General features: G+C 41.7%; 2 protein-coding genes across 3 annotated transcripts; one reads left to right on the forward strand and one right to left on the reverse strand.

The window, feature by feature from the left end:
• Positions 1-1,432: 1,432 nt before the first annotated feature.
• Positions 1,433-41,205, forward strand: rbpms (RNA binding protein, mRNA processing factor). 2 transcript variants are annotated; one of them, XM_079580416.1, is made up of 9 exons: positions 1,433-1,751; positions 16,913-16,990; positions 18,757-18,795; positions 22,028-22,090; positions 26,624-26,774; positions 27,871-27,998; positions 30,969-31,038; positions 40,246-40,392; positions 41,036-41,205. In XM_079580416.1, the coding sequence occupies exons 1-7, from the start codon at positions 1,689-1,691 to the stop codon at positions 31,029-31,031; spliced, it is 585 nt and encodes a 194-aa protein (XP_079436542.1). In that variant the 5' UTR covers positions 1,433-1,688; the 3' UTR covers positions 31,032-31,038; positions 40,246-40,392; positions 41,036-41,205. The 2 variants fall into 2 exon arrangements, with proteins under 2 accessions (XP_079436542.1, XP_079436543.1); XM_079580417.1 differs by having other exon boundaries at positions 30,969-31,032.
• Positions 41,206-48,784: 7,579 nt separating this feature from the next.
• On the reverse strand, positions 48,785-51,802 carry LOC306981146 (fatty acid-binding protein, intestinal-like). Its single transcript, XM_079580701.1, has 4 exons — positions 51,645-51,802; positions 50,605-50,777; positions 50,415-50,522; positions 48,785-49,510 (listed from the first exon to the last, which is right to left on the reverse strand). The coding sequence occupies exons 1-4, from the start codon at positions 51,709-51,711 to the stop codon at positions 49,460-49,462; spliced, it is 399 nt and encodes a 132-aa protein (XP_079436827.1). The 5' UTR covers positions 51,712-51,802; the 3' UTR covers positions 48,785-49,459.
• Positions 51,803-72,089: the final 20,287 nt, after the last annotated feature.

The following is a 72,089-nucleotide window of genomic DNA, read 5'->3' on the forward strand; positions in this document are numbered from 1 at the left end:
ATTTGGGTTAAAGGGGCTCGATGCAAGTTAGTCATTTTACACTCACTACTGCCACCTGTGGTCTTACGCGTAACTGCACCTTCTGTATTAAGCTCGTGCATGACGGCACTTCGGACCCGAATTAACACCTTTTTGAGTGACAGTGCAGGATTTTAGAGGCAGTTGTGGTGAACAGCTCAGAGCTCATTCTACATTTGGACAAGGCTGGAACATGTAGGGGGAGGAAAATAATAAGTAAAATAAAAAGTAATACCAGGAGTAGTTTGGCATCCGCACAGTAAAGTGAAGATTACTGCGCAGTAAAGTGAAGATTACTGCGCGGATTTCGAACTACTCCTGGTATTACTACGCCTTACAATATAGTTCCCCCTTTTTATCCGCTTAGAAAATCCACATTGTTTAATTTTGTGTAATTATACTTTGTAGTGGAACACTTCACGTAACCATATTTAAATAGGGAAAACGTGGAAGAGCTCGGTAGCTTCTATCTTGACCTGTTTTGGAGCTATAGTGGAGAGAGGGAGAGGCTAAATGCTAACGCCGTCTGTGCTGTGTTTACGTGATTAAAGGCACGGGGGAAGATCAGACAGGTCCTGAAGAACTCGTCAAAGCTAAGGTAAGAACATATCTCAGTATGTAAAAACGGTGGCCTATTCCTTTAAACTCCGTATAAAGGCGAACTGGAGAAAATGCACTTGGCTAAGGCGGGGGGTTAAGAGGTTAAAACGTTACTTAAGTACATGTACTTGAATAAATGTAACTGAGTACTTTCCACCTCTGTGTATAAACCTATCATTTCAGAGGCTACTTGTAAATTGTAATATTACAGAAGAGGAAAACCCCCCAGGATACAGTTTTGTTTAGCTGCTGTTTCCTGTAAGTCTCACTGAGAAAAAAAAAAAAATCCCTATATGGGAAAATGTCTCCAGGCAGTTCCACCTGTGCAAACCGGTAGCTGAGGAGATGCATCAGTCAGTACAGCACCGAGAGCAGCTATTGAAGGAATGCAGCCGCGATTAAAATAACTTCCAGCTGATCCGCGAGGTGATTAGTGATTGGCGCTGTTTTTTTTCCACTGTCACTCCTTTGACACTTGCTTCAGAAAAAAAAAAAAAACTTGATAAAGCGCAGCGGTGGTGGTGGAGACGGGGATTGGGATGAGCGCGCGCGCCCGGCCGGCCCCACCTCCGGCCCTCCCCCTTCCCTCCCTCCTCCCTTCCTCCCTCCCTCGCTGCGCTCTCCTCCTGACGCGGCGATGGGGAGAGAAGTTTGCCCACGGCGCCGTCCACACGCTCAACATTGTACAGTGTTTCAAACGGGGAGAACAGCGACCAAAGAGCCCGCGGAGAAGCTTCACCGGGAACGCAGGGGGAATATCTTGACAGCATTTAAAAACGCATCGTGAGTTTTTCCCCCCCTTTTTTCTCTCTCTCTCTCCCCCCCACCTCCTCCTTCCCCCTCGCCGCTTCCAGTGCCACATTAAAGCCGGGTTCCCTGTAAAAGCAGATTGATGCCGCCGAAGTAGTGGGAGAAACCCCGGGTCAGAAGGACAGCGGACGCGGGACGGGAGCCTCGTCTCTGTCGGAGGGTGCTTTTTTTTTTGTAGAAACACCAAAAGAGAGGGGAAGGAAGGCGAAAGAAGAAAGAAGAAAGAAGACGGAAGAGTGAAAGTGATATCAAGAGTCGCCATGAATAACAACAAACCCGAGAAGGAGAATGAACAGACTGAGTTCACCAACCACGAAGAGGAGGTACGTATCCCCCTCGCGCACCTGGCGCTACGTACTTGACCCACGTACGACAACTTAATTAACCTCTTCCGCGAGAAAATACAGTCCCGCGAGAAAACGGCTTTATCAGCGCTTTCGCTTAAAAGCTTAATAATTAGTTAATGCCTTGGGGGGAGCTCGAATAGTTTCGGACAATACTTTATCTAGTCTGAAAGTTGTGTAATAACATGGCACTTTACGGAAGGATAGTCGCGGTGGCATCTGCGCTCTGCTGCTCTGCCTTTGTTGAATATTTCACAACTCATTCAAAATTTAAAAAAGTGGAGTAAACGTCCTTTTTAAAGCAGTGATTTGCAGGATTTTTTTTTGAAAAGTTGTGCAGCCAACAATTAACTATTAATAAAAAAAACTGTAAAAAAAAAATCTTTATAAGTGAGATGAAGTTGAATTACTATGACTTTTGGAGGTTATGCTTAGCCCACCACCGCTCCTGCTGCCTGCTACTGTACCATAAAGCCGGGCTCCACACATCACTGGAAAGCAGTAGTAAAGGGAATATCTTAGCCAGCATGAATTAGTTTTCACTGAAGCTAAGGGAGCAATTGAAGTTCAAACAACTGCTGCTGCAACATGTAGGCAATATCCCTTTGTAACTATTGCAAGGGAAGCCCTGGCAGGAAGGGGCGATTCTTTTACGAGCTTAATTTAATTACATATTAACTTTGAAGAATGTTTGTTCAGACAATGGGCGCACTGGTTTCTGGTGAGGTTTTGTTTACTCTCTTTTTTTTTTTTTTTTTTGACAAAGCCTGGACAATCGCCAAGTTTCTTTCCTCTGCAAACATCGGGATAGCTTGCACAATAGGGTTTCGGCTTTCTTGGTAAATACATTTGTAGTTCTTTGCATGGGGCGGTTTTCTTTGGCCCTGAGGTATCTCTCCGCTGCGCGAGCACTGATTTGTTATTGTAGAGCCCCACTGTCCGCAAGCCAAGTGATGTAAGGAAGGTGTATCAGATGGTATCAGTTATTTCTCTTGCGGCAATCAAATTAAGGCTGGCTGTAGCGTTCGTCGCTTTGTAACCGAATCTTCGAGCCGGCCTGATGGGAGGCCATATTTGGTGCACTGCTGTAAGAGGTTTCTATGGATGCAGAGAGAGGTACCAACGCACTGATGATGTGGAGGAAAAAACCCTGGCCTTCTAGGAAATCGAATGAGTTCTGGAAAGCCTCATGCAGCTAATAAGCTATGTTCATTGACACTCAATGAGATAATGGAGATATAGTTATCATGAATGTGTAATCATCCTGACGTGCTTTGTTGTCAATGGGTCCTTCACCATATTGCAAAGTTGGAAAGTATAGTTAGCATCAACTTCCCAGTCAAATAAATGGATTTCGATATTGTTATGAGCGTCAAATGACATTGTGACAAAGACAAAATCACAAAAAGTGCTGGTGAAAAAGGAAAAAAAGTTGTGGTGTGATCTCAAAAAGAAAAGGTTTCTGCTCTTTTGTCATCATTCTCTGCTTTAGTAAGACATTGACCTAAGCTAAGGTATGAACATGCACATTTCTGGCACATTTCTCATGGTTTGGTGAAGTCATCCTTAATCATCGCTAGTGAGATATTCATTTTTTATCAATATCGCACACCCTGATAGTAGAAATAAAACTTAATTAAACATGACTTTAATTCTGACCCTGTCCTATATTTAGAACCATTTCAATCTTTCATTTTGAAGTCCCACTGTTCAGCAGCGTGTAGTCAGTTTTAATGAAATATAATAAGCCAGCCCAAGTGGTCCTTTAGTGGGTATTTAGGTGACGTCATAGATATTATTACAAAAATTCAGCCCCGGCAGATCAGACGCTGCATCAGGGAAGGGTCATCATTCATAAAATAAATGCTCGATCCATTTCCACACTGGAAGGTTCGCTGCGGTGGCCTGAGGGAGACCGAGTAGAATGGACATGATATCGCAGTTGTACAATGCTGCGCGGGCATTGCTCTTGTAATATTTGTAAGGACAATAATAGATGGAAGTTGCGTCTAGACAGGGGAGTAATGGCCGGAGAAATCTAATGCTTGAGAATATGTTTGGAGGCCGTCCAGTCTGGCACCAGCAGGCATCCACTTGAGTGGATTAAGGTATCTAAGGTTAAACAAGCAGGCATGGTTTTATGAAACTGTGCGCTGTGTTTTGTATGCAGGGGAGGACGCTGTGTGCGCAACCGACGGAGAAGAGCAGGTGTTTAAATTCACAAAGACACACGAGACAAGATTAATGACTAATTTCTAAATACGCCGGGATGACTTGCACTTTTTTTCCAAGAACGTTCAAGTTCATCCTCTGTGACTGTCCTGATTTAATTTTATGTTCCCATCTCTCTCCCCCACTCTCTCTCTCTCCGTCTCCTGAACTCAAACACTCAAACATACGCGACGTTCCCTCATCATTGAATCGCTGTAAAATGCCCCGCTGCTTTGTTCTTAAGTAACCATAAACTACGAGAGGCAAAGTTTAACGGGGCTGGATGGTATGACACTCACATGCTGAACAACAACCCTCAGCCCCCCCCCTCCTTCCCCATCTGTAGTGCGCAGCTCACTGATTCGCACCAGTAAAGCACCGTAGCCTTCCCCTCTCATGCCCGCTTCATTGGCCAAGCTCACATGCCATCGTCAAAGCCCGATGATGCTTGGTGTTTATCAAAACGTGGTCCAGCGCTCCCCAAACATGGCCCTGCAAGTAGATGGAGGTATGCAGGTTTTCAGGCCTCTTTATCTCGACCAGCCGGTTTGATAAGAGTTATTATCAGGTGTTCTGGATGCTTTCACGACGCACGGCACTCAGCGGTGACCGATGCAGCGGAGGTGACAAATCAGCTCTTGTGTGTTAAATGTCAAAGATATGTTCAAGGAGCTGCGGTTTCCACACCATATAAGGGCGGCCAGTCGGTGCAGTATGGCATGTCCTTCCGAACAGTCAACTACGAGCTTAAGAGAGAACATACAGGCAGCGCTTCACTTTGGAAAGAAGTATCAAGGTTTTTTTTTCTGCTCTTTTGAAGTAAAAGTACGATTGGACAGGAGTATGAATATCTAATTGTCCAAAAGCGATAATGTTTGAACTGTGTTTCTCATACAGGAATCTCATTAGGGCTGCACAGTCTTGGAAAAAATATTTGCTTGTGATTTTTCTTGCAAGCATTGCGAAAGACAGGTCAAAATGCACATTTCACGTCCAGAAGCAAAACACTAGACAGCTGATCTAGTACAAGAACCAGTTTGAAGAGGTTTAGGTTGGGTTTTAAACTTGCTAAAAGCCTTTGCAGTATACTTTACTATTCTTTAGAAGGTACAACCCAATAATTACAGCCTTTGCAAGCGCAACCACTCAAATTGCGCTTTTGATTGCATTCATCTTTCCGCTGTTAATGCGCTGTGCATAAAATAAGAACACTATTAGTGTTTTTCAATACGAAAACATCTATCACATCCATTACGTGGCTCTAAAATCCAAATTCCAAGTCATTTTGGACGTGTCGTTTGAGGGCTATTTAAAGCCCTAAATGAGGTGACAGATTCCAGACGTGTTTGTGTTATCATTAGGTCACACGATGGCTCAGTCCCGCAGTGGATAGAGCTGTCACACTCCTATGATTGAAGCGTTATTAGTGGTAAAAACATGCCGTTTAAAGATATGTTCCCGTTATACAGCATGTGAGCGTCTAACATCAGCAGACCAGGCCTCCCCTTTGACCTCTCTCCGCGCTGTTAGCCTCCCTCTTACTTAGTCGTGTTGTTTACATTTTAGAGACCTGCTCAGCCTCTTGTACCTCGTAAGTCGACTGTCAAACTGCGCAGCATTATCCGCCAGTGATTTAATTCCGGGGAATGCGGCGTTCTCTTTATGTTCTCTCCGCCGTAAATCTGTCCTGCCTGGATGTAAACCAACAATACAGGTTCTGACCCTCTGTAGACATCTGTTGCTGCTGACCGTAAACACCTAAGTGAATCTTTTACAAGGGGCTGAAGAGAAACCGAATCTCGTTCAGGCGCAGTTGAGCAAATGCGCCGTGTCTCCCCGGGGTGTAATTGGATTGTGCGTGGCCTGCTTCGGGTATCCACTGGGTACTCTTCAAATAGCGGGTCATGTGGCCGGCCTGACCTTTCCGACGGAGGAGCTGCCGGGTTGTGTGCGGGGCGCGTTTGTCGTCGGAGGGAGAGTGGGGACCGAAAGCGAAGGGTGGTCCGTGGGACGATCGTGGCCTTGTGTGTGGTCCGTACGTGTATCTATGAAAAGGGCAAGCAGATAGATTAACTCGCAGTGACACGAGATGGTATCATAGGAGAGCTACATGGGGTTACGGCACCAGGAAGAGTACACGTCCGGCTATTATGAAAGTCAAAAATTGAGATCAATACAAAAGCAAATAATGTCTTGCCATAACGTCCAGCCCTTCTTTTTACATCTAAGGACAACCAAAAAAAAAGTAGTAGGAGTTAGTATCTTTGGCTCTATTGTAATCGTAGTAAATGTTCTCAGTAGTTATCTGTGTTGGATTGTTTAGAGTAGATGATGTCTTATCTGTCAAGCGAAAAGACTTCTTCAGCGTATCAAATCGTAAAAAAGAACAAAAGCAAGAAAGGCTTTGTGCCATATCACTAAAACCGAGCACCTCACAAAGAAACCTGCACTTAGCTTGACCTTCTGGGCCGGGAATAACTATTTTAAAAATGTCTGTCCAACTTAACACGCCTAATAACAATAATAGCTTCTGTTTGGAGTTTATTTATAAAAGCACCCAGGGAATTGTCATCTTATCTTCTGTCAGCTGCGCAATGAGAGCTTTTTGAAATGACAACAACAAGGCTTAGCGTCAGGAACTGCTGGCAAAAGGAGACTGGGATGAAGGGACAGGCAGCAAGACAGACATATCACATCCGGTATTGAAAATATATAACCACGTACTGCTATATATAAACTATAAAGACTAGCCAGTGGTGAGGGTATTTATTTCTAGCACTTTGAAATTGAATTGAGACAGCCTTCCTAGACAATGGCGGCCATCTTGCTCGGTTTTACTGCACTCCCTAAACTTCACTCATACTGCATTTTCGTTTATCTTTCCTTAAGCCACCTCCATCCATCCTAAACTGGTCTTTATCTCTCTTCCTCCTTGGTTCCTTCCCGTCTTCCTTTCACCAGTCCCACCCTTGTTATCGCGCCCTCTCACCGTTTCCTCAATTCATTCCCTCAGCCGCCGTCGGTGCCGTTCTGTACATTTTGCCGCTCTCTTCCTCCGCACCCCACCCTATTCATTTTTGATCCTGGGCCGTTTTAAAATCCCAGCGGACCGGCTACTCCTCCATCCGCCTTATCGCTACATAAGTGGAAAGCATGACCCTGAGATCTCCGAACGGACACATGGGGCCCCGCCGCGCTTATGGTCATGGGAAGAGGTTTGCAGAAGACGGGAGCGAGCCAGGCAGAACGCTTTAAGGGGGTCGAAATCTTGTCCGCCTGCCCGTCTGTCTGCTCTGGATAGGCCCATGGCGAGAGAGGCAGCCATCCAAGGTCAAAATACTAAAGATTAGCTTCAGAAGGTGGGACAAATCGTGAAAAGGACAGTGCAAAGCTTGTCCACCCTGAGCAGAAGTATGGCTTACTCAGGTGATTGGTCAAAGCATAACAGAGACTCTTACTCCCTCAATGCAAGCACAAGGAGGATCTGAGAAAAACATTGCACTTAATCAAGTGTCTTTAATCTACATAAAAGTCTGGTTCAGCCTTTTACAAAAGCATACTTTCAGTGGTGTTTTTTCATTAGCGCATGCTTGTTTCTGCACCCAAAACGCCAGCCCACACTTTGTTAAAAAACAATCTTGTTCTGGTCCTGGTGTATTTTCTAGACACGTGAATCAGTTCTTAAAACGCCAAAGCTTAGGTATCCAAAAGTAATATTAAAGCCTGAATAAAATTAAAACTTTTCAACCAGGAATGTAGCAACTAGCAAGTGTATTGTCCATGTAGTTTTAGCTTAAGAATTAATGTTATTAAAGATGTTAATGTAAAGATATTGAAAGTACAAACACTATCTCAGTAGGATGTAAAATACTATTACCATACAAACTCATTGCTAAAAAGTTACCTAAACATTGCTTTGAGTAGCCCTGGAATGTTCCCGGCTCTCATGTTACTCAATTGATGTGATGTCAGATTAGCCTGAGTAATTAGTTGTCACTGCAATAAATCAAAGAGGACGGACAGCCAGACAGTAAACAAGGTGTCGGCATCAATGCTTCCAAACCTTTCTCATTTGTCAGGCCACACCTTTCTAACCACGAGCATCATCTTAGACACTTCACAAACAGTCGTAAAAAATGGTTTAACATGATTTCAAATTGATTGAAAAAGTAGTGGCGTTGTTGGGCCGAGCGATTCTTTGTATTGAATCTTGATTAAATGTATGGCTGATTGCAATTATTGGCGTAGTGGCCTTTGATCGATAGGTCTACACCGCTATTACAGCTAGTACAGCTCATTGTGTGGAGTTTGTACAGTGGAGGAGCAAACTATTTGTTGTTAAATGTTACTGAAGTGGGGTATCTCCCACCATGTAACATCTCTTTAAGTATTTCACCTAGATCTAGATCAAATTAGGCCCTTTTAAATGCATTACTAAAACAGAAGTGCAAAAACATCTCATTTAAATGAATAAAGTCTAACCAGAACCTGAACCATTGGTCTATGTTTAATGAAACATCGACTTGAAAATGAAGATTGATCGACATTTTTTGCCACGTCGCCCCGCCTTAAGGTGTTAACATTGTTTTAGATGTGAGGAAAAGTTGCTTATCACAGTCAAGTCAGGGCATATGGCTATCCGAGGCCAAATTACATACTTTCTGGACTATCTATTTTGTACGTTAGATTAATTTCGTGAGAGCGGAATGTTCTCGTGTATCTGTTTTATTCCTATCCACTGGTTGCAGCCCTAAATGAGAGATTGCAGCCAGTGACCAGGCCAGAGAAACAGCTGCACTATCATCACAAAAACTCAACACGTCTCCACAAAAGAAAACATCCAGGATTTACCTCGTGTTTTCCTCTTCCTTCGCCTCGCAAAACCTTAACCCCCGCGCGCACCCGACCTCGAAAACCGAACAGCCATAAACCGTCCACTTGGCCAAACGGCAACAAAGAGACCACGCACGAGATTAGTTCACTTTAATGAGCGCCGAGGAATGTTAAGTCTATTCACGGACGAGCATCAGATAAGACGGCGAGAAGGAAGAGCAATGAAGTTTCCGAAAGTTTTAGCGAGACTTTTGACGTTTCATAAGCTGACAGCAAAGAACGACGGAATGATACGCTGCTGACAATGTGCGAACGTTTTTTTTTCCCTTCCAAACATCTTGAGAGATTTTTTTTGAGCAGAGTGGGGGTCTCGAGTGTTTTATTTTGAAGCAAAGCTATGGTGGAGAAAGAGGATGAAAAACAACTCGGTGAAGTGCTCTGCTTTCCTTGGCCATTAGTTTTAAATGTCTTTTAAAGGTTAACCTGTTGGAACATTTACAGACTCTTACCGGTCCGTAATGGCCGGCCAAAAAGCACTTGTGGGAGTGAGGGGAACGGGGGAAAGCAAACGCAGGCTCGTGATGTCCATAGCGCTCGGTAACCTCGCCAGCCAACCCATGACCCTACGCACTAACCCAGGGCCGACCTACGACCCCTGAACCTGACTGTGAAACTTGATTCTCTCGCACCTTGGCGATTAGTGACAAAGCAAGTCATCCATTCATGGTTGTTTGACACTTGGCAAACCCGCGGCTTCTCAATCCTCAAAGGAAACAAAAACAACCAAACACTGCATCAATTTTGACAGTTATTTCCCAACATTGAAGTTATTTTTTAATACATTGACATAGGACAAGAACATATAGAGACAATGAACTAGGGAAGGTTGGGAATACATTTACACATGCAAAAATGCAAAAAGTAACAAAAAAATAAGTTACCAACACTTTTTATTACTAGCAAGCTTCATGTATTTTCATATACGAGCTAAGTTATAATAGCTTAACCAACTTTGTGCTTCTATACATAATTTTAAGTGCATTTTCTTTAATTTTCTTTGCAGCGCCCTTTGTCAGGCCCTCTCAAGGTTAGACCGGTGTCCGTCACATCTGTTCTGAAGGACCTCCGTCTATTAACACACATTTGTGCGCTCACAGTGATAGTGAAGGAGTCACACACAGCAGTCATCTCTCATCAGAGCAAGGTCGTGTCCCTCGTTTTTTGGCCAGAATAAACGGTCAAAGAAGCTCTCAGTCTGAAAACGTGCAGGAGAGAACAAAGTCACCTTATAACGAGGCATGCTGGGATTTAGGTGTTATCGACGTCAAGTCTTTGATGTTAACTGAATGGAAGTGGGGCATAAATAAACCAATTTATTTATGTTTGTCACACGTAAATTTACACCTTTACTTGTCTGTTCTTGCCTCATTGACTGACTTTCTCTAACAATCGTCACAAAGCAGTAGCGAAGCGTTATAATCCTAGGAGGGGATTTACCATTTATCAACCATCTGACCTCATATAGTAAAACTTGATAGTAGGCGCTTTATCTCAAACAGGTAGTCGCGTTAACCTGGGGTCATCATTTGCAACCTCTGTGATCATTGCGACACTTTGGGAATGGGTCTAAACTTTACATATAGTGCATGGTAAGCCTTCTTCGGCAGATCATGTGCTGTTTTTGCCGGTGTGTTCAGTATATCTCATTATCTTTGTGGTTAGCGTTAGTCCTTTATCATATAAGAGTTCCAGCTGGGACTTATGCACCTCATACGGATTACACGCATAACTGAACGTTCCTCTGTGTAACTGTATTACTGATTAATCCACCTTTACTACACCAAAATGTTAAAAGAAAACTCCTGCAATAAGTACATTCAAAACTACCGATCAAGCCATTGTGGGGACTTTGCATGTGGAATGGCAGATTAAGGTGTGTGATCCCCTGGGACTTACAACAGAAGTGGCCCTAATACCATCTGATGTTTTTGGCCTGGGGCTGGCCCGTGTTGTTGCCAGGGAACTGCTGCTGTCTGCCGGCTGTGAGGCTGCTCGCTGGAGACCGCTGTTTCTGATCGAACCCCTGTCCTGTGTATTGGATGCGTGTGCAGGCCATAAATGGTCAATGATTCAAAAGGCTCACGGGGAGCGACTCAGCACTATGGAAATGTAGGTATGTGACTCCAATAAAACAATGGCTTTAAAACCCAATAAAAGCGCAGCAGAGGGCTTATCCGTGCAGAATCTGCTCAACCCCCGGCGCTGACCTGCACTCCGGCCGTGTCTCACTTAACCTGCCCGCCCCGCCTCTCTCCCCGCGAGTGGAAACATAAATACGTTCCGATAGTGTAATCAACAGCAGATGTCTTAGCGAGAGGAGAACAGTTGACACATTTCGCCGTGATTCATTTCGGGATGGGAGCATGTGCAGGCCCGAGCTCCTCCACACCGGACACGGCGCAAAAACCCGATCATATATCACAACAGCTGACGTCAGGAAGTCTCTGGAATGACGCCCGGCCCTCCCAAGAATGTCCCATTGTTCGCGGTCATAGTCGAGAGTGTGTTTGTCCTTAGTCATATCCCTCTCTGCTGTCTGTTCGCCTCCGTTTGGTGCAACGATGGGCTCACTGACGCAACCATCCTTACCTTTGGCCCATTCAGACTCTTTTAGTGAACAGCACTCCCGCTTGTGACCTGGTTGCTTCGTTTGCTGTAGTCTGCGGTGATAATAAATTTGAATTACCTGGCATGAAGCAGTAACAGCACATAGTTTGGAGTGGAGTTGTCACGTTGGAGGAGTAAAATGGAAACATTTTGGATCGGATGGGTTGGAAATCATTCACTTTTTTTGGAAAATATCTTGTCTACGTTCATAAACCATCTTGAAAGCTGCATTTAGTGGGAAGATATTAAAAATTGAGAAGATTTGTGTTATTTTGTTTGTCATGATCATTCACAGTCTATCGAAGTCCTATGTGGCTGCTTAGTTATGCCCTTATCGTCACTGTTCTTGGCTTTCTGATGCCCGAAAATCACCCACCTCTTTTTTTGCCTGATCCCCTTCCAGATATACCTCGTTCCATTGAATTTGACTTAAAGGGTTCCCTTGTCGGATAGCTACTCCTTCGCCTCCAGCACACATGGCCACTTGCATTAAAAATGGCTGAACACGTCCTCAATAAAACTGCCTTGTTGATAATTCACCCTGAAATGTGCTTGCCATTTTGGCTTAGCGGCGATTCAAACACTCCGGACGTTTATCCACCTGAAGTTAAACAAAACTTAAAAGCGAAGCATAAATCTGCCGTCTGTTGCTCATTCCAGCATCTTAAGTTTTGTCTGTGATGTCTTTTTGGCATTTTAGTCGGGGTCATGCGCAGCTTCAGCAAGAGTTATGTTCACTGAAAAGGCACTTTCAGAAGCGCTCAAGAGGAGGAACAGTACAGCTTAGGTCCATCTGTCCTACAAACAACCTGAGTGCATTTTCCATCTCGGCACATTTTAAGAGGGCTATTCATTAGGATTAGCGCAGGTTAGGTTACCATGTTATGTTTCCATTTCAAGGCGGCATCCAAAGCACAAAAAGTCAGGTAAAAAGAATGGATTTGTTTGATATTGTAAACATTTGTCAAATTCAAATCGCAATATAATTATTGATTGTGTCACTCTTGGTAAGCGCTAGGCCTGGGTACCGTTAAACAATACCAGTTTGGTGTAGGTTACCAGAAAAAAAAAGGTTTAGATTCTACTGATATCGAAAAAATAATAGTATTGAAAGCAGCTACCGAAAAGAAATATAAAATCTTTGTATTGAAGAAAAAAATAAGTAGGAAAAAAATTGAAAATAAGGAGGGAAATTGAGAAAAAGTTGGGGAAAACAAGTGGAAAAATTGGGGGAAAAATTTAACATTTTGGGAAAAACAAGTGGAAAAATTGGGGAGAAATTGAATTTTTTTTTGGAATTGAACTGAATTGAAAAGAGGAAATGCAAAAGAGGAAAAGGAATATTAACATTATTAATTTGTTTTATGGTTTTATATGACAAATAATTTAGCATAGGTATCGAAAACCAAGTATTGTTAAAGTACCGGTATTGGAAAAAAAAATGATGGTACCCAGCCCTAGTAAGCGCTTATCCTCACACAAATCAGTCTTATCTTAGATGCTGGAATGTTTTTACATTACTACACCAGGGCTGCAGAATACACCGCCAAATATTAGCGCAATATTACACAATATCAATACAGTATATTGCAAAATCACTGAGGTCTTACAGGTCTTTACATACTTTGCAAACACAGCCTAAAACAAAAAGTGCTCGTCTTGTTTAGGTCCTGCTTTTGTTTTTTGTTTTTTCGAGGTAAACACCAAATTGCTGTATCTATGTTATCACAAATGTAGAACACGCAGTATGTAACATTATATCCCGTATTGCACCACATTGTAAAAACATGTCTTCTTAATGTGACCACCCCTGCACGGCTGTGATTGACACTGCCCCGCATCGCTCTTTGTTCTCACTAACTCCTTAAAAGGACTCCCCTCAGAGCTCCAATTTAAACAGATCTGGCAGAGACAAGACCCAGTGACAGCGCAGCGGGGCCCCACTGATAAGATAGGATTGAACTCGCGGAAAGCAGACCAAGGTGATTTTCATGTATTGTGATTACGCATCTCGTTTTGCTGCGGAAAATATCACGATGAGATCATTGTATCATTCATCGAAACCACAACAGTTTAGGCGGCACAAAATATCCTGTAGTCATGTACTCATTGTTAGTGTTTGTGATTATGTTTGAAACCTGCTCACCCGGACGTTCTGACCTCACTTGTATTAGTTTAGCAGTTCATAATCCCAATAATTATCAGCTAAATCAGAAAAAGAAAACAACCCAACATCACTGACTACGACAATTGCACGAAATTATGCAGCCCTAAAATCCACAGATATTATAGTAAAAGCATGACAATCCCAGCAAGTGCTTTTCCTGAATGTTCTTAGTGATATCTTGAATTTAAAGGGACTATACGGAGTTCAAAAACGTCAAAATTATGTATTGTCCTTCCCCTACATGTTCCAACAATGTCCTGCCTCTAAAATCCTGCGCTGTCACTCAAAAAGGTGTTAATTCGGGTCCGAAGTGTCGTCCTGCACGAGCTTAATATAGAAGGTGCAGTTACACGTATGACCTGAGGTGGCAGTAGTGAGTATAAAATGGCTAACTTGCATCTAGCCCCTTTAACACAATAACTGCGATAAATCTGGGAAGTTAAAAGTCATTTATTATCACAAAAGTATGGTGTCAGTGCCTGTACTGACTTATGTATATGCTCAATGTTTGATCTCACACTGGAAAGTTCTCCACTTGCTCAAATAAAGCTTCAAACTATAGATATTGAGCGGTTAATTTTTCTCGTGTTGAACGATAATTTGATATAGTCATTATAATGGCAGGCCTCCTTCCAGTTGCCAAGCTAATCCTCTTTGTTTGTGTTTTCCTGCGCGGCCCGTATCAGATTACACGTGGGAATGAAGTGTAGTGTTAGTTCAGCAGTTCCTTTGTCCCCCGAGTTGTGAATACTCAATCTAATGAAGCCGTGAGGAGCTGCTCGCTGTAAGTGCTTACTAGCTGTGGGTTTTTAGCCCCGAAAAAATCAGCCTGAAATAGAAGAGGATTATTGAATAAATGATTAGATTTCACATTCAAGCGCAGTTATCAGGTTCTCAAAGTGGAGGAGTGCAGGGTGCAGAGTGGTTGGGAGACGGCTTAATGCACTTGGACTGGTGGGTCTGCCTCATGAGCGCCATGCAGTGCCAACCAACACCCATAAAACGCATGATGTAGATCGAGGTGATACATAGAAATCTTAGCATAACAAAAACAATATTAGCTGAGAAAACGGGCTTATCAATGTATGATATCGAAATTGGAACAGCATGGGCATTTCCAAGTGTGATTACAATGAGATTGGACATTTATTTTACACATGTCCCAACATTAACATCACAGAGAAGACTGACACTGCTAATCTAATGCAATACAATCGCAATTTCTCGAACCTGATATATTTAAAACTTTTCCTCTAATTGTGACTGTCTCCAAACACACACAAACCTCATCTAAAATCATTGGAGGTGACATTAGAACCACAACATCTGAGCGGCGTGTCGTGCTCTTTTGTCTTATCAAATATTTGTAGCATTACTAATGGCGGCTGCTTGATCAAATGTTGAAACAAGCATTACTCAGTTTATACAAGAGTTTCTTGGCACCGGATTTGTTTTTCTGCTCCAGACAGACCACGTCCACAATAAAAAGAGTGATGTTTCTTTGTGTTTCCCACAAATGACACTAAATACATAATCTTTCAACCACTTACACGTTATTGTTGACAGTGTGGTAGCGTGTCATGGAAAATGTGCTTCTGGTGCGCACTTGTGTAAGATGGAGAGTAACTGAAGTATTTACTGAAGTATGGGTAGCATGATGAAGAATCATTTCACTCAAGTACAAGTAAAAATCCAGACAATCACTTCATTACTTGAGTAGGAAAGTAACTGTCTAGTGTCTAAATTAGATTTATGTTTTGTTTTGAGATAAGTTTTTGATATTTCCAATTGAATACACCATAAAAAGTGGACAAAAGAAATAATTGTTTTGAAAAGGTACAAAAAATACGAACTTTTACATGCTGACAATTAAACTACTGTTACTTAAAGGGACTATCTAGAGTTTAAAAATGTATAAATAAGTATTTTCCTCCCCCTACATGTTCCAGCCATTTCCTAATGTGTAGAATGAGCCCAGACCTGTTCACCACAACTGCCTCTAAAATCCTGCACGGTCACTCAAAAAGTTGTTACTTCGGGTCCGAAGTGCTGTCATGCACGAGCTTCATATAGAAGCTGCAGTTACGCGTAAGACCTGAGGTGGCAGTAGTGAGCATAAAATAACCAACTTGCATCTAGTCTCTTTAAAGAAGAACTAAGTAACTTGTTTGCTTTAATAAATTCTTTCCGTAGTCCCTCTGGGGGTAATACAAGTTGTAATGGGATGAGTGGGGGGTCAATACACACCAATAGAATCACAAAGAAGAAGCTAGCAGGCTAATGGGCAAAGCTAACTGCGGGCTAGCGCCACTTAAAAAGTATTTACAGACACGTGACATATGATCTCCATTGTGTAATTGGATGTACAATATCCCTCTCTCCATTTGTCTTTTCTGTCAGCGTAGTATTTACTCTCAGGACAATTAATGAGTAAAAAAACGCAACATGCTACGACACCTGCAGTGGCGCTTATGGCCTCTAGGGGCATGAGCTACTTAGTTCTGCTTTAAGTACAAGAACAAGTAAAAAGTACAAGCACTCTGAGTAACAGTGCATTTCTCCACAAACTTACCCACGTAAATATGTAACCTAACTGATTACTACCCTCCCTCGATAAGCTTCTCCATAGTTTCTGTGTCGAGACGGTTTCATCCAGATTACAGCTGCATTGTGTCTTTTCTGCTACTTTTTTTATGCGCACATGAGGGAATGCGTATGTGCAAATGTTAGTTTAAGATAGCACACTGAACTCTTTCTTTTCGACAGACTTCACCTGCACTGCACCTGTGACACTTCAAACCACTTTTCAGAGAGATTTCTTTTTTTTCCCTTTCCTTCTTCTGGCATCACTGTCTTGTCATTCCCAGTGTGGGCTTCAAGACTACAATAATTACGTTTTCCTTTTTTAGCACATACATACAATTCAAATTCCCAGCAAAGCTCCGGTTGCGAAGTTGAAGAGTTCAAATGTAAAATAGAGGGCAGAGCTGTAAGGGAGGACAGCCGTAAAACTCCAAGCAACTATAGATTACACAGAAGAATACAAGGCACTTAGGGCTTGAAAAAGTGATGTTTTCCTTGCTCAAAGATATAGCAAGTCTTTTTTCTTCTTCTTCGCGAGCCTTGAGAACTAATAAGCTCCTCTATCCAGTGCCCTCCCTCTTCATCTCATTTGTAACTGCCAGGCATCAAGGTAGCTATTTATAACTAGTAGAGGTTAATGAAAAATACATGATCTCTCTCTCCCCTCTGTCTTCCGCAGGTTCGAACGCTATTCGTCAGCGGCCTACCCCTGGATATCAAGCCGCGGGAGCTGTATCTCCTCTTCAGACCATTTAAGGTATGTTTGTATGTTTTAAATGGATGGGGGGGGAAAGGGGGGGGGGGACTCGCATGCTATTCTTAGGGCCCGATTTTCTTTCCACGAGTCAATTGGACCTCCATTAATGGTGATGAAATAAACGGCAATGGAAAAAAAAAAACTCTCCGGAGGTTTCGAGTGTCTGTGTTGCTAAAGCCCGAGTTCAATCACGTCTTGATCCATGCGAAGCTTCTTGGAAAAATGGCTCCCTTCTCCACCCCCCCCCCCCCCCCCCTCTCCCCTCCACGCCCGGACCTTGAATTTTCAACAACAACAAAAAAAAACTATTTGTTTCACTTCAATAAAACCCAGTCAGTCACAACGGCAGTGTGCATGTTAACATACGAGGAGGAAGCTTTTTTGGACCGGCGCCCTGCCATAATGCACTTTAATGGAAACAGGAGCAGCAGGGTTAAAGTAAATGATGGAACAATTGCGATGCATCGAAAAGGCTCGCTTGGATCATGCTGTATACTAGTAGTAAATGGCCTGTGTCATGAGTGTTGAAAGCAGTAAATCTCAGATCGCGGGTGAAGACGTATTACTACGGCCCATATGGTCTTCATTTAGCGTTCAAGTACCTGGATTAGGCCAAGAATGCAACAGTGGAAGGAATATGTGGATAATTATCATTCTGAAGCGGCTTGAAGTAAAAGCATTAGTGAGATTAATCAATGCTGCGGTCAGTCATGCTTTGGAGAAACATGCGACGTTTAATTCCACTCATGAAACATTAGTAATAAAGTATATGTATCCTCTTCTGCCAAGTTACTTGTCATTCACCGCCTGTAAGTTGTGTTTTACTCACACAAACTATAAGGTCTTAGCTCTCAAATGAGGCATTGGCACACAACAACAACAAAAAAGCAACAATTCATGACAAAAGAGCGATGAATACGTGGCAACAACACAAAAGCATTAAAAAACACAACAAATATTAAAAACAAAAGCGCAACAGAAATGTGCCAAAAATTTGGATAAAGCTGAACTGGAGAGAACGTGCTCGGTTTAGGTGGGGTTAAGCGGTTAAAGTCACATTGCGGAAAATTCCAGGTTAAAGCAGTACTAAGTAATTCATGCCCCTAGAGGCCATAAGCGCCACTGCAGGTGTTGTAGCATGTTATGTTTTTTTTACTCATTAATTGTCCGTGAGAGTAAATACTACACTGACAGAAAAGACAAAGGGAGAGAGGGATATTGTACATTAGCTTTGCCGTTAGCCTGTTAGCTTCTTCTTCATGATTTTATTAGTGTGTATTGGGGCCTCCGTCTCGGTGGCAGTGAAGCTCCAAATGTGGTTTTCTGGCCAGAAACACAAGGGGGAAGATGAAAGACCCCCAATCATCCCATTAACACTCGTATTACCCCCAGAAGGACTACGAAAATGTTGCTACATTCCATATAAACAAGCGAATCAACAAACTACAGGCATACTTCCAATAAAGCATATAATGTCTAAGCAAAGCAGCTGCTCCTGTCAAAGCAAAGATGTTTTTTGGAGGTATTTTTCACCAACAAGAAAACAAATTGAAATCAATCAAGGCTTATATTTTACTCTTCTTATCAGGTGAAATACATATCTGAAATGTTTATCCACAATATTTGAGTCAATCATTGGCTCACTGACAATGGGGACATTAACTGAGTATGCCCTTTTTTTGGCAGATAACCTTTTTAATGACTGAACTGTTGATCCAATTTCATGTTTCCACTTACATGTTTTTCATTGTGCCTCTTTGTTGCAGGGCTACGAAGGCTCCTTGATAAAACTCACTTCGAAACAGGTATGCCACAGACAGCTCTCAATCACCGATCACTTGTCGTCACTGCTTAGGCCTCATCAACACCTTTTACGACTGCCTGCTCTCCCCTTCGGCGTTATCGGTCTGACTCTGAAGGATTAGCGCCGCTCGGCAGGAAGTTACCTGGAATTGAAGGAAAAGTTTACACACAGAGAGAGGGGTGTGGGGGGCCGAGCGCTGCACCAACTTGCCTTTGGCGCTGGGATACTTGTCTGAAGCCACAGCCCGTCTACTCCGGTGGGACGCACGGGGATGGGAAGAAAATTTTTGAGGTGTCAAAGCAGGCGTTTTGACAAGATCGTTTTTTTTTTAAATTTTTTTTTTTAGTTTAGCCTCGAGGGAGAGCCAGGCTGAGAATGAGCGCGACTGGCAGCTGTCCATGTTCAGAGATGAGCAATTTAGCTTTGTGTCACTTTAGTTTTTGGTGCATTAGCCATATCCCGTAAAGCCCTGCCATGCTCATTAGAAAGGGTTTAAGGTGGTTTAGTTCCAATACAGACATAGTAATTCCTCGAACAGTGGAGAAATCTAGTCTTTCAGCAAGTACAGTGCGATCCTGCTGCAAGACAATGGAGGTTTTTTGACAAATGATATATTGGCCGGCCGATATTTGGGTATTTTACTGTGTAAGCCGATCGAACGCAGATCAAAGCCAACTTCCTGTTTATTTGCATTGGAAGTCAAGGCTTTAAAACGAGCCCATCCCCCCACAACTTTCCCCCCATAGAAACATCACGATGAAACTTGGATACCGACAAGTTTGTTAATCAGAATCACAAGTTTCACAAACTAAACCTCTGTTTATTTGGACATGCTGAGTGTCATTTTGAAGCACAGAACCTGGAATATTCCATTGCCGAGTTAGTTTTAACTTCCACAATTGTATTTTTAGCAACAGCATGCTAATGCTAACAGCGGCTTATCAAGGCTGGGGCAAAAACTATGATTGAATGTATATATCGGCAAATTATCGTCACCACAATATTAGGTGAAGAAGGCACGATTAGACCTGTCACAATGACAAATTTGAAGTTCGATGTATCGAAGCATGGAAGTATCGCGATAAACAATTTTATTGACTAACGATTCTAGATGCTGTCAACTCTCAGACATAAAAATGACAGTTCTAAAAGTGCATCATAATATCCTAAAATACCACACAAGCTGCAATAAACATGAAAAGTCAATTTGCTTCCGTTAGAAATCAAAGTTTTACAAAGAAAAAATAAGGGGGAAATGCTAATAAATATACAGACGATAAATATTGAGCCCGACAATATATCGTTTATCTGTTATTTATTGAACAGTAAGTCGATATAGTAATTATCGTGACAGCCCCAGGCACAATATACATCACAAAATCAATGAGATTTTACACATTTTCCACTAACGTGGCCTAAAACAAAAATGAATGGTGACTTAACAATGTGTAAAAGTTCAGTTTTAGTCAGGATTTAAGGTCCTTGTTTTGGGTCTGATATATTACTTTCTTCAGTCACCACCCCAAACCAATCCAACTAAATTGCCTACAGTATTTGTTCAACTGTCTTGAGTTGAAATGGTTTGGAAATGGAAAGTCCGTTATCAAACATTGCATTTTTTTTTGTTCTCATTTTGCAGCCCTGTAATTTTCTATTGAAAAATCCATATAGCTATTGTGTTGACTTTTACTGGCCGCCGAAGCCTTACTTTGCAACTCTGACTCCAGTTATTGTGAAAAGGCCGTAATGTTGAAAATGTGGACTGTGCAGGTTTGCTATTGCATGTTAATGAATGAGTAAGAGGCGCTGTGCACTTTGGTCTGTGTTTAAAACTCCTCACCCTGCTCCTCTGCTTTACAATTGACATTTTTTTTACTCGACAGATGTCACCTGATCTGAGTCAGCCTGACAAAACATTCTGCGGACTTCACAGCTTTGATTCTCCTCCGGCTAACGGCAGTGACAATACAAACTAAAAATCCATTGATCTTTCTTCTTTTTTTTCAGTCAAACTCCACGCAGTCATTTCCATATATAGCAAAAAAAAAAAGCCGCAGCCTTTTCTATTTATATTCTGTTAAGACTCCTGACGTCTTCGCATGGCCCGCCGTTGTTGTTTTTTCTTCCCCCTTCCTCCTCCTTCTTCCTCTTCTTCTCCACTTGTACAAAATTCCCATAACCCTGCAATGCTTTTCCAGATCACAGGCAGCGGCGTGACCCCATGGGAACCACATGTTTAGAGACTTCATTTTCTCCTCTCGCTCTGCAGCATAATATGTTGCATTTTTATGGGCAAACGAAAGTTAGAAAGCAAAATAACTTTTTAGCAGAGAAACAAAGACATTTCTTTTTTTCCCCCCATGTTAATTCCCCGATAGAACCCGCTTTTACTTGCGTACTTGCGTATGAGTCAGTTCCGTGGGAAAGTGGACAGAGGCTCCGTGATTGGTTGGAAACGGCCGCCACTGTAGCCTTAAGCAAGAACAATGATGTAGTTGCGAGGGGAGGTCATTTAGTGTAACAACATGTTGCCCTGCTCGTAGTGCTCGGCCATAAAAGTAGACTTGAACAGAAATAGTACAACTAGAACTTGGAAGTCGTTTCGCATTACAAGGCAAGAGTTGAGAAACGGTTTTGGAAAATTAAACGTCAAAGTCAAAATACACCCAGCTGATAATAAAATCGTGAAGAATGAACATTTACTCAAGAGATATCTCGGCAGATTTTGTGTACTTAAGAACATTTACTTTGAACTCTCTGACGTGAGTGCACCTTTCTACCTCACAATTTCGACTCGCTTTGTTGATGCAGCTCTAATGGACTTGTTTTGAAACGTGATATACTGAATCAATATGCGCAGAGTACTGACTGACAGGCATGTATTGAAAAATCCAGCTTGTACATTCTTCATTTCTTTTCCTTTCGGAGCTTTCCCTTTCCCCGTCTATCTCCCGCACTCCTCACATGCACTTTCTATTGCCCATATTTGGACATGGGGGAGCTGAACGATGAACTGTAGTAAAATGTGAGTGTCCGGTGAGCATTTCCCTAACCTCCTCCACCCCCCCCGTTCCTCTCCTCTCCCCAGCATAAACAAGACACGACGGACAGGGAGAATAAAATAATAAAACACAAGTGCACGTCTATGTCAGTCACAGGCAGAAGTTGCCGACTCAGTATTGTGCCTTTAACCACGTTTTCTTCTCTTTTGTTCTGTCTGCTTGTCTCCCCAGCCGGTGGGGTTTGTCAGCTTTGACAGTCGATCAGAGGCGGAGGCTGCTAAGAATGCCTTGAACGTAAGTGTCATGCCCTCTCCACAACTACCAGCTCAGCGATTGTAGATATCTGGAGATGACTAGCTCCCGCATGCAGAGATCTGCCATGAAGTGAAAGCATTTTCCAAGTACAATGTGTAGAGGTTATCTTTATGCCAAACCTTCCCTGTTTTCGCTTCCTCTTATAAAATATTTGCATTTTCTTTTACACCGGGCTTAGCTATGGAAATATCTCTTGTGTTTCATATATACCTGTATATACTGTATGGTTTCGGTGCATACAAAGCCCCTCAGTTCACCCTGTGCTGCAGCAAAGAGGGGGAACCAGATTAAAATAAGCCTAAAACAACAGTTGCGAGTTGCTGTTGCTTTGAAGTGGAGGTAATTTGAGAGCAGAAATGATCATGAAGCATTTTGAGATCACCAGAAGGAGGCAGAAAGACTGGCAGGATTTTCTCAAACGTGCACCAAGGAAACAAATCACAACTCCGGGTACGTTTTTCATTTGGGGGCAACATTATGGATTGTGGGAAAAAGTGCAACTGAGTCTGAGTCATTGCGAATGATGTGAGTTCATTACCATTGCTTTAAATGGTGCAGTTCTGCCTCTAACATCCCCAAGTGTCATGTTCTTGTTATTTAATGCTCCTCTTCCAAGGACAACAATCAGAAAGTACCAAAAAGAAAAGGACAATGGAGATTTCCTCAGTTTCGAACTAAAACGAAACAAGAAACAAACATTTTGGGTCTTTATGCAAATTCTTTCATGTCTAACTTCGATTTGTTTGAAAAGCATTAAAGCAATCCACCAGCCACAACAATTAAGTAAGAGGTCAACTATTTCTAGCATAAACAATCATCTAAATTAATCCAAATCAAATTCAAATCTTGTAATTTGATCACTTCAACCTGTATGAAAAAGACAATTACCCTTCTTAAGTAGATGTATGAGGATATAGTTTTTTTTAATAGAACAAATGCGAGGTTATGGTCATGTTTCGGATTAAAGATAGAAAATATAACTCTTTTTAAACCAGATCTTTGATTGTTACTGAAAACTGCAACAGAAGTCAGTAGAAATATGCTCCAAGTGTAAAACAAAAGCCTTGTGCTTGACGCTCCCCCACGCATCCTGCAAGGTCACCGACTTTCAGCACAGGAAAATTAGCTCTTCCTCCACGTAGAAATACTAGATATTGATCTTGGGTTTAATTTTAATCTCACTTTTTTTTCCAGCTTTGCCTTGATGAGTCAAATTCAAAACGCAACCAGCTCACAAAGGGCTTTATTCCCTTTGTCTTCAAACAAACTCTCACCGAATGTGCTATATTTCGCTATCGTCAGTCTAATGTCTAGATATGCACCACCCACCTCCCTCTTTTTTAAGTGATGTAGCTGTCACTAAAAAGGATGCTGTTTTGTCAACTTTTCAGATGTCGAAGTGCTGGAGTGCATCAAAGGCAGAGCAGAGCGAGTTGAGAGAAAGATAGAAATTATCATCTGATTATGTGCCAACAATAGTGGGACTGTTTGCTGAGAGTGGCTCGATGGGGATGAGAATTGAGCGTGTTTTTTTTTTGAGGGGGGGAGAGAAGAAGCTGGGTCCCCCGGGTCATATGGAGATAAGGCAGAGTTTTCAAACATCTATCTGCATATCCGAGCAGGGGAAAGACAGGAAAAGCTGCACAAGACGTACCCAGGAGAGTGCAGACTTCAGTCAATGTATGGATCCCATTGTAATGCCCTGACCAGGACCTGAATGTGCCATTTTGTTTAGAGGTAAATGCACAATCCATGAAATCTTTTTGTCTTCAGTCACTGATATGTCAAATACAGCTCCCCATAAAATAAGCCACACAGCTAAAACACCAACACCAATCAAAGCCTTTTCTTCTGCATGCATTTGAGAAAGTTAAGTGGCTCCTATAGAAAACTGAGGTGATTACGCTCGTCATTAAAACTATAAGAAGTTAAAGGGATTACACGAATCAAGGTGGAGATTTGATCGCTCTGAAAGGTGTTCAAACCGAGCCTCATTACGAACATATACCTTATTATACCTCCGACTGGCAGAGGCTGTGAGAGCGCTGAGCCTCTGATATCCTAGTTAATTCCCCTCCCTTCATGAGAAGCCCTATCCCGCGTCGGTCTGGGCTCTGCCTGCGGGATCGAGGCGAGGTTTTTTTTTTTTTTTTTCGTTTTTTTTTACTGCAGAGAACTTCAGCTCTTTCCCCCTTCCATTGATCCGATCCGTGTGTTTTATAGACAATCAAAGGAGGTTAATTAGCGGCTGTTTATGGGGCTGGGGGAAATTAGTCCAGGCCGTGTTACTTATGAGGCCCGGGCAAAAACAAATAGCCGCATTGTTTTCTGCATGAAGTTGGAGGACAAATATTTTAGTTTTCCTCAAGCATGAGTAATTGAGGGAAAACGATGATTTGGGCTGCGTGACATGGCGGCTGTTTGATGTAGCACTGTCCCAAATGAGTCTAATTGATAAGTTTAAGAGGAAAAATGTCTGGCTTCATAAATCAGGCTATGATTTTATGTTTTATTTGAGGGAAAAAATCTATAAAGCAGTGCTACATAACTCATTCCCCTAGAAGCCATAAGAGTCACTGCAGGTGTTGTAGCATGTTGCATTTTTTTACTCATTAATTGTCCATGAGAGTAAATACTACGCTGACAGAAAAGACAAAGGGACAGAGGGATATTGCACATCCAGTTACACAATGGAGATCGTTTCTTTCACTCAAACTTGGCTGTAAATACTGTTTAAGTGGCGCTAGCCCGCAGTTAGCTTTGCCCGTTAGCCTGTTAGCTTCTTATTCGTGATTGCATTAGTGTGTATTGGTGACTCCGACCCATACGCAGCAAAGTTGCAATTGTGTTTTTTTGGCCAGAGACACTAGGGGGAGATGAAAGACTATTAACACAGTATTGCCCCCAGAGAAACTAATGAAAGGATTTATTAAAGTAAACAAGTTACTTAGTACTTCTTTAAAGCGATATTGTGATGCAAAATCCCCTTTTTTGAGCTTTTAGTCATGTTATATGTAATCCTGTTCACTTTACCTTTCTTCTTCAACCGCTGATTAACTGCCAATTAATTTATTTCCTGGATTCTGGTGCATATAGAAGTAACACAAAACGGTCCTCCACTTTTTCACAGGATCCATGCTGCCCAGTTCTGTTCGCAAAGTATGTTCATCTCGGCACGCTTGATTTGCTAGCATGCCATTTACTGAAGGTGAAAGCTGTTTTATTGCGTGTAACTCCCACCGGCGCCTGCAGAGAGCGCTCTAGGCCACTTCCACACTCCTTACTTCTCTTTTCTTGAGAAATATCATCGAGGAGGTACCCAAACTATTGCATTTAAGCCTCAATTACATCCACTTTAAGTAACTGCTACAAGATTGCATTTCTGGGTCTACAAACCCAACCAGATCACGTATAAACCCACATACTGAAATGTAAACTCAATGTCAGTGGAGAGTGCCTTTGCCAAGCTGGGGGGCGCTGGGATTTCCAAAGCCATCCAGCAGCGGCATCCCAACACCTCTCTAGTATTTATGGCTCGTTCGGAACACTGGTTCTCGCTGTAGGTCATGCCAAACACAGGATTTGAAGCTTGATATTAAGTTACGTTTGCAGAGTTCAGTAGGTAGAGTGCGGAGAGGCCCCCAGTGCCCCGTGGCTACAGTGACATCATGCCAGCCAAGTTAGTTGTGTATTCATTTGCAAGTGCTGTCTGTCATCACATGCATTTGATGTTTAGAACAAAAAATAAATCCCTGATCCACTGTGAACCATTTCCAGCAGGCAACGGGCTGTAAGAGACTCGAAGTGGCTCGAAGTTTCTGGCATTTTTTTTGACACTTAAGAATGAGGAGGCAATTCCTTTGTAGCCTTTCTCTTTAGCGGTAAATTCTAAAAAGCCAAAAATTGTTGCCAGATCCCAAACACTTTATCAGCGTGTGCACAGACTGGACACGGCAGAGTTTGCAGTATAGGCACGACTGTAGCAGCCGACTCCACCTTTAAACAACATGTGAGGTCTGTCATTATCCATAGCGTCATTAGTACTGCGGTAAAGAGAAAAAAACAATGCCTTTACGAGGTTAATGTTTCCAAAGCACAGCATCGCTAAACTAATCTTTAACCTTATTAAGAGTGGTCATGCGGTGAACTGTAATCTCTCTTACAATCACCTCCCAAGGGTCGTCTTTTAGCAATCTTCCAAGAAACATTCATGTTTAAGCAGTAGCACAGGCCTGTAAATAACTCCCTTGCTGAGTGGCGAATTGTTTCTTTGGTGTTTTTTTTTACTTGGTCTGAATCTCACACAGTTAAAGGCTATGACGTTGTACTTGGAAATTCTTTGACAATGTATTTTACTAAAGTAAATAGTGATGATTTTATGAACATTCCTGTGGCTTTGCACTACCAAACTGCTCCAGTGGCTTTGATCAGCTCTATAAAACTACACTGAAAGCCTTTCTAGGAAGCCATTTTTCCCCTGACCACTTCTGCTCCATGTGCCTTTGATCACAGGGCGTCCGGTTTGATCCAGAAATCCCTCAAACCCTGCGGTTGGAGTTTGCCAAGGCCAACACCAAAATGGCCAAGAACAAGCTGGTTGGCACTCCCAACCCCCCTCCGTCCCAGCAGAGCCCCGGGCCACAGTTCATCAGCAGAGACCCATGTGAGTACAGCCTTCGCCGGCCCGTCTGTCTGCGAGATCCCCCTTACTGTGGCGGGCCTGTGTCGGTGCCTTTCAAGCCCCCAGGTTTTTTGGTTTTAGAGGTACACCAGCTGTTTCTCTTTATTTCTGCCTTCCAGCTGTGACTTCAAATTAATCTAAAGACAGACCTATTAAAAGTGGTGGCTCATCGGAGAAACATTATCTTTCCGAGGCAGTATTTTTAGCAACTCACGAACTGCAGGTCCTTGCAGATTGACTCTATAAGTAAAAAAAAAAATCTGCTTATAACAAGGACTTTACATTCTAGTTCAGGGCTAAATGCTTTTGTTCTTTTTGTGGGCCAATCAATGACTTTCCAACTAAAATATATCCATCAGACTTACAAATTAGCTGAATAGTCGCCAACTGTTATCTTGGGAAACTTTAATGCAGTGTGGTCTGGATTAATCATTTATATTTGACCCCGGACTGGATGCGAAATTTGCTAATGCAGCCTTGTACCTTTCTCCTGTTGAGTTAAACATTTTTCGAGTGGTTAAGCATTCAGCAAGTCTCAGCCGTTGATGGTTGAACATGGGCCGGCTGTGGTTGTGCATTCCTCCGCAGTGACCAAACCGCTCTTATCTGGGATGTGTGTGCGTGTTTTTTTTTCTTCTTCATATTGGCAGAGAGCGGGGTGTGCGAGTACTCCGTGCGCATGGAAGGAAACCATTAATGAAAGCATGACGTAATCTGCAGGGGAGAAATTGCTGTCATTTCCTGATAAGGCGTGTTCAAATGGGGCATTTTTCTGATCACGCTCGGATAAGTGGTTACCAGGAGACGCAGGGGAGCGCCGTGGGGGGAAATGCTTCTCAAATTGTGCATTTATCTGATTGATTTATTTTTCAAACTCGCTTGGTACCACTCGGCGCCTTTGTCACCCTTCTGTGCACTCGCTGGTAAATCATCACAACTGGGGAGTTTTCCTCCGAGGTGGAGTTTTTGAGGAAAGCTCCTTCAGATTATTGTCACCCATGTCTCACCTCACCCCGCCCCCCTCGCCCGTCCACTCGGCCACCCCTCCTCACCGCACTCCTCCTTCTTCTTTCCACAGATGAGCTCACAGTGCCTGCTCTCTATCCCAGCAGCCCAGACGTGTGGGCGTCATACCCGCTGTACCCGGCAGAGCTGTCGCCGGCCCTCCCTCCCGCTTTCACCTACCCCTCCTCGCTCCACGCTCAGGTAAAAAAAAAAAAAAAAGAAGAAAATTACGTCCCAGGGCACCCAGTCACCTGCTGCCACCTGCTACCACCTGTTTGTGACCTGCCACATCTGAAATCAGCATGAGCTCATCACACAAGCACTCTGTGTCATTTATATGAGCATTTAACATGATGGGATTTCATTATATAATCAGCAGACAGCAGGAGGGGCTACTCAGCAAATCAAGATCTTCTTTTTTATCTACACTGCCTGACCAAAAAAAAAAAAGTGGCCACAAAAATAAAGTTCTAATATTTGATTAAAGGAACAGGCCACTGTTTTTCCATGCTGAGACATGTTCTTACCTGAGCTTAGACGAGTTGATGCGTACCTGTCTGGTCTTTGTGCGTGCTCTCAGTCACGCAAAAAGACCGAAGCTGTTGTTAGCATTTAGCCTCTCATCCTCTCCTCGATGGAGCCAAACGGGGTGAAGTTAAAAGCGACTAAGCTCTTCCACGTTTTCCCTATTTAAATGCGGTTACGTGAGTCGTTACACATCAACTCGTCTAATCTCAGGTAAGAACATATCTTGTTCCTTCAAAGCGCCTTTAGCTTCAAAAGATCCAATGTTGCACTATTTTCTCATTTTATTGATGATGAGAGAGTGTGACCACTGTACAAAGCCTTCTCCAGCACATCCCAAAGATTCTCAATTGTCTAAGATCTGGTCAATGCTTGTCATGCTCCTTGAACCACTCTTTTACAATGTGCGGTGATGACTCCTGGCATCTTGGAATATGCCCGTGTCATCAGATAAGAAGAAAATCCATCGTTCAGAATGTTCAGGTCGTCAGCTGATCTCATTCTTTGGCACATAGACCAGAACAGTAAATTAAATCTATGTGCTGACCTTTTTTTGGTCAGGCAGTATATCTATCTATTGCAATGTAAAATTAGCACTTGTTGTCATCTCATTTGTTAAAACATTTAAATATGGCTTTTTATTGTATTATATCGCTGCTAACCAAAATAATTATATCTTGAACCTTGTGGGTCTCAACCCCCACTTTGGGAACCCCTGGGTAGTTATAGGAGATATAGAAGCTCTATTTCTTTCTTGTACTAACCTAACTGAGAAACCACCACATCTGCTATTAGCAATCCAATATTACCAGACCACATCCCCTGAAAGCTATGATCTACTTTTGAATCGTGACTTGATGGCAATTACTGGACATCGCACCTCATAAAACTGTGTGTGAAAGCTCAGTATTATTATCACAGCTTCATTAATTAAAAAAGCCTGGCTCTGCTCCTTTATTGAGGAGCTCTAATCTGCCCGGCTCCTCTGTGAGTTTGCGTCAGAGTTCAGTATCGATCCCCGCTCACGACGCCTGTTTTCTACTTCTTCTACTGTTTCACGTTTTTGTTTTGCTGATAGGTTTTCAAAGTATTATCGACCGTTACTTATTTCAGGCACAAGTAAATTTAGCCTCAAAAAGGAGAGTTCATTTTTCCTTTGATCTTTTGTATTTCCATATCTCTCTTGCAGATATAAAGTTATATCAGCAAGAAGGGCCCTAAGCTAAGACAGGAGCCGATGATGTCAGAATTTGAATGAGGTGAAAGTGTCTAGCTGGCATGTTTGGGGCGATGTAGCCCTCATGCACACAGCGTCTTCACATGCAAAAGGCATCTTTTCGACAGGGTCTGATTTTAGCATTTAACCCCTGAGCCATATGCTGGTAGCTTTCTATTTTAGTGTGTGCTTCTTTCACTGGACTTTTCCCTGTTGAGTTTTATACATTCCTGGATCTGAATATTAACATGCCATTCTGTTACTGCTTGTACTTGTTAGAGCCCTCTAAAACAAAGACAACATTTTCTTAATTATATCATCATTATGTGCTGTTAAAAAAGTATGCACAAAAGCTGCAAATTGTGGAAGGCTAATTAGGTAGTCTGTACAAAAACAAACAAACAAATCTGTCATTGACGAGTGTTCATCATGTAGGAAACCTGCTAACTCTGTCTGTTAAACCTCCACGAACACTTATTCGGAACTGTAAAACCTTTAAGTGACTAATACTACAAGAAAATCTTTAGCCCCATTGGCCTGTAACCAAAGAAGCTGACGTCAAACCTCCAAGATAACGTGATCACAGAAGGAGCTTTGTTGCTATAACTACCTTGAAATCAATTTGAGCATAACTACAATGAACTTCAGTAAAAAGCTTTTTAATCTAAGACGTACATTTTAATGAAGCACTTACACTCAGGGTGCACCACAAACTATTTGTCTTGTGCATCAAAATGAATCTAATGTATCCTCGGCTTTGAACGAGAGTAACTGCATTGCTGCTCACATTTCCTGGTTTAGTCATCGACGAGCGTCAGCATAAGCCTAATGCGAACGGAAAAAATCTATACAGTGAACCAGCCGATCTATTAACTATGATAGTCTTGGCTTTTATCTGGCAATAGCATTAAGTAGGGCATGCTAGTAAGCACTAAAATCTATTGCCAAGTATCAGTAGGAATACAAATGGACAATAATAACGGTAATATTTTTGGTCTGTCAGACAGTGCAGAGACATTTTGTACTAGTTCACTCACAGTTCAGTCAAAATTAGAGCAGCACAGTTAATCGAGGTTGTCTCTCAAATGTTAATGCTCCTGGATGTGTTAAAATGCGCACGGTGAACCAAGGCTTGATTTAAAAATATATTGCAAATCTAATTGTAGTGTTTGTTGGAGAAAAATGATAATAAGGTATATTTCTGAAAACGTGCAGCCCTAATCGACGTGGCTCCTCTGTAAACGTCTTTCTGTGTTTGTGAACTTTGGCACACATCCAGTAGTGTTCACCATTGTTAGGGGCTAGTTTGAGAAGCAGCGGCAGGTTGTTTACTGACAGACTGTGCAAACGGCGCCTGCAACATAAAGATTCAGCCCGTGTTTAGCAGCTCCACGTGTACATCTCAACATCTGTGTCTGCGGTTTGTTTAGATCCGCTGGCTCCCACCTGCAGATGGAACTCCTCAGGGATGGAAGTCCAGGCAGTTCTGCTGAAGTATGTGTGAGTAGCGAGCGCCCCCATGCACGTAACATACATAAAATATCATGATATATGCGGTGACACATGGGATAAACATGATCTGCCTCGTAGCTAAACATACTGTAAGTAAGGATGGTCATATGGCGAGCACTGTCTTTGTGATGGTTTTAAGCTGCTCTCCGTTGGTGACAAGAATAAAATGTGTGCAAATGAAGTACACTGAAATGTACTGCACAAAATTAGACACTCATTTCTACTAGTTTGTTTTTGTGGTGTTAATACGTTTTCGCATTTTCGCAACCTGTCCATCATAATATAACATATCTGAAACCTATATTATTTAAGCGCTGGTGTACATGCTAATGATGTGCTAGCTGCTACCAGACAGTCATTGTGTTTAAACTAGAGATGCACCGATCCAGCTGGTTGGCTTTCGATACTGATGCCGATTCCTGGGGTTTGAGCGCCTGCCGATATCCGATATTGTCCGATACCAAGCGACTTTCTTAAAAGTAGTTGCTGTGAGTGAAAAAGTTGGTACTTCTTTCGCCATTGTGAGATCATTGTAGTCTTATTTTTGTTTTCAGTTACAGGCAATCTATCTATTAATAAACATTCAACAATAATAACTGGACTTTTCTACACTAATTATATGACCAGCTATTTAGGTTACATTTATATGAACAACTTACATGACTTGTGCATAACTAATATGTTAGATCAGCTATTCCTTAACAGCATTTCATAAACTAAAATACAAACACTAGTTTATTTTATTAGGCTACTTTACTTTCCAACCATATTTTCTGTCCCAGCCTTGAGTGTCCGTTAGCATTAGCATACTGCCACTAGCTTTAGCATGCTATTGCTAGCCTTGTCATTTTGCACAGAAATCGAAAATACGTTTAAGTTAAGTTAACTCAGCGTTTGAATTCTCGTAGTTCTGAGCTTCAAAATGACATACTGCGTTCCAATATCCACTTAGGTTAGTTGATGAAAGTTGTGTTTATAAAACAGTGACAGCCAAAACTGGTATCGGTTCTGTATCGGATATTTGTTGCCGATTCCTGATATCGTATTATGTCGGGTATAGGCTCTGATACCAGAATCAGATCGGTGCATCCTTAATTTAAACTAAATCAATAAGTTATTGGTAGTCAACTCTGTCTTTATTATTATTACCTTACCCTGATTGCTCTTATTGTACAATTTTGAAAACAGACACATTTACAGATTGCAACAAAATATGAATTACTAGTTCACCTCCAAAACATGATCAAATCGCTCATATAGGTAATATCCCGCAGGTTAAAAAATTCAGAACACCATTATCTCCTCCCGTGTGTCGAACGCTCAAGTTTGATCCCCGGCATCAAAGGCAAAAGAGTCAAACGGAATATGCAACGAGCGCCAATGTTTTAGTAACAAGGTAGAGCTCAGCAAATATAAGGCAAAATGCTAATAAGAACCGGCTTTGATATTAGCGGTTATGCTGCACGTTCACCCAAGGACTGCTGAACCCTCTCAGACCCGGTTCAGTGGCAGTCATTACCCAGAATGCTCCGGGGGCCACTTTAGGCTTCATCGTCTGCACCTGCCGCTACCGCTCCTTCAGCTCCTTGTTCTTCTTAACCAGCTGCTCGTAACGGCCGTGTGGAGAAACACTGGTGCTTTAACGCTTAGGAGACTAATAACGTCCCTTTAATAACCTGCGTTCGTGCAGGAGGCCGGATATTGAAAGAATGGGATACTAGCTTGTCCAATGTTAAAGTTTGTTAATGAATCACAGGAAACGGCACAACTTTCATGTTTTGGGATGAAATCTATTGTAGTGTTGCTGAAAAATGTATGACTTAATGTGACTGAGCTGCAGCTGCTTCCCTCATTTGTGGTTTTGTGCACACTTTGAACAATTTGAACTCTTCTAAATGTCAGACTTTAAAGCAGAACTAAGAAACTCATGCCCCTAGAGGCCATAAGCGCCACTGCAGGTGTCATAGCATGTTGTCCGTGAGAGTAAATACTACGCTGATAGAAAAGACAAAGGGAGAGAGGGATATTGTACATCCAATTCCACACAATGGAGATATTTTTTTCACTCAAACTTGGCTGTAAATACTGTTTAGCTAGCCCACAGTTAGCTTTGCCCGTTAGCCTGTTAGCTTCTTCTGCGTCATTCCATTAGTGTGTATTGCGCCTCCGGGTCGGAGCAGGGAAAGACACCAGGAGAGATGAAAGATCTGTATTACCCCCAGAAGGACTACAAAAAGGATTTATTAAGGTACACAAGTTACTTAGTACTGCTTTAAAAATAAAACATTTAAATAAACCCGATTGGCATTTTTAACATGATTTAAGTCATACATGGTTAGAATTATTTTCAACTATTATTACAACTGCTACAGTACAATATATTGGTGTGTGGTGTAGAGTAGACAAGACAAGCGGTTCTTAAACTTGTAGTATTTGGGCTTCTTCAGGTAATTTTATATTTCATTCATGTTAATTAAAAATCATTTAAGTGAGGTGTGTTTCTGGTTTAGACATTGCTTAGCACCAGTATAACCTTATCATAGTCTGATTTATATCTATTTCTGACTCTTTATTTTACCCGCTTAAGTCCTGATCGTATTTTATGAGGTGGTAGTGAGAAGTTTGAGGAGCACTGGTATGCCGATAGTCGTCTGCCCGTGCCTTTTAGTTATTTATAGAGGCTTAGAATAATGCTGTCTAACTCTAGTCTCTCTGCTGTATACGATACTTATAATAACATCAGCTGTCGTCACTGTCTGTTGTTGAGGTTATTTTTTATGCCTGAAGAAACATAAAAACAGGAATAACAGTTGTCAGCTGTCACGCTTTGGACTCTCATGCATAAGTCACGCACTACACATGATTTACATACATTCATGCATTCTGCTTCTGAAACAGCACGCACGGCATTATGGCAGTGGCAGAATAAGGAAGAAGAGAAAGATATTGTTATTCTTGTTAAAAACCTTATGGGAATAAATTTAATCTCATATCTTCAAACTGATTATTTCTATTACTATTTGAAGGCTTGAATCTGAAATTTATTGCTCTTGGATGTCACGCGATCTCAAAGTCTGTTATTGCGCGCCGTGTCAAACAAAGATCTCTTACAAAGTTATTGGCAGGCAGTATACAGCCGATATTATTCCGTGTTTGTCATTTTCTCAAACGCTGCAGGCATGAAATACAATTTTTAATCTAAAAAGTGCTTTGGAATTCCCGTTTTATGACAAAGAAGTGCACTTTGGAGAATTGTAAAGATGTTGGGACAAAGGGAGGATGTAATGCCTGCAGAGGTCATAAACGGGGAATATACGCAGTGAACTGCTGAGGCACCCAGAACAGGCCTCGGGGGGTTTTTCCTTATGAAACTTTATTAAAATAATTAGATGAAGACTTGGGTTAACATAAATTATAAAGGAATTAATTTTAGGCTGCACTTTTCCATTCAAGCTAGTCTTCTGTGTTTCTCAACTTTTGGTACCGGAGCCTTTAAAGAGTGTTTGTCAGAGCCGTTGATTTCATTTATTTTATCCTTTGTTATATTTTGGCATACAAAAATTCATAGCCCTTTGTCTAATACTGGCATGTTTACAGTGATGTTTATTAACATAGACTGTGCCTTTAATAAAAAAATAAAGAGAGATTGTTAGTTACTGATGAAGCCTCGAGGTGAGAGGCAAAACATCAAACACCAAACATCCCACTACAGATGGCGGCTTGATAACTTTTTTCCTACAATTGAAAACTCATGTGCGAATGAGAGCTTACACAGATTATTAAATGGATTTTGACACTCTGTTCTGTTCTCTGTCACATGTTCATGTTCACTTTTTTGACAAAATGAAATGAAATTGCCACCTCACCTCGTATAATTATTACTTTCCACCGGTGTTATTCAATCAAACTAAGTAACAATTAACTGGAAAACCTTGTCATATGAGCTTCAGAAGCTGTCAGGTTTATCTTTTGTTCTTTGTTTTTGCAATACAGTAGGGCCAATGACACATTAGTTTATTGTTGGTGATGGAGCTCACAATATGCCAACATCTGACTCAAACGCTGTTAAAAAATCAAACCACAAAACTTGATAAGTCCCCCGCTCCCGAGCGCATCTACGTTGAGTGACTGTACGTGCTGGAGGCGCCAGTCTCTCCTTCCCCATTTCCCTCCGACCGGCCCCGGACAGGATCAGACATGTCCCAGCGACCCCTGAGGGAGCAGCAGGCGAGGCGGTGGGTGGTGGTGCTGTCGCGCATTCATCAAGCTGTTGATTAGTGCTAGTCCTGTACCTGCCCTCGCATCGCTGCATCATGGAGGAAGCAAAAAAAAAAAAGAAATAACCCGTCTTTGCCATTTTAAGGGGATTTCTTTTTTTTTGTCAGGAAAGGAGGGAATGTGTGTGAGAAGGGAGGGGCTTGGAGGAAATAATTATTCCTCTATCAAACTGGGAGGAAGTCATTTGGTCAGTCGGGCCGCCCCAGTGGATATTACCCCATGGTGAAACAACAACATCCCCACATCCGGCGCAGCGGAGGGCAAAGTCAGGCTCCACTCATAATCGAGACATAATTACAGACAGAAGACATGTATGAGTTAAATCGTGGGAAATTAGGGTGTCTGCTATGTATAGTGCACGGCTACAAGACACTGGATCCACATTGCCTTCACGTGCACTGAAGACACAGACAGATCCCAAAGCCGAGATTATGGGGGTAATTCCTCTGTGGTAGGCTGGGAAAAAAATACAAACAAGACATTGATATTTAGCAATATTAGCTCAACACTAGCTAAAAAAAGTCATACAAAAACGCCAACATTGCAGACATTTGTTTCTCCGTAGTTTTGTATGTACTTGGACAGCTTTCCCATGAAAAACAAAACAACCCCACAACAAATCCATTTGGAGCAAACTGTTCATAATTTCCTGTTGAACTGATGCTCCGATTGTCCCTGAGATGTTGCAGCTCTGTAAACAAAACATTTCATCCGCATTAGACCTTGAGTTTTCGGCCTTCCCTGCCTTTTTGAATTGATAGCTGCAGACGCACATTATTCGCCCCGGCTGTGTGTGGGTAGACAAAGCGCTTGTGAAATCCTTTGAAACACTTTTAGCTGCGACGGGACAAGAATAAACTTGAGCTGAGAGTACTGTGAGCCTATTCTGAGTTGCACCATATTGCTGTCTCATGCTCCGGTGTTGGCTGGGTGCGAGTCATACTGAGAGTTAACCTTCAGGATGGTGATGCATGGAGACTTTTGAGGCTTGCGTAGCGATGCGCCTGCGGTCGATAAGCGCCTGTTGCTTTAGGAAGTGTAACTGTGGGGGGATGTGCGCGCAACAGCTGAGAGTAAGGTGCTATTGTCTGCCCCAGCGCTGAGGTCTTTAGTCAGAACAGATAATGAGCCTCACTAATTACCTGGCTTTTTGCCTGTCAAGATAACATCCATTTTGGAAATCTAATCTCCCTCGGTGTCGCTCGCTGCCGGTTGAAATGGGAAACGATCCAAAGATGTCGATGGCGCTGCATGGAAAATATGCTGAAACGTAATGGAAAGAGAAGTTTATCATCAGAAATCCATTATCGACTCGAGATGGAAAATTGAAAATGTGCTTTCCAAAAATTAGCATTGATACTTGATTGATTAATAGAGTCAGAAATAACAAATGACATCTGACATAACGTGATGTTCATTGGCCATTGTGGTAACTTAGTAACCGCTGGGCAGAGCTGTTGAATTGAGCGGTTTCTTCTTCTACGGTGTCGGCACTTCGCTGTGTACTTCCTAGATACAATAGGTTGCGTTCACGTGACATCACAATTTCGTTGTCTTTGGTTAATATCTCAGTGATTACTGGGAGAATCCACATGAATCAAAAGCTGTTTCAAAGTCGTGCGTAAACTAATGTCTGATTATGGCGTCCAAAAGTGGAGACAATATGCAAAAATATGAGTAAATGTAATGTTGTCCAGTAGAAATGAGTTTCAGACATAAAAATACTATGTCAGGTTTCTGAATCCAATCACTACCAAATATTGATGAGGAAAAACATTTTGATGTGTTTGAGATTTCTTACAATAACTGTATATCTCCCATAGAACTGTATGGGCCCCTGCCCTCCACCTCACATTATAATAATAATAATGCATTGGTTTTATATAGCGCTTTTCTTGACCCTCAAAGACGCTTTACATGGCATTATTCATTCACTCCATACTTGGTGATGGTAAGCTACTATTGTAGCCACAGCTACCCTGGGGAAGACTGACGGAAGCGAGGCAACTAGTCTGCGCTATCGGTCCCTCCGACCACCACCAACCACTCACTCACTCACTCCATTCGCCAGGCTTCCTGGTGTTACCAAATGGTCTCCCATCCAAGTACCGACCAGGCCCTTCTGCTTAGCTTCCAAGGTCTGATGGGATTGGGCAGAGCAAAGGCAGTATGGCATTATGACATCATTACATTCTAAAACGTGAACGCTACCTATTGCGTCACTGTTAAAACCCAAAACTGTCCAACATTATATCAGTTCTGAGCCCTTCTCAAAGTGGGTTCATCACGCCGTACTGAAGCTGTAAACCACGCCATGAATCAAAACTGAAAGTTATTCCTACAGCTGCTAATTCTTTCAGATTTCATTTCAAGAAATAAAATATCAAAGCTGAGGCACCCTTCACTTAAAAGGGGGGAAAGCTCAATATTCAAATGTTGCTAGTGAGTAAATAGCTGTTATTCGGATTTGCTTTTTAGTTGCTTTTGAAGTCTCTGAGGGCATTCACCTGAGAGTTGAATTTTCTGTGACATTCATGCGCTGGCACAAGCCCGGTTCCAGTGACATGCTAATAGTGGACATTAATGCGTAGTGAACTGTAGAGAAAGGTAATCCAGATTTTCCGTTTGACAAAGCCCGCCAGTGTGTTGTTCTGTGCCCCCGTCGTGCGTGTGTGTGTTCGTATGTGAGGGGTTTAGGTAGTCTGGCTGCTTGCCCTCAGGAGCTTTTTTGGCCAATCGCCTGACAAAAGCAATGGTTCCTGCGCCGGACTGAACTCCCAGCAGAGAGCGCGGGGGCAGCTGGGGCCTCTCTAATAAGGAAGTGGGACTTTATTCTCTGCTCCCCCGCTGAATAATAACACATACAGTCAGAATACTCCAGCTTCGGCGTGGCTTCTTAACTCTGCTGGAGCTCGAGGAGTGTCAGCAACTGCCCTCTCTGTGCCTATGAACATTCCTCTCACTGCACAGGCCAAAACATCCAAATACAGACATACATATAGACTATAGTTTATGTCAAATTCCGGAAAAAAAGTCCACAACAGCCCAAGGAGGAGGAGATTCTGTTTCATATTAACAATTTCGGATCGCCAGAATAATCTTTGATGGTCGCCATTAGCAAATCACCAAGGCTACAGTTCGTTAGATACTCAGATACTCCTCCACAAACTACCAAAATTGCTGGGATTTTTGTAGGTTTTATTATGTAAAAGCCCAACGAGCATGCTAAATCTTATTTCAGTTTTCCCTCAAATGGGCTTTTGGAGTGTGAACCGACTCTTAATTTGGAAATATGAATCACAAATCTAATTGCTGCCTGAATTAAATTTAAAAAAAGGAATGGATGTTTTTCCAAAATTGTTCAGTCCGAGATCTGCAAGTGAAACACACGCGAGAAGGTTATTATGAATACATATCTGCAGTAATGCCTTGTTGGAGGTCTGTTTTCCGCTCTTATCTTTTGTCTAAATTAACGTCCCAAATCAACCACAGCCGAATGTTTTAATGCTATTTGATTTAGACTCAAAGAAGAGAGGCTGAACGTCACTTGGCAACACCCTGGGAGTCAGCTGCTAATGGCTCAAGGCGCTCATGCTCTCTTCAGTTTTCACATGGACATTTGTTTTAAATATTGTCTTTTCTCATTAGCTGCAAATGAGCTAAAGCGCGTCCCTGTTACCATCTGCACCGGAGCACAAATGCAGCGCTGGCGTGACTTGAAACAACAGATCCGTTTTGCTGGATGAGATCAGTGTTCCCTGATAACATTTCGCGACATGAAGCCAACCTTTCTCCAACAACACTGCAGGCATTCACGAGAAGAAAGAAAAAAACAAAAAAACACCCACCTCTCCCACACCCCTCTCAAACACTACTTGTTGTTTACCTATCTCACATTATGCGCCCGGGCCCCGGTTATTGGATGTAACACATTAAGCTCGTGAATCACTAAACCTCCGCCTAATCTGCTCTGACATGTTCAATGATCAACCCGTGGCGTCTCGGGACGGGGGGCGATCTGGAGGTATGCGTCGCGTTAGCTTAGCCATGCGACCGTACAGGCACATCGATTGGCCCATCCCTGATTGAACGCGCAGCGGGGCGTCTAGTTCCCCCCCCCCCCCCCCCCCTCTCCTCCGCTCGTGCACTCAGGGAACTCCGGTCTCCTCTCTGTCTGCCTCCTTAGGTCATGTTTGCATTTCTAATTGTTTATTGTTTCGCCGAAGTTTCCCTATTCCCTCCTGAACTGGGGCTCGCACAGTCTCCGTGTGATGCCTATTTTTGGTCGTACATCTGTGGGTAGTTTTGGGGAGGGCCAGGAGGGTTAACCATTTCCCTTTTTTTTTTTGGCATTTGTTTTAAGAGTGGGGATTTCTGAGTTGGAGACAAAGGATGAACAGTTTAGGGAAGGTCTCATGAGCGCTTAAGTGGACCCACAGTCAGATGACTAACTGTGCGTCGGATATTTGATCATTAGATGGCCGTACATGTATGGACAAATTGAGTTGAAATGGCGTCGTGCTACATACTTTTGGTTAGATCGTAATGGAAACAATTGTGCAAAGCAGTGTTTAATGTTGGGCAGAAAGACGTGGAATGATGTCACAAGGAGTAATGTTTTCATTTCCTTTATTACAATGTATTAGATATTTCAATTAAATACAGAACAGAGCATTACAAAGTGTCTCCTCCAAGTCTGGGGATCCTCCATTGGAAAAAAACTTTAAAGCTTTACGTAGCAGTGCCGTTTGTCCTGGCAATAAAACGGTCCTGACATCGATATATTTTGCTGCCCTCATTCTTGTTTTGACAGATTATTTTCCGGTATCGCACAAGCCTAGTTCCTAAGGTGAGGCCCGCAAAGCCTCCTGTTTTGTCCCCTGAGTTTCACACCAGATTCTGTTCCTTGTCCCGCAGGTTCCTGATGTGTGATGGTGGCCCCGGGCGGCTGTGACGGCCCGTGCTGACTGCTTCTCCTCCTCCTCCTCCTCCTCCCTCTTCTTGTGTCCAACTCGAACTCAGGAGGACTGACCCTGCTCCTGCTCCTATTGGGCAGTACTGTCGGTGAGTGTCTGCCTCGTGAGCGCTGAAGGAGAGGACAAAGGTGTAAATCGCACCTCTGCTGCCTCTCACATGTCGCCTTCTCCTTCTGGCACGGCTACTAAAGTGTAGACTTGTGATGCACATGAGCATAGCAACAACAATTGACACCTAGTCACTTTTTATTGTGGCAAAGAAAAAGAATAGGCTGTATCGATACAAGGAGAGAGAAGTTGTGACTTTATGCCACTGTTTGCGAACTGGCTTGATTATTCTTCAATATTATACTAAATGATTTCAATGCTGTAAGTTCCACTAGATTTAAACAATTTGTAAAGAATAAAAACAAAAAATTCTAAATGAAAACCAGATCAGATGACAGAACTCTTGATTTTGAAGCATTTTGTAGCCTATTGCTTTGAAGATATAGTAGTCCTGTGAATCAACAATCAAAATTAAAGAGCACAATTTTGGGTTCTAACAAACCATGAATGTTCATCAAAAAGCCAAAAGTATGACCTTAGCCGAGGTCACATATCCGTGAATGTTTATCCCGTGCAACAGTTCACCCTGGTCGGTCCCTTGTGTTTTCATTAGCTGACATTGTGCACAGTGACCATGGTAACCCCCCCTCTCTCTCCTGTCTGTGTGTGTCTGTGTCTCTCAGGCAGCAGCAGCCTCACGGGCCTCAGGACATGCAGACCCAGCCTCCATCACACATCAAGTCCACCCCCCCCCAACCACCACCACCCCCCACCCCCCATACGAAGACGTCCCCTTTTTATACTGTTACATAGTTTGAAACGGACCGGCAGCACTTTGGCTACACTTCCTCATGACACCTTTTGAATGAGGTACAAGGCATTGCGTGACAGAAGCGCACACCCCCCTTTGTCTGCCTCTCTGAAGATAAGCAGGCCTTTGACTTTGCTTTGCGGAGTATATGCAAGTGTAGAGACCAAAGGAGCGTTCTTATGCAGCCATGAAGAAAGGCCAAACGCACGGAAGTGTGGACAAAATGCTAACGGATAATGTTATTCTATGACTATAATTATTACTATTCTGTATATCATTCATATTAATGTTATTATGATTAATAATGTTGAAGCATGACTTTGCAAAAAAAAAAGGAAAAAAACAATGCTGTACATTTTTAGATATTTTAAAGAAAGACAAAAGGTATTTTTGTAATCAAAAAGATGTTTGTTTGACTTGTTTGATTGTTGTTTAAGTGCGTAAGGAACTACTTTCATACTCTGCTTCTTGTTTGCCATTATAAAATGGCAAGTTGCTGTGTTATACCAAAGCAGTCATGTGTTGATTTGAATTACTTTGTTTTTGTGCTGTGCAAAGGTTTTAGGCACGTTTGGAATAATGCCAGTTCACTCTTTGAATCCAGGAGTTTTTAATACATTTTGTATCATTTTGAAAAAGGCCAATCATACCCCAGAACATGACAGAATGAAGGCTTTTGTTCATAGAACAAGCTCTTACCCAAAACTTGAAGATTCAAGTGTTTTAGTCCTGATCTTCATTGTGTATGAACCAGTTTGGACCAGTGCCTTGGCAGAGGTCTGTGCTCCTTATGTACTTTCATATCTTTCATATTTTTGTAATTTGATACATATTTCTGTGTTCAGAAGTATTCTCCAAAACCTGCCCAACACTTTTGCGCTGCACTGTTTTTGATGTGTGTGGATTTTTCGTTTGCTCAAGCGTATTTAAACCCATTGGAGCAAACACTTGCCTTTTGTTGTACAACTGAGCAGTCAATGTTAACCGAGTGATTACAAATTTAGCTCCGAATGTATTTTCTTTTTCTCCCTTTTGTGATTCGGGATCAACTCGTAGAGGGACGTTTTCATAAGAAGCCATCTCTAGTGAAAGAAGAGTGGCCCGGACTTTGCAGCACACTTCTGAACCTAGCCCTGCTAAATTTAGGCGCCTCTTTGTTGTGAAGGAGGACAGCAGCTCAGAAGAGAAACAAAAGACCAAAGGCATTTTTTTTTACACTGGAGAGCTGTTGAGGCTATAGTGAAATGATTCAGTTCTGACTGCTTTGTAGTCGTCATTCTGATTTCTTATGAAGTATGATGTTATGATGTTATTTTTTTTTTTTTTTGCCTCGTGCCTCTTTTGGTGTCACTCCAAAAGAGCAACTCTGCATCAGAAACAATATTCACTTTAAGCAATTTGCCTCTTTTGTCTATTTTTACAACTTTGTACGACTCAAATTTACATCATAATAATCGGACAGGGAAAAGGAAAAAACAGCCTTTTGTAATTGTGTGTTTTCGGGCCCGCAACGACATCTTTGCTGTTTGACATATTTGATCATCTTTTGACATTTTTTTTTTTACGCCGGATTTTCATTCAAGTCGACACACAAAGCGGTTCTTGTATTTCCGCTGATGAGGTCGTGTCACATTTCAAAATCATGTGACAATCATTAGGTAAAGAAAAAAAAGAAAATGTAATAACATCTCTGCGATCAACATAAAATAATCAGTGTTTTTGTAATGAACTATAATATGCATATAACGTCAGCTGATTTTGTGAAGCAGGATTGCTTTTTTAGCCAAAGCGGCACCAGATTTTTAAGTATTTATAATGTGTGTGCGTGTGTATCTGTATTGTTTTATAGCCCCTTATATAAGTCAATATAAGTATTATTGTAAGTTTAATTGTATATTCATTTTGGTAATTTCAAGAGCTTTTTATGTGTTTGTAATGGACTGAGTGGATTGTAAATGTTTTGGACTATCTTTTTACTGACACAAGTCACTGTGAAATCCCAGAAGAAAAAAAAAAGAAACCTGGTACTGATGATGATCCCGGAAGCCAATCCAACGAAAGCCGCCCCCATTTCTCCAAGCGAAAAAGCGCCTACCCCAAATTGTTTTTTCGAGTATAATCGTGTATGTGTCTTTGTGCATGTTCACGGCATGTGTGTGTGTGTGTGTGTGTGAGGTTTGTTTTTTTGTTTTTTCTTCTATCGTACTGTTAATATTTATGTATCTAATGTAAGACCGCTGTGAGGAGAAAATGCATTTCAGTGAATTGCAGAGGTTGGTTGGTTGCTTTGTTTTTGAAATCATGGAAGAAGAAAGAAAAAAAAAAAAGAGTTGATCAAAAGAGAAGTTTTTATGAAAATGTAAAATGAAGACATTCAAGGCCATATGCCATTAAAGATTGACGTCATCCCTGCTGTCATGGAGTGGCTGTTTCTTTCGCATTTTTTCTTCTGTATTCGACCTTACATTAATTGGTAATTGGTACATTTACTACAATTTATTCAACATACACTTAAAGGAACAGGCCACCGCTTGTCCATACTGAGATATGTTCTTACATGAGCTTAGACGAGTTGATGCGTACCTGTCTGGTCTTTGTGTGCGCGCTCAGTCACACAAATGGACCAAAGATGTTGTTAGCATTTACCCTCTCCCATCATATTCCTATAGCTCCAAACTGGGGTGAAGTTAGAAGTGACCAAGCTCTTCCACGTTCATGTATAGTTACACACAATTAAACATGTTGATTTCCTAAGTGGATAAAAAGGGGAACTATATTGTATTTATCCGCGTAACTAGACTTGGATTAAGCTAACTTTTCTAAGATAAGAACATATCTCAGTATGTCAAAACGGTGGCCTATTCCTTTTAGACTTCAAAGGGCTAAGAAGTCTCTTTCTATGCATTACCAGCAGCAAAATAAATGTATCCCAGATTTTGTGAAAGATACGCTGCTGATGTTTCTTTGAAAAAGTATTTGTCATTAAGTGCAGTGTTGTCAGTAGCACAGACAATGAGCCAAAAAGTTCAAAATCCTAAGTAGATGGCTCTATACTGTAAACAGAGCCACCAGCGTGTTCTAAAAGTGAACACAGTTTCTGAATGTATGTAAGAGACAGACTGTAGTAGAAATGTGGAGAGATGTCCTTTGAGCCTCAGGGGCCAGTGCGAGTACAGTAGCCTTATTGTTCGGCGAGGCTCTTTTCAAAGCCTCCCTTACAGCTGCAGAAACATTGAGATAACATTGAAATAGCAACAACTTAACCCTTAAACAAAGTAATATCCGTACACACTGGTGCTGCTTTCAACCAACTTTGAAATACAGCTATTTTAAGTCTTTTTTTTTCTTCCTCGCGTCATTTTACGACACTCCCCCACAGTGGTCCCAGTTGAAACATAATGTGCGATCCTATAAAGTGGTGTGTGCATCAAGGGAGCAGAAGACTCCATCCTGCCCTCTTCAAGAATAGCCCACCTAACCCAGGGGCGGCCCACTCCAGGGACAGAGGCCAAAGCCAATTTAGGCTGGTCTCACTCTCAGCAGTCACAGGTGAATGCAGTGATTTCCTACAAGCCCCATCCTCAATTACACAAGGTAAATTGGTTGATGAAAGTGTTTTTTTATGTGAGTAGGGAAGGGACATATCTGTGTGGATAACGTGCTTGCATTCGCCCATGTGCCAACACTTGCTAAATGGTGTTATCCTCCTTTGACAAGTCCATTAAAGGGTGTTCCACTATAAATGCTCTTTTTGCGGGCAAAGAAACTGTCCTTCCTCTGGAAAACACTCAGTATTTTAAGGTTTTGTGTACTATAATTTCAAACATAACAACCTGTATTTTATGTATTTTAAATTACAGACCTTAGATCAGGGGTGTCGAAGTCATTTGGGTCGCGGGCCGCATATGTTAAGGACTGTGGTCTAATACAGTGGTTCTCAACCTTCTGGAGCCGCGACCCCCATTATAACAGATAAAGGGGTTTGTGACCCCCGCTCGGGTCACACTGTGAGAAATCGGAACATTAGCCTACATAATTCTTAAAAAACAAAAAATGAAATTCATCAAACTACAAATAAATAATGGCACTCTGGTAAAATAGCAAACACATGCTACAATAAAATATTAGATTATAATAAATAACGTTTCTCAAAGTGCTACATTATTCATTCAGTCCACATTCGATGGCAGTAAGTTACTACTGTAGCCACGACCGCCCTGTGGCAGACTGACTATTTACCACATGGCTATAATATGGTGTTTATACACTGATCTCTTATTCAGTCAGTGCCCTCTGCTGGACATGTGTGGAAATATTTCCTTTTCTAAATTTAAGCTGCCCCCTAGTGGTTGGAGTGGGCAAATGGTTATTTCTTTAAAAATCCATAATTCTGCACAGGAATGGGCAATAGACAAACTTTTTTTTAAATGCTCAGGAAGTCATGCTCCTCAAAGGGCCACATTAAATCATCTCGCATCCACATGTGGCCCGAGGGCCTTGACCTTGCAAACATAAACATATTTGAGGTACTTTTTTTTTAAGTAGGCCTATTGTAAAATAAAAACTTAGAATTTTGAGAAAAAATCGAGAAATAAATAAATCAAAGCATTTCGAACATATGCTAGTAGACATGTAGTGTATGTTCACCCTTAAAAAAAATTGCTTGAGCAAATATTTTCATGCAAATAATATGTGTTTGTTTGGAAGATTCTCAAGCCCCGCCTCCATCTCTCTGAGTCTGCGTAAACCACATGGACACGCGCGGACATCACAGTCATCCAACTCTGCAAGCCTGCAAACACAAACTAAATTAAAAAAAAGTTACTATGTTAAACATCGAGCGACTAATCCTGCTGACGTCGATGCGTGATAGTAAAGTAAGTTAGTCTGCACTCATGATGATGGTGCTGTAATAATGTATCCACATAGCTTGTCTTAACTCAAATTCACCACCTTGACATTGACTATCGATTGTCCTTAAAAACACACTGAATTCATCGCTGTGTAAGACATTATTATCATCATTATTATTATTGTTATTATTATTATTATTATTATTATTATTATTATTATTATTATTATTATTATTATTATTATTAGACACTAGCTCTCACAATTGTTGGCTACCACTTAAAATAATATGCTTGAATGTCACCAGGTGTCCCTTTTACTGGACTATAGGCTAACATTAGTCTGTGTACCTAAAGCATGAATATTCTTGTTGTTCTTTTTAAGGCCTTAAAGAAGATGGAATTTATTTTTTCCCCACTCTAAATCAGTGGTTCCCAACCTTTTATGTCTTGTGTACCCCTTGAGTCGCTCATTACACCCTCCATCTTGCCAATGTTGTTACAAAATAACCAACTAAACTGCAGATTATTGAGTATCTAATTGTATGTGGTGTTCCAAATTAAGCTAAATGATGTTGCCCTGAAAACTAGCTTCCCATTGAAATTAATATTCTACTCAGTTTCACTTTCTTTTTTAATCTGAGGTCATTCCAAGTACCCCCTGCTAAGTGCCCAAGTACCCCAAGTAACTGTAGAGGAGCCTGAGTACCACCAGCAGGGTCCCTGTACTCTAGTCTGGAAACCACTGACACACAGAGCAACCTGCATGCACTATCTGCTAATGTCCGCTCAGTCATTGTCAGTAAGGAGGTGACCACAGGCTTAACATGTAGCTACTTGGACGAACCGCCTCTTCCCCCCCAAATCCGCTGATGTCTGTCTCTCTTTCATGTTTGTTACTCTTTCAGATGGCCCGATGACTTCACAGTGACTCAGTGCGTTTGATTCCCCAGCAGGACGAGGTAGAGGAGGGTGAGCACTTTCATCTCGCCCTGTTTTTTCTTTTTGTCTCTCTCCTTGTCCTCTGTCTTGTTCTCTGTCCACTTCGATGTTTTACTGCCCCTCTCTCCCCTGGGTGGGCCCCTGCCTTCCCAGTCTCTCTCAGCAATCAAAACACTCGACTCCCCCACCACTTCGCCGCTCCTCACTGTTCTCATGGAGTAACGGGAGATATTGTTTTAGCGGTTGGAGCAGAGGCGCAGTAATTGTATTGGCGTTTGGATGGGCCTGGTCAGATGAGGTGTGTGCCATGTGATAATTTGGCTGAGGGATGACATCATACAATACGATGACTTGTTCTTACTGTAAAAAGGAGGAGCTCCGCAGCACCACTTAATGGCTACAGCAGTGCATTGCAATGACTGTACGGTCTCAGTTTGCATCATCTGTCTCCATTTCTTCATATCTTTTGACAACAACAATTACCAAGTATCCACAGAGGTTTGGTCTGAACCGCTTGTGGCTGGAGAATTGGCCAACTGGGCGTGTTTTAGGTTTATGAAGTTCGTAATCATTTATCTCGATCAGCATGAAAGGAGTGAAAGATTGCAGAATCAATAAGATTTTTTATTAGGGCTGGGCATTACGGCAAAAACAATACTTAATTTTCTACCCCTCGTATAGATTGATCTTAATTTTTCACATAAAAACAAACAAATAAGTATTGACCAGAGGTTGGTGTAGCCTAGTGATTAAGGCTGCTGCAAATGTGGGGGACATTGTTTTGTCCTCAGGCTTGACAATTTGACAACTTAAGCCTACAGGCCAAAACATTGTTTAGAAATAAATATACATAAATATAGCTTTTACTTTTCTGGTTCACGACGAACTGGACACATAGACAGGATAGACTGTTTGAACGCACCCTAGTGTAAACAAATGCTGACAACTAAAAAGCCCCATGACTGTGATATTAACATTTTGCAACCCTCATTTTTGATCTACAGCTATTGCAATTTACATCCAATACTTTGCCAAAATATCGAAACAACAAACTTTCCTTTTCTATTTTCAAGATACAACATGCATTGTGAACTATGCATGCAATAAATCCTTCAGTAACTTCTTAAACATGTTGTTCAAATCAGAATTGTCATTACACCAAGCAAAACAATGGCCATTTCACTGCAGCTGATTCCTCCTCCTCCTCCTCCTCCTCCTCTCAGCATCAGTCTCAGAGGGCGTCCCTCCAGCTCTCGGTGGGTGCCGGGTCGGCCCATGTTCAAAGCAGCCTGTCTGTGCCAGATTAGCCCCATACAGAGGCTTACACGTCTTTCAAAGAGGTGCCACTCAGGAGCTCTGCGGGGGGCGGCCATCGATTGGCACAGGCCCTTGTGGTGCCCAGCCATCCCGGGCCTGCTCTACATTATACTGCAATGACCACGGCATTACTACATGATGCTTAATATATGTGTGCAGCGGTGAACGTAATAACAATTTACGTATCTACCCCATGATAACTATGATAAATATAGAGGGTGGTTCAAGTCTGGTAACATGAGCAATGCAATAAAAAGTTGATTTATATCACCCTCTTGTGGTCAAAACCTGTTATCACGCTCTCTGTTTCTATGACTGTTGTATACAGATGCCCAAAGGCAAGCACATGACACCACAAGACTCTGGTGTCATCATGTGATCAAACCAAGTGCAGTGGTACAGTTTCAGAATAGCCTTTGGGAAGTTATGACCCTCATAAAAATGTTATCTTTGGACTTGGTGGCCGTCTTCCTACGCACTAATTAACAAAAAAAATGGAGACAGAAAACAGAGACAGAAGTCATACATTTATTTGTTAATTTTGAAAGAATGAGACAAAATATAGTGCAAATGTTATTTCCCAACTGGTTAAAAGAAATGGAACAAATCTCACAAACTTCATTGATCTGTAGTGCAATGTTGACCATTGCAGTTTTCATCCACTCAATTAGTTTTGTACCTTGTTGTAATCAATATATAAATGATCATATATAATTAAATGTTTCACTGTATTTCATGTGGAACATCACAAGCAACTTATATTAGGCTTAGATCAACTTCATTGAGCCTAAATTTGGTTTTACATAGCATTATTCAAGGCTTAAATCATTTGAGTCGCATCTCCAACCAAAACGTAAACAGATCATCTTTCTTCTGCGTGAAATTGCACCATGTAAACGTATTTTTTGCGCGTTAGTCTGAATGATACACTTCGACACACGCCGATGAAATCAGAGCATCTTTGTGTTGCTTCTCATTGTCACCACTCCCCACTCTCTGCACTGCTGTAAATATTATGTCCCCATTAATCTATTGTCTGAGAGGTAGAGGTTATTTGTCTACCGAGTTTATTAATTTGAGGTATAAAGCGTAGCACTGTCTATCACAAAGTTGGCAGGTAAAAAAAAGTTCCAAAACATACAATCTATCAGTGTGTTAGCTATATAAAAGTATAAAAAAAACTCAATTTACTGCTTCTTAAAGGTTCTCTTGGCATCGACTCCTTCGTAGTTGTATGTCTAGAAAGAGAAAAGTATTGTTATAACCTTACTTTGCTTGGGTAGGGCACTTGTAAGTGTAATACTATATTATAGCCTTACTTTGCCTTGGGTAGGGCACTTGTAAGAATAAAACTATGTTATAACCTTACTTTGTCTTGGGTAGGGCACTTATAAGCATAATACTATGTTATAACCTTACTTTGCTTGGGTAGGGCACTTGTAAGTGTAATGCTATGTTATAACCTTACTTTGCTTGGGTAGGGCACTTGTAAGCATAATACTATGTAATAGCCTTACTTTGCTTGGGTAGGGCACTTATAAGCATAATACTATGTTATAACCTTACTTTGCTTGGGTAGGGCACTTGTAAGAATAAAACTATGTTATAACCTTACTTTGCTTGGGTAGGGCACTTATAAGCATAATACTATGTTATAACCTTACTTTGCTTGGGTAGGGCACTTATAAGCATAATACTATGTTATAACCTTACTTTGCTTGGGTAGGGCACTTGTAAGTGTAATGCTATGTTATAACCTTACTTTGCTTGGGTAGGGCACTTGTAAGCATAATACTATGTAATAGCCTTACTTTGCTTGGGTAGGGCACTTATAAGCATAATACTATGTTATAACCTTACTTTGCTTGGGTAGGGCACTTGTAAGAATAAAACTATGTTATAACCTTACTTTGCTTGGGTAGGGCACTTATAAGCATAATACTATGTTATAACCTTACTTTGCTTGGGTAGGGCACTTATAAGCATAATACTATGTTATAACCTTACTTTGCTTGGGTAGGGCACTTGTAAGCATAATACTATGTTATAACCTTACTTTGCTTGGGTAGGGCACTTGTAAGTGTAATACTATGTTATAACCTTACTTTGCTTGGGTAGGGCACTTGTAAGTGTAATACTAACCTGCACCAGCTCTCCGCCCACAATACTCCTAGTGGTAGTCAGGACCTTGCTGTTGTCTTTCCTGGTGAACTTGCCTTTGAGCATCTCTCCCTCCAGTTCCCATGTTCCCTACGAGGATCAAGACAGTATTTCAACATTTTTCATTCATTTATTCCCCCATTATTTGTAGGAAGAAGTGTAGATGTCTCACAGAAACTTCGGTTCCGTCGGCCAGTGTGTAGTCGAACTGGACGCCCAAAGTGAAGTCGATGTCTTTGGTGCGGAAAGTGCTGGATTCTTTGAGGTGGAAGTTGTCGCCGGTTTGCTCGATGGTGATTTTGAGGTTGTCGTGCTCGGCCAGTTTGCGCTTCATCACATTGACGCCTGGGACACACAAATAAATTTAAAAAAATGTGTGTTCAAAACCTTTTTTAGCTTCCCACTAGGCATGATATATTACCTTTCCAGTCCTTCTGATTCGCAAGTTGTGACAATTCGAATCGCAATTTCGACTCGTTTGCTCTACTTGAGTTTTTAAAGGTACATTATGCAACTTTTTATGCGGAAGAAAGAAGTTGATATTTGTGCCTATTTGACCTTGTAGTGACCCAGAGGCTGTATGAGTGGTCAGCATGGCGCCTTTACTTTCCATCGCGTTGGCCTCTACAAAGCCACAGGATCACTTGTTTTGTAGGTTTTCTGGTGAGAGGGTCCGCCCGCGGTGAAAACCTTCCAAACAATTGATCCTGGAGCGTCCCAGAGAGCACTGTCATGGAAAGTAAAGGCGCAATTCTGACAATTCACACATAAAAAGTTGCATAATGCACCTTTAATCTGCTTCTGTGGTGTAGGGGCTTTTCTATTTGTACTCAGGCATCTCGAACTGTCCTTGTGTCCCTGGGCAAGGCATTTCACCCTCCCTTCCTAAACGCTTATGCAATTGGTGAGGGGTCAGAGAGGGCGTCGTTCCTCTCTAATGCAGCTGCTGCTACAGAAGTGTCTTACCAGGAGGAGTGAAGACCGAACAAACAATGCGTGTGTTTGTGAGGTTTTCGCGTCTCAAGAGAAGCCTTTTTATAAAGATGCGTTATTGTTACAGATCGATCGGGTCACACTTTTGGATAAGGTAGTGTGATAGTGAAGTTTAAAGTGAACTAAACAAAACTATAAAGATTATGAAAGACCCAAATGACCTTTTGACATACAAAATTCGACATAACTCTGTATTTCAAAGCCCCAGGCCTCGCTTACCCATCGTCTCCATGAACTTGTCATAATTCTCGCTGTGGTCCACTTTCCAGGTCCCGTTAAACGCCATGTCCGGAGGGTCTTGTTGTCGGGAGGGCAGCGATGAAGCAACAGCGTGGGATAGTAAGAGTGTCCAGCGGCCTTTTCCCTTTATAGCCACCCCCTCCTTCACCCGTAAACCCCCACCTCTCCACCCCCCCCGCGCCGCCTCCTCCTCACCGCGGGTTGGCACCGGGATGCTCCCCTCCTTTATCTCGCTGATTATCTGTCTGCTGATGTGGCCAGTTAAAGAATGTCAAATGTAGGGCGATCCGCATGCAAGGACCTTGAGAACTGATAAATAATATAACGGTAAGGTCCACACCCCTCGCCAGTGCCAGTGTGACACAGTTCAGAAACACTGGCAACACTGTTCTGCCACCGGACAGACAGACACAGAGGGAGAGTGGGACGTTTGCATGGTTGAACTTGGCACCCGTCCAACTTTCAGCCCCTTTCAATCTTTTTTTTTCTGTGTCGCCTGATTGTGCCCGGCATAGAAATGAGCTGCAAAAGGGCTTTCTCACTGGCACAGGCGATTTGGCAGGAGTACAGAAAGTAGTGACCCAAAAGAAAACACTCCATTTTAAAGAGTAAAGACTGGCCTTTTATGTAGGTTTTTTTTTTGAGCCACATATTAAACCCAGTGTATTTTCAACATCTTGATGGATTTTGTATTAATTTCATGCAATAGCTGTGATAAAACTAGACTATTGCACATAAAAGTCTGTGAGAAGCTCGAATCTGTCCCATATTATGTAATTGCCAGCACATTCTTGGTCAGGAGAAGCAGACAGGAGCGTTGACAAAGGCTTTGTCTCCTAAATGGCAGCTAATAGGCTCAGCGAAAACACGCTTTGAGAGAAACTTGGATGGTTACGAAAAACCGCCACATTGGGCTGAACGATTTTGGAAAGTTGACTTAATGTGATTTCGTTTTTATTATGATTTAAGCTTGTGAATCGAATTACTTCAAAATTGTATCTGTAAATACTTGTTATTGACGTTTTACTGGTTTGGCAATCTGGTGTTCTCGCAGTGCAGTATTGTGTTATCCAAAATGTGAGTAATTGCTGCATTTGTACGACTGTGTGATTTTGGAGGATTAACCATTACCCCCTGCCTGTACTGAGCGCCATTTTCTCCAGTTTGGCTTTACCCAAATCTGAAAGCTTCTCGACTGGAGAGCAACAGTGTAATGCGACATTTGAAAGCTGAGACCTTCAAAAGTGATTGTAACTTTGTTGTCACATTGTAGCTGCATTTTTGTCACATTTCTGAAGCGTTTTTGTCGTGTTTTTATCTCTTTCTTGTTATAACTTTTTCATTGCTTTTCTCTGGCACCTTATTTTGCTCTTTTGTTATGTTTTTATCACGTTTTTGTTGATTTTTCCATAGATCTTTTTATTCCTTTTTTGTCATGTTTTTGTCCCTTTTGGTGGCTTTTTTATTTGTATTTCATTGATATTTTTTTATTGCTTCTTTTGCCACGTTTTTGTCACATTTTGTTGATTTTTCATAGATTTTTTTGTCATGTTTTCACCACGTTTTTGTCACTTTTTGTGACTTTTTTGTTTATTTTTTTTCATTGCTTTTTTTCCACCAGTTTTTCTTGTGTTTTCGTCACGATTTTGTTGCTTTTTTTGCCAAAATGGACAAAATGGGCTCGGTCCAGGTGGGGGTTAAGAGGTTAACATTAAAGAGAAAACTGAAATATGAACTAATATAGGAATCAGAAAATATTTAGAATAAGTTTGTAGAAGGCTAAACTAGGGTTAACACCGTGACAACATTGGCGTATTGTGATTGCATATGAATCAAATCAAATTGCAATTTCAAGCTGACGTGCCCTATAAACTCAAACCTACAATTACTGACGTTTATCTTGGCCCGATTTGCCACAAGACTTTAAGACGCTGTTTAAGCAAACCAAGAGGCAGCCGGCAAATATTTCCTGCAAGACAAGGAAGACTGAAACAACCCTGTAAATATGATTTTTATTATGAATCCACCTGGAAATGTCTCGGCAGTTTTTGCGCCTGTGGAAGCGGGTAACGTGGCATATTTGTAATTCCGTGTGTGTCGCCGGACAATGGCTCACTATGGCCACATTCCTTTGAGGGTGAAGCCATGCTCTCTCCGCTGTGGCTGAGGAGCTATGGGCGCTCACGCAGAATACTGAAACATTGTTCACACCTCAGTCCTTGACTCACCCCGTCACGCCGGCCTCATTGACTTGTAACAGTATTAGCGCACAAGGCACTGTTGCAAAAAAAAAAAAAAGGGCGTACAGGGAGTCTATCGGGAAAGTGTGAAGAGAAACTTTTTGGATAAGTTGAGGGAAGAGCGGAATATAAATGGCCTGTCTGCTTATGGGGGATGTAAAGGAGGAGGATGTTTATTTATGAGGCGGAGATATGTTTTTAGGAGGAGATAAGACCATAAATAAAATACACAGAGCGACCCTTGTAGAGCCTGGACTTTACCTGGAGTTCATCGTTCACTAAATAGCGAGTGCAAGCTGGAAAATAGCATATAGCTTTTTGTTGCACCAATTTAACCATTTCAAATTGCCTGTAATACAGTGTTAGGGCTCCAAATCTGATATTTAAATGAGACAATGCTGTGTAAGTACATAATGTGTAAATGACTCACTTTTGCACGTGCTATTCGTTTTGCAAATGAGCAAACGTTTAGTAAATTACCTCCTTAGTGTTTCAATATAGCAAAAATAGTAGAAGGTGCTTGTGGAACAAAGGGAGCAAAGATTTTCAAAATGCGCACGGATCCAGTGCATCAGGGCTGGTTCAAACATGGTGGCTTAATCATATAAAAAAAAAAAAGCCTTTTAAGTACCTCCTCAAGCTGCCCAAATTTATTGGAGTGCCTGGACTTTCCATGTATTTTAGCTATCTCAAAGGGCATATTTTATAAGTTCAGTATATTCCGGTATAACCCCTGCTCATAATAAATGCTAATGGCGAGGTGAGCTTATTGCAGTAAGTGCAGAAATGGCACTTATATATTTGTTTGACTTTAATTTAACCAGAAAAGTCGAATGCAGACACTGAGAGAACATGCAAACTCTGCACAGAAAGGCCACGCCCGGAAATCAAAACTGTGGAAAACATATATAGTTTTTAAATTAAATTAATATGGATGAGTGCAGATGTTGTCACATGCACAGCTATACTATAATAGAAACCAGTCAGTGCATGCAGAAACGGAACACATGCTAATCTGTGAGAAACTCATTTATATTCTATTTCTGAGTCCATATAAATAGGGATTTTACACAGTGCAACAATACACAGAACACAGTATACTACAATGAAACTTTGGGTGCCATTGTAGAAACCTACTCTCCCATAAGCTCACACCATGACTTGGCAGCCATCCAAAAGTTTTATAATACATGCTATCTTGTCAATTATTCTCAATAAAGAGTAATGATGAAATGACGGGTCACTACAGTTCATTTCCTTTCTATCTTAATCCCTTTACTCTTCTTGATAAAAGAAAGATGATCTTTGACTTTTAATTGATACATTACAAGCTGACTGATTAAATGCAATTATTGTAAAATGACTTGACTGAATGTTGTTTATGCTGTCGTATGTTGCCATTGCTGTCCATAGAGAATTTGCCCCTCAATTCTCTCATATTGTCTGCTTAATTTCTATAGCATCTCTTTTGTTTTTCTTTTAACTAGGTCATTGGTTGCTGTGCCGTGCCCCAATGGTCCTTATTACACCTGTTAGACTCACACCTGACTCTTCCAGTCTGCTGCAGGTTTGTATTTGTGACGGACTTCAGACCAAGTGCACTAATTGTACAAACTACAAAGAGTACTGTCTAAGCCACTGGTTCAACGTATTGATATTATCTTAAAGGGATATTTCAGGATATTTGACATAGGGCCTTATTTCCTAGTTATCCAGACAGTGTTGTTGATTTCTGGAGTTTTTTTTGTTTTTTTTTAATTCATGCAGTCCTTATATTTGAATCATTGGGTAGTCCTCCAAATGCCATATCTGATTTGTAGAAAGCTCCTTTGTGAATTCCATGTGTAGTAATGCCGGCCGCAGGTAAACAAACTACTGTAGATCCGGTAACCGAGCAGATCACTCCGCCGCTGCGTAGCTTACAACCAGGACGCTGATGCTGCTCAAATATAAGTTATTTTAAATGCAAAAGGGTTGTATTTCAAACATTATTCAGTCGACACAGACATTTATATGGGTAGTCTGGTGTTATAAGTGATTTGCCTCAGGTGCACTGTGCTTTAATGCAGGCTACTAGTTACCATAGACATGCGCTAGCCTAGCACCACTAAGCTCTTTAAATATAAGGACTGCATGATTAAAAAAATAGATTTGTTTATTTGTTTATTTGTTTATTTATTTTGGAATCAAAATAAATTGATTAAAAATAAATTAAAATAAATTTTTTGATATCAATGCAACTCCGGATAACTAGGAAATGAGGCTCTGTGTCAAAAATCCTGAAATATCCCTTTAAAATCCTGACTTTTATATGAAGTGATTCTTAATAATTAAGCAGAAAAAAGGTTAAATGTGACCCTTAGCCACCTCTAATCTGCAATATGTGTTTTATCTTTTTTTTGTTTTTGTTTTGAATCTTATCTAATATCTGTCTTTTGCCCTGAACATAATAAAGTGCCACGATATTCTTATAACGCACATAACGGAGGATATTGCACCATCGAGTGGGGACTTTCTGAAACTACATCTTTTGCAAACAAGTGCTGTTTGTGTGACGCCCGAGCTGATCTGATCTTAATCACGCCTTTAATAATTCCAGGTGGAAAGACTTGAGAGTAGCCAAATATCAAATGCAAAAGAAAAAGTGATTGAATGTGCGTTCTGTTCTGCCGTTCACTATAGATGAAGAGCAGAGAAACATGCCAGAAACTCTTTCACCAACACTAAAAGAAGGCTCCGATATGAAGAGAAAAAGAAGAAAAAAGCTATTTACAAGCCCTGGGGTAGAATGAAATGGAAAAAAAGAAGAAGTGAATAGAGCCAGTCTCTGCTTTTGTGAAGACTTGAGCCTATTTAGAAGCACAGCAAGACATGGCTTTTATGTATGAAGAGAGATATTGTGTCATCTAGTGGCAGAATTGTGTATTACAAGTCTTCAAATTTTGTATTTTTTGTATTGTGGATAGCTGTGTAATCGGTCTCTGTTAGTTGACAATCTGCTCGCCTTTGATCCACAATTGCAACTGAAAGAATTAGGACAAGGCTCTTTACAAACAGCATTTTAAGTGATTTAATGCTAACATTAAGGAACTGATTCATGATTGTTGCAGAAAATTACCTTCTGTTCCTTTAATTCGAGCTGTAAATAAAGTCAAATGTTGTTAATAGCTTTTCTCCCACTTTCAACAGCTCACACATTCGTCTTTATTCCCCTGCTCCGACAGTGCGGCGAGTCCCAGAGTGGGATGACACGGCTGGCTTGGTGTGCATTCTCCACACTTGTTCCTGCCACCCACTCCCAGACCTCAGCGGCTGCAGGGGGTACCAGCATGGCCCGACCACGGCTTCACACATGGCCTGAGCCCGCGCGCCAGCAAATTACCTCCCGCCACGTCAGCGCTCAGCCCGGTAACACTGCAGGTGAGCACAGGCCCAACTGTGAAAGCGTTACAACCGGTGCCGGGCAGGACCTTCACTGACTTGCATCGAAGGCTCATGCGGTGCTGCAGTAGTAGCTTTTTAAATTACTCGTGGACGGATTAACTTTTCTGAATCGCGTTTGGTGAAGTACAGAGGGCAGTGAAGTAAGCTAAAAATAGCATCTGACAATAGAGCAATTAAATTATTTAACCTTTCCCACCTTAACCGCGCTTGTTATTACCCACATCTAAAAGTTTCTTGAGAGAAAGAGTCAAAAACACAATGAAAAGGCGACAAAAATGTGACAAAAAAGCAGCAAAAAGGCAACAATAAAGCGAATAAATAACGTGACAAAAAAAGTGACGTGAAAGCATCAAAAATACGATGACAATGTGGTGACAACGTGGCAACAAAGCAAGAAAAATATCACGTAGGCCTAAGCTTTCAAATGAGGTGTTACACTGGTCTGTATAGGCTGTAGGGTAAGTCATAGTGGTTAAAGTGGGGGTTAAGAGGTTAAACGAGTCCATTGTTGCGGGTGGGGGACAAGTACATTGAGCTTTGGAGAATTAGACCGACTGAACTCTTAAGACATGGAGGAAACAAAGCACGTCGGAAAACCTTACCGTAATATGTGCTTGTTTTTCCCTTTTAATGTAGCAGCAGTGCATTCTTGGATAAAAAAGTGCAAGATAATGATATAAGGATTAGCTGAAGAACATACACTGAAGAAAGAGATGAACAGAGCTAAGCTACTAGATAATACAGTTAAAGGGGCTAGATGCAAGTTGTCATTTTTATACTCGCTACTGCCACCTCAGGTCATACATGTAACTGCACCTTCTATATTAAGCTCCTGCATGGCGACTTTGGACCCGAATTAACACTTTTTTGAGTGACAGTGCAGGATTTTAGAGGCAGTTGTGGTGAATAGGTCCGGGATCATTCTACCCATTAGGACATGGCTGGAACATGTGGGGGGAGGAAAATACATCATTTTAACATTTTTAAACTCGGTGTAGTCCCTATCTTGAACCATTCCTCTTTACAAAACTGTTGCCATTCAGCGAGATTCCTGGGTTCACTTACTTTTTCCTCCCTGTCCTGTGAATGTTTACATGTTATGGCCAATAGATATATGATCAAATGTAAATGTTTGGGTGGTATTAGTTTAAGCAGACACTGTTTACTCATTCTTGTGATTTTGATGAAGATCAGACCACATTTTAAGACCAATTAGGCAGAAATGTGAAATTCCAAAGCGTTCACATACATTTTCCTCCCACTCTAGAAATACAGTTAAGTAGAGGGTATTGACTTACATCATTTTCATTGTAAATACAACCCTCAACGTGATGGACTGATTGTCACAACAGATAATAAACTCGTGACAAATTGGGTTTGTCCCATTATGTATTTTGGTAACTTTGCTTCGTTTGTTTCATTTGCAATATACACCAGCCAACAATAACCCTCAGATTCATGTATATGTTAATAATTATATCACATTGTCCATTTAAAACTTTGTTTATTCATTCACTCGGTATACAATTTACCTGTACAACCTGGTGGGAAGAAGGGAAGGGGCGTGGTCTTTGACGGCCATTTTAAAAACTTCAGGCTGAACCATGTGGAAGGGGGGAAACTAGTTTAATCTTTGTTTTGAGTTTCCTTTGTGTTTGATTTTTGGCTTGTATTGTCTTTATTCATTTCAGTTGAACACTTAACTCTTATCTCGTCTATTTTATGTACCAGCAGAACTTTTGTTTGGAAGTTACCCATCAAGGAATGGTACCTACCGGTGGGAGGTCCTTTCCCGTTAGGGGTGGTATAAAAGCTGACCATTTTTGTATGTGACATCTGTGTGTCAGAGAAGTTCCTTTTTGCGCGAGTAATAAATGTCTGGTGAGAACTCTACCTTTGTTAAGTCTGCCTGCCCATTTCAACCCCTCGTGGCCAGCTTCCTCACAAAACTCATTAACACTGTTCAGGCCTCTGTTACCCAGCCGTGACGTCATCTGCATGCCCTCTCTATTGAACATGGATCAGAAAAGCCCGGTTACTAAGTCTCTGCACAAACACCATCTCCAACCACAAAGATTCCCACCTGATGGCGAAGGAGGAGAAGCAGATTTCTGCATATAATCAGCCCTGAAACACTTCACTTAAATGCGTTGTTTTCATTGCGAGAGCTCTACGGACCTCTGATTGACAGTCTTCTCCGCCACAAAATTTGCATTACTCATTTCTGCGCGAGTCACATTTACTCCCCGCTGACTTTTTGTAATTTTTTTTTGGCAACGCAACACGGGAGCGCATTAAGTTAACGCGACATTTTCTCCCGAACTGATTCAGCTATTATGCAGGGCAGCTTATTCGGTCACGTGGAGCAAGTCCTGACGAGAGAAACCCAAGTAGTTAAAGTTAACGGCGTCATTATGTGGGGTATTTTTAAATAAAGGATGAAAACTCAATAGCGCCTAAATCATCTCCTCCACGCATCAGCTAATTACCGGCTCCTCCGCGGATGAGCTGCAGTAAATAAGATACACGGCGGCCATTTTCCAGCTCAGCCTTTGTAGATAAATAAATACGCGGCATTACTCCGTCTCTCTGTTGGTGGAAACCGGCTGACCTTATCACATCAGACGCAGTGGTGAGTTTTGTAATTATCGGCGGTAATGAAGCCGAGAGGAGTGAGGTATGGCGGGCGGCAGAAGTGCGTCTGTAAATGACATTTCCATAATCCTCCTCCTCAACAGTTACAACTTTCTCTGTTTCCCACTTCAATCAATTCGGCGTCAAAGAAGAGGCAAATTGGCTGCACGGACGTGAGAGAAAATCCCAATAAAAATGAAAGCCTCCATCCGCAGAGGTGCAGGGACTGAAATGGCGTTTTCGTAACTCGTGTCTGCCAGTTTAATAAGCGGCTTGTTTATATGCAGAATGTACGGACCCTATAGATTAGTGCGCACTAATCTCCAGTCTTTGTTTTGCCAATGTATAGATTAAGGTGTTGTTTTAATTGCAGAGTGTCCTTTATATTCATTCATAAATAGACTCAAGGCCACACAGTACTTTAAGCGCAGAACTGTTACATTTGTACCTTACTTTTAATCTCTTAACCCCAGCTTTAACCAAGTGCATTTTCTCTAGTTCGGCTTTACCCAAATCTTAAAGCTGTAAGTGTTAATGGGATGATTGGGGGGTCTTTCATTTCCCCCAGTGTCTCTGGGCAGAAAACCACAATTGCAACTTTGCCGGGTCGGAGCCACCAATACACTCTAATGGAATCACGAAGAAGAAGCTAGCAGGCTAACGGGCTAAGCTAACTGCGGGCTAGCGCCACTTAAACAGTATTTACAGCCAAGTTTGAGTGAAAAAAATGATCTCCATTGTGTAATTGGATGTACAACATCCCTCTCTCCCTTTGTCTTTTCTGTCAGTGTAGTATTTACTCTCATGGACAATATATGAGCAAAAAACCACAGCAAGCTATGACACCTGCAGTGGCACTTTTGGCCTCTAGGGGCATGAGTTACTTAGAACTGCTTTAAGCTTCTTTCTCATTATGATTGTCAAGTTTTCTAGTTTTCTGTGTTTTTATAATGTTTTTTTACATGTTCAGGTCACATTTTTGTGGCTTGAAAACAGTTGCATTACACTAAAGATAATGTAGCCAAAACGGCAAAAATCCAGCTAAAAACAATGAAAACATGACGAAAATGTGTCCCCCCAAAAAACACCGAAAACGCGTCAAAAAAACGTGACTAAAACTGCTAGATCCTGATAACAAAAACAAGGAAGAAGCTTAAATGAGTTTCGCAGCTCTTAGCTTTCAAATGTTGCATTACACTGGCCTATTGACTGCAAACTCTCCAGTCGAGAAGCTTTTCGATTTGGGTAAAACTGGAGACAATGTGCTCGGCGGGGGTTAAGGGTTTAAAATGTCAGTAGCAGACTGAAATATAGTTCTCTTGGTTTCTAGCGCTCATTAAATACATAGGCTATTGACCATTATGGAGGCGATGCAGCAGGGGGCAGTGATTTTGTAGTGATCTGCGGCACTGCTTCTTATCTGTTATTGTACGAGGTCATTTAAGGAGAAAAATAAGCCAAAGGAACTCACAGGCTGCAGCTATTCACCTTAACATTTCATTTACAAACAACAAAACATGATTTCTCCATCTCCACATTTCCCAACATGATCTAAAATGCACGTGATTTTTCTATTAGCGCAACCTCGTGTGAGCCTTGTATCCTGATTTTATAACAGGAAGAAAATCACAGTTAGACGTTTTCCCCGAGCATAATTCAGCCCGTGTGTCTATATTATATTACTCACTGCAACCTCTTCTCTCCACTGTCACCAGAACAAAGGAAGGAAGTTTTGTAAAGAAGTTTAACAGCTTCTCGAGTGCCATTGTTGCTCCCGCACAGAACGGATGATTCCGTCTGACAGGAGTCGCGCCGCCGCCTCTAACAAGGCCTTCGGAGTTTGGCAATAAATGTAAAGTAGGACCCTATCATTCCCACACTCCTGCCTGATTGAAGAGACGTTAATTACAATCATCTCATCTGCTCGGCTTGATTTTAATTCCTACTCGATGCGTTTGACCCAGTTCGCGCCTAATGAAGCTGACATTTTCCCCGTAAAGTTCAGACGGGTTTGAAATGTTTCGAGCGGCGACAGCTTTTGGACTCCTTAAAGATTTCACTTTGACTTCCGCGGCTCCGTTATTATCCAAATGCCACCCTTTCCCCCCCCCCCCCCCTGTTTATGCATTTCTCATGACAACTTAACACCTCCGCTGGCTCGGCAGATGTCCACACATCCATTATCCCGTTCAACATATGGACAAAACAGACAGCAGGATTGTTCTACCCTGTGTGACCGCTGTGGCAGCTCCCAACCCACGTCGCTTAAATGGTCATCAATAGCCTGTAGTTATCACAAGTGTAAGGTGACTTGCCATGCTGGAGTGTCCCGTAACTTATATTGTCTATCAAAAAAAAAAAAGGAAAAAAAAGTGGTCATTCTCACTCGCTCGGCTAATACTTCCCCTTCTAATCCCAGCGTTTCCTCTTCTTACATTGAGTGGCCTAAAGTTTAAGCTCCTAATTGCAGGTGGGGTGTGCGTGCGCTTCTTTCCTCTGTCCTCAACCCTTTTGTTCGCAGCAACAAAGCTTCCCTTCTTTTTTTTCTCCTTTTTTTTTTTTTTTTTGCCTCGACTCTCCAAAACGCAAGAGGATTAAGTCAACATTTCTCATGACCTCTAAGTGTTTGGAGGAAGAGAGAAGGGGGGGGAGAAAAAAAACACAACACAATAGAAAGCTTCATCTGCCAAAACAAATGATGCAATTTAGCTGCAAATGGATTTTTATTACAGACAAATCATAACTTTTTGCAAAAACATGACACTATGAAAATCTTCCGAGATGGATTAGCGCGCTCTATAATCTGTTGACACCCCTTCAAAAAACGGTAATCAAGCGTTAATACCATTCCGAATGGCGCAGCTCTCAAACCCCCCCCCCTTCCCCGGAAAAAAAAAGAAAGAAAAGAAGAAAAAAAAAACGTTCCTGCTGTGCGCGAGTGAATCATAAAACATGGGGAAGGCTGCTACTGTTAACTGTTGTTGCTCATTTGTTTCCCATTACAGAAGCTCCATTTTGGCTAATTGGTCCTGACAGCAACTTTTCCCCGCGGTGTTGATTAGACCTAATTAATGACTGCAGGCAAAGACGGAGAATCGCAGCCCCGGAGGAGCCGCTTCCAAACCTCCCCAGGTGATTGAAGCCGTCCTTTTAGTGACGCATGGGCAAATTAATATTAGTTCGGAGAGTTTTGCGTTGGTTTTGTTGACAGTTCTGTGAAATAGCCGTACAGAATCATTGGAAGAAAAACGGTGTGTGTTAAAGAAGCGATATTCTGCACAAACTTTCAAGCTTTACTTTGAAAATATCTAATAGTCTTTTAAACGCTTATACGTACTACCCCCCCCAAAAGACTTAGGCCTTTTCACATACAGTATATATATTTATATACCATGCATAATTTCTGAGCTGAAACAATTGATCATGTGTAGCTGTATTTTGGCTGGTGATAAACAAAGCAAACACAGTATTATCACAAGATCGTCCATATTGTATACGTATACAGTGCAAGTTTCAGGGGTATACTGTGCATGTGATAAGTCACACTTTAAAAACGCTCCGTCCCTGCAGCTAACTTGTAATCATCCACTATAGACTGTAGGCTCATTAGCTTTAATTTACTTCATTGCATATTGCCAGCTTATTAGCCAGAAACAGTCCCCTGGGAACAGCCTGTGGAACAACAGTAATATTCTCGAGTAGGAAAAGAGAGTGCAGGCTTCTCCCTGGGCATTTGGGAAAGCTCCAATGTGGGCTCACACTAGTTTTTGGTAGCACTTTATTCTACATATACATTGTACCTGCCACATTAAGTACAATGTAATGTGCTATGTAACACTGGGTAATAACTTGTACCTACAGGCTACATACATAATGGAATAATGGGTATTAGTATTTTGGAGGGACATAACGGGTAACGCTTTATATTAAGGTGAGCTCATTAAGTATTAATAGGGTATTTTTAAGCACCAATAATATGCTTGTGATGTATTAACACACTGCTTATTATACTTTTATCTGTTAACATACTAATAGGCCATGAATAATACGCTTATTCATAGCCAACCCTTAAAGGGACTATATAAAGTTTAAAAATGTTAAAATAATGTATTTTCCTTCCCCTACATGTTCCAGCCATGTCCTAATGTGTAGAATGAGCCCAGACCTGTTCACCACAACTGCCTCTAAAATCCTGCACTGTCACTCAGAAAGGTGTTAATTCGGGTCCGAAGTGCCGTCATGCATGACCTGAGATGGCAGTAGTGAGTAAAAAATGGCAAACTTGCATCTAGCCCCTTTAACTTGACCCTTACCCTAACCATAAAATGATTACTAATGCTTATAAATACTTAATGAGCACATCGAAAGCAATACCACATAATGTAATGAGACATAAGACCGAACTAAGGGTCTTATGTGTTATTATATAATCTCCAAAGTACTAACACACATTATTCCATTTCGTCTGTACAGCATAAGTACAAGTTATTACAGATTGTTACAGAGCACATTACATTGTACTAAATTTAGTTGGGGTACAATATATCAAGGGTAGTGTAAAATAAAGTGTTACTGACTTTTTATTTGCTTGACTTGTCTTGCTAACCAGCAGAAACAAGGCATCACTGCTGGAGAAATACCAAAAGTGTCCCGGGTTTGATTCCTGAGCTCAGTGGGGACCTTGCATTGTCGGGTTTGCGGGTTCGCCTCACGCTCGCTTTCTCCAAGTGCTCTGGATTTCCCTGACTCTAAAAACTAAAAAGACAAACAACCGTCACTTGCTGTCATTATGCAGTTGAATCACATTTGTCAATAATTGTCACCATGCACGCTAGAAACAACTGTCAGTGCACCAAACTGGAGACTTTTAACCATTTTCTACAACATTTCATCACATGTAAGACAGTGATTCTACAGTAACCCATCATCTGCCTGCTGCCGTTATTTCACAGTGCAGAGCATAAGCGGATTACATCTGAATGTCTCATCGGAACAGAGCATGGCGAGGTGTGCTGCGGCAGGAGGCGCAGCGCCGGGCCCATCTGATTAACGGTGCGTTCCTTATCGGCGATGACTTGAAACCTCCATATACAAAGGCAGCAACAGCCAGGGAGAGCGAGAGAGAGACGAGATTAATATTAAGATGGAGATTGTAGATTTGTCACGTATGTACATCATCTGCCAACAAGTCAGAGCAGCAATCTGGATATGTTTGGGAGATGCGGTCGAGGCGAGTCCTAAATCATCGGCATAGGCTTATCTGTTTGTGCTAGAACAAAGACCAAAAAAATGCGGTTGACAAATTTAGATTGGTTTTGCTGATAAACGGTGTATTCAGTCATAGAGCTTTTTCAAAAATAATCATTATGAAAGTCAAATAAGCTCAGAATGATGTGTTATTGGGACACTTTCCTCTGTGGTCATTTTGTGTGGGTGGATTGCTGAGTTAAAGAGTATGGCACTTCCTGTTTTTCATAGACAAACTCCAGTGTCAGGCGTACCACCAGCAGGAGCCCATCTACCCATGTTGCCCGCACCACAGTTTGTGACCCACTTGCGTGTGGCACGTTCAGACAGGTCGACCACCAAGGCGCCGATAGGATAAATAAAGCTAGACCCCAATATTACATTACATTATCCTGGCACAGACACACACTCTACCCATCAGCAGTCATCACGGCTTGGATATTTACCCGCTTGACCTTACTTGTTACAGTTCTCATTGCCATCCATCAAAAAACTATCTGCAAGACACCATTTTACCGCTACGGTGGTTCAAATCATAACCCCGAGCGATGCGCAGTATTTTGTCAGGCCATCATCTCCATCGCTCATTCCGTATGACACGTAATGATATGTGGGCTCCCAGGGAACGCCGCAGGGGCCGATGCTTATCTGCGGGAATACTCTGGACTCTGATCACGAACTGCTCTGCCTCCATCACCACCTAACACCCCCCCCCTAATCCAAATAACTACTGAGAACTTCTGTGGGCAGGTTATCAAAATACCACACGGGACCACACTTATTGCTCGCTAAAACCTCTGACATGTAGCTTTTAATGCTAACTAAAACCATGTCGCTGTTCACGATCGTGGAATTTATTGTACAACCTCTCAACCTAATGGCGTTTGTTTTCTATGCTTCTTTGGCCATAGAAGAAAAAGTTGTGATTCCAGCCGCGCGGAGACGACTTGACAAGTTGCCCGCGCAGTCCGACATCTCAGGGTTTAACTTAAACGCTGGCTGACAGAGACAAATTGGCTTGTTTTGTTGTTGGGGAAAGTGTAGCATTCATCTGTCACTTTAGGCCTGTTGACAAGGCAGGAGTGTGGTGAGTAATGGCTTGTAAATTTTTCTATCTCTCTCGCTTTGATATAGTACCAACAGCAGCAGGCCTGCCTTCTCCACTTTGTTGCATCGACTTTAAAACAAACATTTCAAGTCGCAATTCTGGACAGTCCCACTCCGTCACAATACCTCCCCACTTGTTAAACCCGACCCCGCGATTTTGCCCTCAAATGGCCATTTTTCAAGCTTTCAGCCGTGTTATAAGGTTCAACTCGTTTCCCCCTAATGGAAAACACACGCTTTGTTTGAATAACTCTGCATATTCATCGCGTCGCCTTCTTCCCTCCACCTGTTGATGTGGCAGCTATTGTTTTAGCCTTATTTACAGTGGACATTTCACACAGGGTTGAGCTTTTAACCAGATTATAATGTTTTCTTGCCATAAATACCTGGAGTCGTATTTTGCTTAAAGAGGGGGTATTATGCTTTTTTCAATCACATAGCACCAGTCTATATCACACTACAATGATGACGAAACCTTCTGTTGGTCTGTAAATGCAGTAAAGTAAAATAACTGCCTTGTATAAAATTGCTCTCTCAAAATGGCTGTAGTGAATGTCTTGAAATAGGCCTCTGTCTCTTAAAGGACCTCTGACCCTTTCTGACACGCCCCCTCCACACGCTGTCTGTGGCATCAGTGGGGAGGGGTTTCTGCTGAGGAGCAGTGGTTGGTTACTCGGCTGGTGACGAAAGCTCAGAGGCGTCTCCAGGAGGTGGGGGCGTTCCTAAGAGGAGCGCCATGCATTTTCTGTGGATACACTGGAGGGGGGGAAAAAGGCATTTTATCTTTTATAACAATAGCAAAGAGCTTGAATTGTCGGAATTTGTGCTGATTTTGAGTACCGTATTCTCCGGAGTCGCTCTGCACCAGCTACAAAATGCATAATGAAGAAAAAAAAACATATATAAGTCGCACCAGCCTTGGCAACTTCCTGGCCATGGAGGCGTAACTGCACCGTTGACAAGCCTCTCCCGGCAGCACGTTGTTCAAGCTCTCATTTGCAAACTCGTTCCTCTGGCTGTGGCCATCCAGCTTTTAACCCGCGATTAGCTTTTTTTGTTTTCTTCATTGCAGTAAGAGCTTTTCGCCAGTCCCTCACTCCACACTTTCTTTCTTCTGTTCGATTACCATTTTTTAAATCTTCAGTGGTACAAGAGTAGCAGATACTGCCACACAAGCCTAGAGCGCCCTCTAGCGGCTGCCAGTGAGAAAATAACAAACATGTGAAACTATACATTTTGATATATAAGTCGCACCAGAGTATAAGTCGCACCCCCAGCCAAACTATGAAAAAAGGTGCGACTTATAGTCCGGAAAATACGGTACATTTACACTACCTTCTTGCCAATGGAACAAAAATGATTTTTCTTAACTTTTTTTGTGTCTCGTTTCAAGTGTTTTGTCTTAAGTGTTCAAGAAAATGTATCTTGTCTTAAAGGCACTATAATTTTGACTTATTTTGCTGACATACCTTTGTTGTAAAAACCTGAAGAAAAAGCTTTTAGCGTCACTGTCGTCCTTCGTTGTCAAAATGTGATGGAAATTAGACGATACACAACATCAGCAAATCATAACGCAGGCGACACATATCGGGCCTATTTTTTCACAAATTGACCCGATGTGCTTTGAATAGTTCAATTACTTTTACCTTTACCTATACATAAGTGATAAATTGCAAACAAAGCAAACATTTTAATTGATGAATCGATTCTCCAACTATCTCGCCACCTGTTATACATAACTCGGCTTGTAACGCCCAGCATGACCAATACACAACCTGACGGCTCTCCCGGGGGCCACAACAATGAAGACCCCTCCTCAAACGCAAGGGGAAACACTCGGGGAGATTACGAGCTGGCTTCTTTTCGGAGTCAATCACCGGAGAAAATCGGCTTCTTTGAGTGGGTTAAAAACCTACCAGTGTACGCTCACACATAGGCCACAATGGGGCTGCCTAAAGAGCACAGTCAGGTGGAAGGAATAGAGGCGTGCTGTGAGTCGGGAGCGTGAATTAAAACTCGCCCACGGATGAAAAATCGGGGTACTAGTTTAACTTTTTTTTTCTTCTCACATTTCTAAATTGTCTCACAAGCGCCTCAGATGTCTCCGCCCAGACTTGTGGTGTGCGATTTTCCTGTTGGGATTTAAAATCACAAAACAAGAACAATGACTCCACTTTGGGTTCTGGTGATGAGTCTGTAATTACCAAAGTTTTTATCCGGCGAAAATGAGGATAAACTCGCATTCGCACACGAGTCATGACATCGCACATATTGAGACTGATGGCAATTACCGCTCATCAGCGCAAATGTATTCCAGACGTGATTGAGGACGCGGCGGACATACGCCGAGTGATTTCTAGTGTTGGAAATGTTGCGCCATAAAAAGCCAACTAAAAGACTGGATATTAATGTCAGCGCAGATTTTTAATCCACATTAACTGTCGTCGGTCTTGTCTACTCTATAATTGAGGATGGGCTGCACTTCATCACAGCTCAAACATTTAAATGCATGGCCGTGTCTGATTAGAGATTTTCCAAGTGTTGGCACAAACACAGCTTGCTCTTCCCAAATTCGGAAAATGATAAAATATCTGCCTTGAAATGTGGGAAATCTGTAATTCACCCCAATTTGTAAGTTAGTAGCTGATTCTCATAGTTGATGGTTGCAACACATTTTAAGTATGGGCATTGGCCAGAAACAGGAACTTTGTCGTATAGAATCAAAATACTGTATACCGTATACCACTTTTTTCATGGTTTGGCAGGGAGTCCGACTTATACTCAGGTGCGACTTATATATCAAAATATATAATTTCACATGTGTGTTATTTTCACACTGACAGCCGCGAGAGGGCGCTCTAGGCTTGTGTGCCAGTATCTGCTACTCCTGTACCACTGAAGATTTTAAACTACGGTAATCTAGCAGTAGAAAAAAGTGTGGAGTGATTGAGAAACTTGTGAGGGACTGGTGAAAAGCGGAGGTTACTCTTATTGCAATGAAGAAAACAAAAAAAGCTAATTGCGGGATAAAAGCTGGATGGCCACAGCTAGAGGAACAAGTTCGCAAATCAGAGCTTGAACAACGTGATGCCGGGAGAGGCTTGTCAACAGTGCAGTTACGCCTCCATGTTTTTTTCTTCTTCATAATGCATTTTTTGGTCGGTGCGACTTATACTCCGTGGCGACTTATAGGCTTTATTTTTTACTGATAATATGAGTTTTGCTGTTATTGTGAGAGCGACCTTGAAAATATTTTCTCAGTACGTCCACATCTTAAGAAGCAGTGACAGTTTCTTTTAATAACCCTCTTCAGTTGGCATAAAGAGTCCCTGTCCGCTGAATTTCACACCTTGTTGAACTTCCTTGAAAGTTTATTCTGAGCACAGGTGATCGGGTTGCACTTATTGTGTTCGGCTAAATCCACCTGAGAAGAAGGAACAAAAACACTTAGCCACACAATCGACCCGTTCAGGCGGCTGAGCATGAAACCTTGTACATTTTACAATGACCTGAAACAGAAGGGATTACACACAAGACTTTGAAGCTTTAGTCTGCCACATAGATAATAGTCAACAAAACAAACTTAGTAATATCTCCTTTTGGTTAAGTGTTTGAGTTTTGTTGAAGTTCCTGCTGTGTCGTAACTTATATGTGATATGTGGATATGAGTCAAGACTTGAGTCAGACCTTGGGAAAGTTTTGTAGAAAGCAAATCTGTGTGATTACTGTGTGTAGTTTGATACGTTAAAAGGCAACATTTACACAAAAATATTCATATTCTGAATAATGTCTTTTTTGCAGGAGAGGAAAAAAGACTAATATTGTGTATTTTCATCAAGTGTCCTCAGAGGGAAAGTTTTGTTTAGTATTCTGTAATGAAGGTTTAGAGGGCTGTTGTAGAGCATTGGAAACAGCACCTACCAGCAATAAATGCACTATTACCTGAAAATCCACCTGCGTTTTTCGCAGTGGGCCCCTTTTAACAAATATCTCTGTTTTTTTTTCTTGACAGAATTGCTCTTTGATGTTTCCCCTGTTGTGTGGGGCTTTGTTGCAGGTGGACAGCCCATCTTTATACTGTGCTAGCAGGGTAGCAGAGCTACACAAACCTTTCCAACCACTATTTTCATGCTTTTAAGCTTTCATCTCATTTGTTGCTGAGGAAGTGTCATGCTGTTGTGGAGCGGTGTGTTGTTTTGTTGTAACGGGCAGCCTCAGCTTGCCTCACTCTGTGGGGGTTCAAGCACCCTGCCTGCTGTAGGAAACCTGGCCGGCATTAATAAGGCATGGCCTTCCCATTGATTTGACCCAATAGTATTTAGAATAAGATGTTGCAGCACAAGCAAATCACAGCTGGGGTAAAAACAATTCTCCCTCTAGGAGATCGTCAACTCTTCAGGGACTCCTGTTCTCTCCCGCTGGCCTGAGAGGATCAAAGACATACCCAAGAAAAGGAACAAATTTGTCCAATTCCAGGATACGCAAATCCTGCCATTCATCAGTAAAAGAGAGGAAACGCGCTGTAGCTTATTAGCTTAATGGGCTAAAGGCTAATTACAATAGTTCTTGAGTGCGGTTTTAGATTAATTAAACTGATCCATTTGCTCAGCAAGTTAATGAAAATACTTTAATGATGTCATTTTATGATGTAATAAATAAATGCAAATGAGGAAAAATATTCTAACTGAAAAACCTATATCTAATTATGGATTTAGACAGTTCTGTTGGCTACACTTAGTTAATTACTACTTTCAAATGTAATAAAATGCTATGTAATATATTAATCATATTTCAAATTGACTTTCACTCTCCACCACTACCTGCCGTCTTAAGGGAGTTGAAAAGATGAACCTTGTAATTGTGGCCTTATTTCTACACTAATAGCCAGGTGTATGGTTGAAGTTTTCCTAACTTTGTTGTATCGACCCTCGGGTGCTGGCGGAAAAACCTTAAGAGGTGACGAACTTCTCATCGGTGCCTGCGGTTACGACGACTCCCAAAACAAAACAGAAGCAGCCAACAACAGCGTTAATCACTGGTCAAAGAGTTGATTATTATAAGAGAGAGACAAACCTGACGAGTACAGGACAAAATCTTCACAGCGGAGACACTTCAGGTTTGAATGGGACACTGGGCTGCTGCAGGATTGACATCAGAGGTCCCCTAAGTCCCCTTTTGTAAGGGCCAGTTCCCCTCGTTCTCACCAGCAGGCTGGTTTTCTGGTCCTCTCATTAAAGTCCTGAGCCCAAAATTAGAAGCTCGTCCGATAAAGCCACATCTGACTGCACACTGACCCGTGAGTCAAGCCGGAGAATTCCTGCGCAGGTGTGTTTACGACCGACACCATTCAACAAAGTGTCAAGGCTTTGTTGTTTTGTGGATACATTTTCTCCTGCATTCAGCTTGTGTTCTTGTTCAGTTCCCAGAAAAGTGTTGCCTTTGTTGGTGTGATCTTCAATCAGGGCAGCTTCACCAATCACAGGAGTTGAACAGCCCAATGCATTCTGTCATCATTCATTTAGTAACGTATAGTGTTTGTTTACTTGAGATTTTAACACACTTCCCTTCACACCTCATGAAAGTATTTTAAATATTTTTTATTTGCAGGACTTTGACTCACAAAAAGTCAAAAGAGAAGGACATGGTATGTTTCAACGCTAAGGCAAACACAGTACTGACCTAGTCCTCCACTGTCCAATGAGGTTGCTGAACTTCCAGTGCATGGTCACTTTTTACTAATCTCATGGTCACT

The sequence above is a fragment of the Gobius niger genome, assembly GCF_951799975.1.
Source record: "Gobius niger genome assembly, chromosome: 21".
NCBI classification, from domain to species: Eukaryota; Metazoa; Chordata; class Actinopteri; order Gobiiformes; family Gobiidae; genus Gobius; species Gobius niger.

Excerpts from the sequence above, each read along its gene's own strand:
- rbpms (XM_079580416.1), top strand. The coding sequence starts at position 1,689 with ATGAATAACAACAAACCCGAGAAGGAGAATGAACAGACTGAGTTCACC. Across the intron at positions 16,991-18,756 it reads TCCTCTTCAGACCATTTAAG|GGCTACGAAGGCTCCTTGAT; the intron begins GTATGTTTGTAT and ends TCTTTGTTGCAG. Across the intron at positions 18,796-22,027 it reads TAAAACTCACTTCGAAACAG|CCGGTGGGGTTTGTCAGCTT; the intron begins GTATGCCACAGA and ends TTGTCTCCCCAG.
- LOC306981146 (XM_079580701.1), bottom strand. The coding sequence starts at position 51,711 with ATGGCGTTTAACGGGACCTGGAAAGTGGACCACAGCGAGAATTATGAC. Across the intron at positions 50,523-50,604 it reads CCGACGGAACCGAAGTTTCT|GGAACATGGGAACTGGAGGG; the intron begins GTGAGACATCTA and ends TGATCCTCGTAG. Across the intron at positions 49,511-50,414 it reads TGGGCGGAGAGCTGGTGCAG|ACATACAACTACGAAGGAGT; the intron begins GTTAGTATTACA and ends TTCTCTTTCTAG.